Here is a 72089-nt window from a genome sequence, read left to right as displayed (position 1 = left end):
GCTTGATAAAATTTATCAAAAACCAAAACTTCACATATAGGAGTTGATCCCGACATATATAGGGAATCTACTCTTTATTACATAATAGAAAAGTAACTATCCTAAGTTAAGTTTGCAGGAGAGAATATAGGAGAACAACTGAAAGCGAAAAGGAAGGATAACAAAATTGAGGAGGAAGCAATGAAGTCTCAGCATCCGCTTGTTACAACGTAAATGCAGAGAAGGCAAGGGATCGTAAAAGTTCCTCCTTATTCACTGCCATGTTTCCTGGAGTGGTTATAACTTCCTTTTCATGGTTGTTCCTTGATGCTCGTTTCTCCTTGAATGCTGTCGGCAACCAACTTCTAGATTCTTTCGCTCATCCTTTAATCCTTATGATCAGGTTAGTTATGATATAAGACATATTTTCAAATAAACATCCATCAAACTAAATTCAAGCATAAGAACGCACATTTAGATATTTATATGAAATACTGCATATTAGATATAATTTAGGCAAAAGATGACATAGTTTTTCCACCCCATAAATCATCAAAGGTTTATCAAACATAGGCTTATAAGTGTTAAAACAAGGATAAATAGAGTATCATAAAGTATCTTAAACATAACAAAATAAAGGCATTTTTTTAGACTCATCATCTGCCCCCTGCTAAACTAATGCTTGTCCTCAAGCATTACACTTCTTTGTCAAAGATCTGAGCTCCCCAACTTCTGTCTTTCCCTTTTTGCTGCTCTTGAAGGTGTAATAGAATCCTGTGGTCCTTTCCCATACTTCTTGCCTATGGTCTTCTTGCAACTTATCAAGTTTGTCAGCATCAATATCATACAAGGGCCATAAAAGCATTGGAGGTTGCATGGTCAAAGGACACCATAGCTCTGGCCTTAGTTGCTTTCCCAGTTCTAAATATTTTGGAACTCTATATAGCACTGCTTCCAAATTAATAGGACTGTGCGGCTCTGATTTCTTGAGAGAATCAGGTAACCGTGCCCATATACTTCTTACTCTGGTCATAGCTCTCTGGAATGCAAAGTAGGGCAAGTTTTCATATTCGGCATACACTTTGGCTCTAGCAGCAAATACCTTCTTTCTAACTTCTAGATTACTCTTCCCATAGGTTAATGTAAACCAGTCTCGAAGCATTTCTTCTGGTTGTTTACTTTTTGCCCTCAAGGGTAAAGGTTTTGTTCTCTCCTCATCTCTGTAATTAACCAGTTGTCTATCATAATTCGCCTCATTAGACATCCATTACATAAAAGCTTTCAAATGCACATCTCCTATATAGAGCAAAGGATTCCACTCAGTTTCTGTAGAAATGACAAAATTATGAATATACAACTCACACAATAGATTTTGCTGCCACGGTGGTAAGGTTTGATACAACCCATAAAACTCTTGTGTAGTTTTGAATTCTGCATTTACATTTCTGAGGGTTAACAGCAACTGAAACAAAAGATATTGTTCTTCCAAAAAAAAAGCATATACTCCAGGAGGTGGTCTGCAAGCAAGAGCTTGATCAACTAATTTAAGTGCATGTTCCATGCGCTGTTTCTGTCTTTCTAGCTGTTCTTTCAATTCTTCAATCTCCTCATTTTGTGATGTTATGATCTTGCTCATTATTTTCTTCTCCTCTTTCCATAGTGCTTCAGCAAATAAATGTTGTCCATATAATTGGAAAAGGATTTTTTGCAAGGTGACGGCACTATTATCCTCTTCATAATCCTTTTTCTTTTTCTGTTCCCGCCATAGATGTTCCGCCAAACTATTGATCCATGTTGACTTATATGGGACTAAGGTAGTATTTGAATCATGACATTCAGGAACTACTTCATTCTCATGGCTTGAAACACCTGGTAAATCCATTAAGGTTTCATTAATTTCTTGCTCACATGCTGCAGGAGGATTACTAGAAGCTTCTGTCATCTCAGTGTGAAGGGGAGAATGGTCAAAAATTATCTGCACAAGAGACTCTAGAGTAGGTGCTTTAGACAATATAGGATCTTTAAAAATCTACCCTCTCATTCTAGGGCTTCTCTGCAAAGGAGTCTCTTCTTGTACTACTATCTTTTGCCTACTTTTCTGTTTCGGTGTCACTGCTGCAGGATTAGTTGCTGTAGGAACCTTCTTTGTTTTCTCCTATTGCTTAATTGCAGGACTAGGTTTTTGTTGAGCAACAGTTTCTTCTGGTGACTTCCGTTTCCTTTTAGCTTTACTAGTACTAGGTTTAGGGATGTCCTGTTCAGGTGGAGGCACATTCTTTTGAATGGAAGCAAATTCTGGTTCAATCCCTTGTGCGTTTTCTGTTTCAGCTTCCTCAATATTTTGTTCTGCAAGCTCACTACTGGAAACTACGTTTTTCTCACCCTGCCGTCCACTAAGGTCAACTTGGGGTTGTAGGGTTTTAAATTTCACAAAGTCATCCCATGTCAAAGGGGATACATCCCTAAGAGACCTTTCTATTAACAACTTAATCAAGGCATGGTGAGTGACACAATTATCTTTCCCTTTTTTAGTCTCTTTCGCACTAATACAGAGCATATTATACAGAAAATTTGGAAGATTCACAGCAATATTGTGCCTTATACAACTAAGAAACTTAAAATGGTGTGCATGTAAGTGAGAAATTCTGCCTTCATAAGTAAAATACCTGATGACATGCATTGCTAGCTTGGGGTATGGAGGTGGCAAAGACAATCTCTTGCACCCCTACTTTGTAACATCGAATTGAGGGTCATGTGGGGTAGTGAACTGGGCCCTTGCTGACCTAGCGTCATGCGAGCTCGGATAATTCTCTCCAACAGAAGGTAACCCTGTTACTTCTGCAATTCATTCTTCTGTTGCAATTACTGTCAAACCCCACACAGAAGCTTCACCTTCATCAAATGTCCTGGTGAATTCTACAGCTGCTTCTTCATCATATGCTGTTAAATTCAAACAATAACCTAACCACCTGCATGCATTGAATCTTCTTACTACTTCTACGTCAGAGAGCAACAAAATGTGCTCAACCAGCTCTCTTCTCTGTAAACCTCCTCCCATTTCTTGATACTTCTTCTGCTACTCCATTTCTCTCTCCCTTTCTGAATGCAAACTTCAAGACTCTACATTATTTCTTAGACGCTTCGCCACTTCTTTTTGGGAACATTAATTGCCATAGCCAATTGTTATGTGCCATAATTAAACTTTAGGTAAAAGTAAATCATGAATTTGCATGGAAATCGTCCGAAAACATGGTTCAAATGCCAAAATTTTAAAAATGGGTCACATCATGGCTTAGCATGAAATTTTAAAAAAAAAAATTATTCAGAAAGTGGGAGTACAACACTCGACATGGCATACTTATGGCAAAAGGTTCTCATTAATAAAGGGTAATGCCAAGATTTTAGAAAATCATCACAGTTAATCAGGCATGTCATTGGATAGTATGACACTCCCCTGCCTCCTGCTAATTTTACGACAAGTGTCCTCACTTGTCAGACTAGTATGGGTGAGGGACTGGAATACGCCGTAATTATAGAGACTATGCAGTATTATATATAATTAACAAAATTTGCAAACTTATAAATGAATAATAGTTTGAAAACGTTTATACCTACCAAGTGGATTGTCACATGCTCCAAAAAAAAAAGGTGGCGAAAATAATGTAAATGACAGCATCCATCAACATGTGCAGATTTGATTGAAAACACAAAAACTTAATTATGTAGAAAGTGAGCGGATGGAAGATTAAGAAATGGAAAGGGGTGGGTGGATGGAAGATTAAGATATGAATGGAAATAAATATCATGAAAAGAAAATGGACTTTATGTGAACATAAAGTTATTATTATGGACATGCAAATTAGAATTAATGTTGAAGAGGAGTGGGCGGAAGGTTTTCACCTTCTACTACAGGAAGAGATACTTGAGTTGTTGTTGGATCCGTTGTTCGAACTGTTGCATGAATTCGGCTTTTGTTTGAGGCTATTTGTAAAGTTTAAGTTGATGACCGTTGATCAACATTTTGAAAGGCACATCATCAATTGTGGTTAGTTGAACTATTCCATTGTCAAAGACATGGATGATTTGATATGGTCCTAACCATCGCGTCTATAGCTTCCCTAGCATATCTTTAAAGCAAGAATCATACAATAATGCCTAGTCACCAGCTTTGAACTATTTGTTGAGGATATGAGAATCATGCCAGCGTTTTCTCTATTTTTGCACCAGTTCAGTGTGTTCTAAAGTAGTCTTGCGCATTTCATCCAAAGAATTAAGATGCAGGAGGCGTTCTCTTTATGCTGCAGGAAGATCAATATCTAAGGTCAAGGCTATTCTTAAAGTCTTGTGTTCAAATTCAATTGGAAGCATTGCTACTTTCCCATACAAAATCTCAAATGGTGTGAATTCGGTAGTGGTTTTCCAAGTTGTTCTATAAGTCCAAATAGCTTCTTGTAATCAGCTGGTCCAATCTCGACGATGCAAATGGACTGTTTTAGTTAGAATATTTTCTAGCTCACGGTTGGTAACTTCTGCTTGTCCATTGGCTTGTGGATGATAAGGACTAGATTTGTGATGCCTAATGTTATACTGTTTCATCAACTCTGAAATTAGGTTGGAAGTAAACTTTGTGCCTTGATCAGTAACCAATTCTTTAAGAACTCCATAGCGTGTAAAAATCTCTTCATACAAGAATTCGGCAACTTTTCCATCATGGGCATGCTTCATAGCCTTAACCTCAACCCATTTGGTTAGGTAGTCAGTACAAACCAGAATATAAGACTTCCCATTGGATGGAGGATCAATAGGACCAATGAAGTCCATTCCCCATTTGTCAAATGGTGTTAACACCACTTGAGGATTCAGAGGCATTTCATCTGTTTTGGTTGGGCGACCCATTCTTTGGCATTGGTCACACTTCCTTGTATAATTGATTGCATCTTTATGAAGGGTAGGCCAATAGTAACCAGTGGCTAAGATTTTGAAAGCTGTTCTTTTGGCTACAAAATGTCCTCCGCAGGGCTCATTATGACATGCATGCAAAATATCATATGTCTCATCTTCTCTTACACATCTACGCATAACTTGATCAGGTCTAGTATAGAACAGAAAATTGTCTATCCATGAGAAATGGAAGCTTTTCTGTATGAGCAACTTTCTCTCTTTATAAGAAAAATGTGTTGGTGTCTTATTAGCTGCAATGTAGTTAGCAATATCTACATACCATGGAACTTTAACAACAATATGAAACAAATGTTCATCTGGAAATGCATCATCTACCAGAGTAGTATCAATATCATGATGATTGATTCTTGACAAATAATCAGCTACGACATTTGTTTTTCCAGGCTTATCTACTATGGTTATGTCAAATTCTTGTAGCAATAGTAACCATCTTGCTAACCTACTAGTTATAGTAGGTTTGTTCATGAGATATTTGATTGCTGCATGATCAGTATGAACATAGATAGGATAACCTATGATGTAATGCTGAAATTTATCTAGAGCATAGACTACTGCTAACAATTCTTTTTCAGTCACTGTATAATTCAGTTCTGGGCCATGAAGACTCTTACTGATATAATAAATGGCATTCTTAAGATTTGAGTGTTTCTATGCTAAAACTGCACCTATGGCATAATTAGAAGCATCTGTATATATGTGAAAAGGTAGGTTCCAATCAGGGCCTTGTAAAATTGGGGCTATGTTCAAAAGTTGCTTAAGCTGCAGGAAAGCTTTATCACACTCAAGTTTCCAATCGAATTCAGCTTCTTTGGTGAGCAACTTGTACAAGGGACTGGCTATTTTACTGAAGTCTTTTATAAAATGCCTGTAATATCCAGCATGTCTCAAAAAAGATCTGATATCTTTTAATTTAGTGGGTATGGGTAATGTTTGAATTACCTCAATTTTAGCTGGGTCTACTTGTATACCTACAGTAGATATGAAATGACCGAGTACCACACCCTCTTGCATGAGCATGAAACACTTTTCACTATTTAGTGCCAAATTATGTTCTTGACATCTTACCAAAACTTTTTCAAGATTTATCATTACTTCTTCAAAAGTAACTCCAAATGTTGTAAAGTCATCTATATAGATTTCCATATAATCATGTGATATATCAGCAAAAATACTAATTACAGCCCGTTAAAATGTTGCAGGAGTGTTACAAAGACCAAATGGTAAAACAGAGTATGCAAAAGTACCCCATGGATAGGCAAATGTAGTTTTGTCTTGGTCTTCAGGAGCAATACTGATTTGATTATAGCCACTGTATCCATCTAAAAAGGAGAAGTACTTCTTTCCAGCTAGTGTATCCAAAACTTGATCTATGAAGGGTAAAGGAAAATGATCCTTTTTAGTAGCCTTATTCAACTCCCTATAATCTACACAAATTCTCCATTTTCCTCCTTTCTTAGGTACTATAACCAGTGGTGATAAGCATTTACTATCAGATATAGGATAGATAAAGCCAACATCAAGCAGTTTCTACAATTTTGTTTTGACTATTTCTCTGAGGCTTGAATTTATCCTCCTCTAAGGTTGACGAAGTGGTAGACAACCTTCATTAATGTATATCCTATGGGTACATAGTGTAGGGCTTAATCCTTTCATATCACCATAATCCCAAGCAAAAGTCTTCTCATGCTTTTGAAGCAATTCTTTTAATTGTTCCATCTGTACAGATGTCAATTTGGGGTTAACATGCAGTTTATGGCCTTTACTCAATTCAACAGGAATAGTGGATTCTACCATAGCAATTTCAGAGATTGGGCTTCCTTCTAATTCATAGGGAAGTAGTGAACAAATATTTTTAGGTTCCTTAAGTAAAGTACAACTTGTATCACACTCCTCATATGTAATCAATTCTAATACAGAGCTTCCAGACACATCTTTTCCTACCACACAAGTGTTGGTAAGGATGCTCTGGATTACTGAATCTTCTTCTTGCAACTTTAGAAAAGATTACCTATGTAACATCATAAGTTGTACTATGGAATTTATCTTTTCTTCTTCATCTCCTAAATCTGGCCAAAAAGATGTACTCAAATCTGGTAATGGTTGTGTAGGAGGATATAGATCAAATTGCTTGGTTGCTTGGCCATTTGATATGGTCATATTCCCTGATCTGTAATTTATGTTTGCATCAGTTGTGGCCAACCATGGTCTACCTAGAATGATAGGATAGCCAAATAGGTTTACTTTAGGGGACAAAATCATGAAGTTCATAGGATATTCTAGGGAATCTAAGGTCACAACAATATTTTCTATTATTCCATCAGGAATGACAGTGGAACTATCTGCAAGTTGCAAAATAGTTGGTGTGGGCCTTAATCCTTCTATTTGTAAATTCTTCATGGTTTCTTTAGTCATCACATTTATAGCAGCTCCCAAATCTATTAAGGCATTTTTAAAATTGACCATTTATGCTGACACTTACTACTGGACTCCCTGGGTCAGAATATTTTGGTGAAATCATTCTTCCTAACATGATATCAGCTAAGTGTCCAACAACATGAACTGTGGTAGGATCCTTCTTCTTCCTTCCAGGTTTCTTTAGACAAGCTTCTCTTATAGCTTTTCCATAAGCAAGAATGTCCTTAATAGCTTGAAACAAAGGTATTTGGACATGCATATTCTTCAACTGATTAACAATGTCAAAGGGTTGTTCCTTGCTTTGTTCAGGTTCTTTTTGTATTAGTTGGTCTAGAAAAGGAGACTCTACTGCTGGTTGAACTAGCATTGGTATGGTAACATTAGTTGGGTCAACAGGTTCATCAACCAAAGGTTCTAATGCTGTAGGAGAGTCTGATACTTCAGTTATAAGAGGTGGCTTTGGTGCTGGTAAGGTCATTCCAGATCTCAAATGTATATCTGCAACATCTAGGGCATAAGCAGAGTACTATTGGGTATCATCACTATACATGGGCTATTGTGGTTGACTATTTGGATTTGGCTGAGGCTGTGTAGGTAGTTGTGTTTGCTTTTGAGGTCCACTATTTGCAGGTGGTGGTATTAAAGCAGGTTGTTGAGCTAGAGGGGGTAATTGTGGAGCACCAGTATTTTGGTTAGGCCATTGTTGAGATCCCTTCCATTGGTTTAGAGATGGCCAATTCCCTTGGGGTGGTTGCCATTGGTTTTGCTTGTTCTGGGGCCATTAGTTATTCTGCTGGTTAGGCCAAGGTTGTTGAGAATTTTGAGACCATTGAGACAGTTGTGGGTTATTTTGCCCAGGATTATTCCAATTGGGTTGGTTTTGTGGAGGACCTTGGGTATTGCAGTTTTGCCATTGATTACCATATGAATTTGAATTTTGCAAGGGGTCTTGAGACATACCTTGACGTTGAGCCCATGGTAGGCATTGAGCAACAAAGAATACTTGCTCATCATCCCCATCTATCTTTACATATCCAGTTGGAAGATGTTGGTTCTCCATGCTTGCAACCAATTTACAGTGGCAATCCTTCTTTTGCTTTTGGCAATGAGGACAATACTCAGCTAGTTGTAACTCAGCCTCTGCTTGCTTCTTCTTTGCAGTCATTGTATCCAACTGTGTAGCGACATCATTAATGATGTCTTGTTTGAAATCTGACAACAAATTGGATATTTCAAGTTTTGAAATGCCTTGACTAATTCCTTTTGTAACTGTAGAACGAGGTCCTCGACCTTTCTTCATGGTTGACCTTGAGTAGTTCTGACATATCTTTTTGAGGTCATCCCATTGAGCTTGATATACATCTCCACCAGCCATCAGGTCCAATGCTTCCAAACAGTCTTCATTCACTCCTCTTAGAAAGACTAGTTTTTGGGAATCTTCAAACAATGTGTGCTGAGGATTCTTTTGTAGTGTATATAAAAATTGAGAAACATAGTCTTCTAATGTCTCTTCCTCCTTCTGTGATATCCTAAAGATATCATCTCCTCTTGTGCTAGATGCTTTGCAATATTCTTTATATTTTTCCAAAAACAAGGCTTGCATTTCATCCCAATTCGCAGCTGCATTGGCTCCTAAGCACATGAACCATCGTAAAGCTGATTCTTTCAATGTGGCTGGAAATAATTTAAGCTTATGGGCATCAGTGTTGTAGTCAAAACTACGACAAAGGATGTCGAACTCAAATAAGAAGGTATTAGGGTCTTCAGTTGCAAGGCCATAGAACTTCGGAAGAGAAGTGGGAGGTATATTCTTGAGATTGGCATTGGTTATGAGACTTGGAAGTGGAAATGGAAAAGTGGGTTGTGCCATGATTGGTGGGACTAGATTATAAGGTTGCTACTGAAAAGGAATGTTAGGCACTGGATGATTAACAACTAGTGGATTCGAGGTAGTGTTATCAAGAAGACTGGTCAATATTTCAGTGAAAGGTTGGAGACCAGATATATCTAGGGATTCAGCTCTTGATGATGATACTGTGGGGAAAATAGGACTTGTGTCTTCAAAGGACAACTCAACTTCTTCTTCAAATTCTTCATTCAAATTAACAGATCCTTATGGAAGAAATTTTCCATATTCATCTCGTTGTCTTCCTCTTCGATGCATGCAACTAAAATTTTCACACTGGTAAAAAGAACTTAATCTAAAAACTATGACTCAAAAATGCTCCTAGCTTGACACCATCCCCGACAACGGCGCCAAAAATGAATCGCCTCACAATAGGTGTTCCATAGTCATGTGCTAGGCCTGGCTTAGGAATAATCTATTCAAGCTAAGGACTACTTTTTCCCTACCATGAGGTGCATTTAGATTGTCAACCCAAGGACGTATACTTGAAATGGTCGGCACGGTATGTGCACTAGGTACCTTGATGAGTCATTATGCTTGTTCTGCAGGAAAGTAAAAATGAAAAGGAAGGAAACTACACTACTGCTGTGGAAAGGAAAATACTAAATCTATGAATGTTGAAAACACAATGACAAGATAACAGAGATTCTATCTTGTCTCATCCACTAGACTGTTCTTGCAGATGTTGCAGGAACGTTCATGAAGTATGATTCTATAGGAAGGAATTAACTAGCTACATCTTACTTAAAATACTGCTAATGCTAGTAAAATGAATCTATTCTATCCTAATCTAATCCACCTTCCAAGTGGGCCCCCTTGGTTGGCTTCTCTAATCTACCAACGCAAGATAGAAGCTAAAGAGAACTAATTCATTTCATTAATCAGTCATTACATGATTTAGAATTGTAAAACACAACTGCAACAAACTATGAATCAGTGTTCTCTCTTACTTGATAAAACTTATCAAAAATCAAAACTTCACACACAGGAGTCGATCCCGACATATATAGGGAATCTACTCTTTATTACATAACAGAAAAGTAACTGTCCTAAGTTAAGTCTGCAGGAGAGAATATAGGAGAACAACTGAAAGCGGAAAGGAAGGATAACGGAATTGAGGAGGGAGCAATGAAGTCTCAGCATCTGCTTGTTACAACGTAAATGGAGAGAAGGCAATGGCTCATAAAAGCTCCTCCTTATTCGCTGCCATGTTTCCTAGAGTGGTTATAACTTCCTTTTTGTGGTTGTTCCTTGATGCTCATTTCTCCTTGAATGTTGTCGGCAACCAACTTCTGGATTCTTCTGCTCATCCTTTAATCCTTATCATCAGGTTAGTTATGATATAAGACATATTTGCAAATAAACATCCATCAAACTAAATTCAAGCATAAGAACGCACATTTGGATATTTATATGAAATACTGCATATTAGATATAATTTAGGCAAAAGATGACATAGTTTTTCCACCCCATAAATCATCAAAGGTTTATCAAACATAGGCTTATAAGTGTTAAAACAAGGATAAACAGAGTATCACAAAGTATCTTAAACATAACAAACTAAAGGCATTTTTTAGACTCATCACTAATTATTAAGCCAATAGGCTTCTTTTCAAGAGACTCCTCGTCAAATTATTTGAACATTCTATTATAGTTACCCTATGAGATGCCAAAAATTGGTGGATAGAGTAAAAATATGGTTTGGCTTATCATATTTCATTTACCATAAAACAGTGGGCAAAATGCGGTGAACAAGGTTTTATGATGAATCATACAGTCTTTATAAAATATACGGCAAATTACAACACATTAATATGGGTTGTAGTTTTATGGTTTTTATTGTCTTTTTTTGCTTTGATTTATTATTCTTGTTTCACCTATGTCTTACACATGGTATCGAAAGATTGCGATACATTTTGTCTCTTGTGGACTAGAGTAAGGTTCAACTTGCATGACTCAAATTTGCGATCCATCACTACACAACTAATCCAAAATAAACTTATGGAGGAAATCTTTTGAAAAATAGTTGAAGTATCTTGTTTGTTTGGTATGTATTATTTTTTAAGTATATTTTGCAATAAAGGAAGAGTTTGAAGTTATCGGGTATAAGTATTTCTTGATCAACCATTAATATTTTGAAAACACTATTAGTATATTTGTAAAACTAAAATCACAAAGATTATATTTTGTGAATATTAATTTACGAGCCTCTCATGTTAGAGGTCTTGAGTTTGAATCTACCTTTTCTTAACATATAGTAACAATTAATTACAGCAAATAATAATAATTAATTAATCTAGGCTTTGACCGTTTATCGACACACACACACACACACACACACACACACACACACACACACACACACACACACACACACACACACACACACACACACTTATACTGTTTGAATCAAACTATTATTCATGTTGGAAATTAAAGTTTGCTTATTATTTTTTAAATTTCAAATTTAAATTTTATTACAAGATAATCATTTTAAAATATTTATAATAATAATAGTATATTATATTAAAATTTTAATTAAACTATTATTTATCTTGGACATAAAAGTTTTTTAATTGTCAATATAAATCTTGTTGCAAGATAATCTATCATTAGTATTTTGACAAATAAAAAGTAGTGTATAATTTATTAAAACTTTATAGAGTACTATATCATTAACTTTTTTCATTAGTATTTTGACAAATAAAAAGTAGTGTATAATTTATTAAAACTTTATAGAGTACTATACCATTAACTTTTTTAATTAAACCACTATTTATCTTGAAAATATGTTTCTTTTGAATTTTTTTAATCAAAATCTTGTTACAAAATAATCGATCATTAATATTTTAACAAATAAAAAGTAGTATACAATTTACTAAAACTTCAGGGGGCTAGGGATTGGTGGGTAGGGGGGCTTTGAACATCATACATTAAGAAAAAATTGAGTTTGGGAAAAGTAAATCGAGTCTGATTGTTTAATACTTCAGCATAAATATTAAGCCTTTGTGTGTGATTTTTAATTCATTGAGATAGATCAAGGGGGGTGGGGATGAAGAAGAATCTATATAAATGATGAGATGGAGCTAATATGGAATTATTGCTCTAAGAAATGATATCTAGACATATAGGGAAATATAGGAAAATATAAGAGGACAAAGTGGGGAGAGTGAGTAAGATGATTAATAGAAAGAGAGAAGAGAGATAAAGAGGTCAAAAAATCAATAGACACCCATAGTGAGGGGTGAGGGGTGTGGAGTGGAGAGGAAAATATATAAATGATGAGATAGAGCTCATATGGAATTATTGATCTAAGGAATCTATGGCATTTATTCATATAGGAAATGATATCTTGACAAATAGGTAAATATAGGAAAATATATGAGGAGGGAGTGGAGAGAGTGAGTAAGATGAATAATAGAAATAGAGATAAAGAGGTCGAAAGATCAATACACACATAAAGAGAGGGGAAGGGGAATCAAATATAAAAGTGTGGGATATTTATGAAGGGAGAGGCAAAGAGTCAAGAAGTGGGCATGAGATAAAAAGATATATGTAGTGATAGATAGATATCAGATAAAAATATCGATGGATAGAGAAGAACAAAGAGAAATAGAGGAAATACAATATAGAAATAGAGGGTTAAGATAAGATATAAATAGGGAGGGAGAAAGGAGTATCTATACGTGTGAGTATGAAAGATTTAAAGATAAGGATAAGGAGGTAGATAGGGAAAATGTGTGAGTTAGAAACAAACACATGGATATAGAAATAGAGAGGGATAAAGATCTATAAATATCTTGGTGAAATTGTTGACATTTTTTTAGGCTAGGTTGTAAGCCACCATCTATCCCCATGTATAATGCTGTACATTTTGAAAACTATAGGGGGCATACATGACATAAACTAGATCCAAAAAGTATATCGATTGTACCTATAACATTAGGTAGCCAAAAATGACTTCCACTCACCATGTTGTGGGCTCTTAATATATACAAATATCCAAGGCTCAAACTACAAATGACCACAAGGACTGGCATTTATAACTATGTTTATAGTACAAAATTTTGAAATACATGTTTGTAACATAATTCCAAAGTTGTCTGCCAAATAGGCCTCATTCAACAATCCTTGTTTGGCCAGAAGTATTTATAGGTGGCTAATTCTTCAAAAAAGCACAAAAAGCTATACACTTGATTAGGTATAGTATTTTACTATATCAGATATAGTATATTCATGGGTATAGACTGCATGCACTACATGTTATTTAGGTAATTCTGAAATGCACTACAGATACATAGATTCATCTAGATTCCTGGTGCACTTGATGTGGACAAGCTCGATTGGTAGAACCATAAGGAAGTTGAGAGAGAAAGGTAATTCTTTGATAAATATGTGAATGCATGGAATCTCCACACTTTGTCTATAAAAAACAACGCATGACATTGATCTTTGCAAGAAGACCCTTGCTTGCTAGAAACAACTACTATCTTCTCTATAAATATGTGTGTTGGCTATGAGGAATTGATCAATCATGTCCAATGACACACGTAATTATTGAAGCAACATGCTTATGCAAACAAGGTACACAACCCAGATATGAATTCAATATGGAGAGCCAATATGGTTTATCAACCAGTGCTATAAAAAATGATTGTGCATAAATATATAGAAAAATATGCATAAAAGGTAGAAAGGAAATCAAAGAGTTGTATTGATGTGCTAACGTGAATATGCAAACAACAAGTAGGTGAAGACCATGCACTAGCAACATATCACAAATTTATGGCTAGGATTATTGTAGATAATGATATTGGTGCACATGAGAAATGCCATATGCTATAAAAATTACCACTTGTGGTTTGTAGTTTCTCTTTTATAACACTAAATTTTGGACACAAAGTTTTTCATCAGATTAACAAAAATCTAGCTAATAATACATTACTAGTGAGTTATATGCACTCTTACATACAACGATGCAATGGACCTTAATTAATATTCTTATTAATAAAAATAATTGAATATGATAATTGAATCAATTGTTATAAATATTCTTATTAAATCTTATCTATAAAAATTGAATATCATATTGTTATAAATCAAGAATGAATCTCATTTTGTTAGATTTAATATTAATTAGATCAATTTAATATTGCTATGAAACTTATTATATTAAATTATAATAATGCATGGAGTATCGACATATTAATGGTAATATAAAGCATACATTACAAATAGTTAATAAATTGGTGCAACACATCTTTTTGTCATGACGTTACACATAACCATAAAAGACAAGCTGCAAAACATATGAAAGGCAGAAATGTAAAAGGCATTGTGGAGAGGAAGACACAGGTCAAACAACATCCACCACCTCAGCATATCACTCAACGTACACTGGCCCATAAGCACATCTACAAGGATAACGTGCCATTCACAATGTACTACCCATGCCATTAGTCACAATCAGTGTTGATCCACTATATAGGAGGTACAAACAACATTAATTGCCATGGACCATACATATATTTGAATTAAAATTTATGTTAGGCATTCGCAAAGGTGTGATGTCCCCATTTTTAGCATATAATTTAAATAATAAATAAATATTTTATATAAAGTAATATTAATAATAATGTTAAAATAATAATATTTTATAAAGTAATATTACATTATAATCATATAATAATATCATACATATCGTATAATAATAATAATAATCTAATTATGATTAAGATATGTAGCAACGTACTATATTAATAAAGTATTGTAATCTAATAATATAGTTGGTATATTATTAAATTAATGTATATTATAATATAAATATTGATAGAATATATTTAATATTTTGTGATATTAATATAAATGATATGATTATATTATTATTATTAATATAATATAACTATTATATTGAAAAGACGCAATTCTTAGAATTGAAAAATATATATTGAATGCACATTTTGGTAAGAGGGCATCATAGAGAAATATTGAAAAAGCATACCCAAAAAAAGAAAGGTAAATTAGGGAATGACCAAAAGGAATATTACAAATGGTATTAGAGCAATGATCCTGCTGTTAGCCACATTTATAGTCGCCAATTCACTTTCGGTTTTAATTTTTCTCTCAAGCGCATACACTTACCTTGTCGCATGAGAAACTTAACGCCCTTGAAGTGCCCAACCAAAGCCTTAAACCCGCGCGGTCAGCCCTTTTTCCCCCATTCTGAATCACTTTGAATCACTTTGAACTATAGTTCAAAGTAGTTCAAAGTGGTTCGATGCGATTTTTATTACTAACACTTTCCTTGCGCAGGTAATGTATCTTACTCGGTGGTTTGTTCCTTTGAAGCACTTTGAACCACTTTGAACCTCAGTTCAAAGTAGTTCAAAGTAGTTCAAGACTCACATAATGATCACTTTCAAGCTTGGAAAGACAGCGTGTCGCCTTTCACTTGTGATCCTGTCAGATGAGTGTGGTCTAAAGGATGATCCTATTTCTAAGGAAGATAATCATTGTAAATCGTGCTGAAGATCTTCAAGCCGTCAAAAGGACTCAATTTGATTAATGTTGAAGCGTTCGAAAAAGGAAAGAATTTAATGCGGAGCTCATGCAAAGGGTTTTCAAGCATGCAAAAGCTAGCGGAGGTGATGTCAAAGTAGTGGGTAATTATTATGCCGTACCCTCGCACAAAGTTACTGCTTTCTTTAAAAACTCATGTAATTACCCCCAAGTCTATTATCACACGAGAAGCTGGTATAGACGGGGAGCTGTTAAGGAAATAGGAGAGATTTTTTGGGTTTTTGGCGAAGAACAGGTGAGAATTTGACAATCTTGTTTGCTCTGCAACTATATTCGTTTCTAGATTTGTTTATTTAGTCTCTGCATTTTTTTTAGATTATCATGAGGACGGTCTTGCATTTTTTGGGTAATACTTCTAGTTTGGAATGCAAGAGACCAGTTATATGTGACATTGATCTATGAGGGGTAAAGATAGAAAGCCTGCAGACCAAGTTCTTAGAATATTCTAATGAAAATAATGGGTGCATGGAAGTGTTAACCAGTGGGTTGATAGAGGCCGCAGCATTCCCCCCATCATTTGTAAGCCCTAAACTTTTGCAGTTGTGTATAGATCACTATGATGTGAGGAGCAAAAGTATTCTGAGCGAAGATGGCACCACTGTTCTTTCCATTTCGAGAGAAACTATTGCCTCAATCCTGCGTCTAACGACTAATACTTTTGTAGTGTTTTCACCTACCCAAGCCTTGGCTGAATACCGGGCGAATCCTAATACATTTTGAAATACCTTAGCCAGGAAATGGACTGAAGTCAATTATGGGGGTGGGTCTAGGCTACCGAAAGTCATAAAAAAAGATCACATGCAACCTCACATTCATGACTTGGTCGTAATGTTGCATCGTGTGAAGGGTTCGGCAGATGTTTCTCTCTTTGAGGAATGGATGTTTAGATATATAGAAATTGTTTTGAAGGGTGAGCAATGGATGGATTGGGCAGATATCATTGCTACCTCCCTGAGGACACAATTGAGGCGTGCCAAAGAGTTCAGTGAAGATTTCTACATGGCCTCCTACCTGACCTATTGTATTGCATGTACTTGCGACCTCACCCCTTTGCCTCATGGTACTTGGAATGAAGAAATGTGTGTGTTTCAGTATTGCCCTCTATTGCAGAGAGATAATGTCTTAGAAGATTTCCGCAAGGTTCATGATGTGCTTCTAGATAATGTCCATATGTCTTTGAAAAAGACGAAGATGCCAAGGCTCTCCACAGAAGCTCAAAAGTTGGTACTGCAATATGGGAGCTTCTATATACAGTTTCCCAGGTTTACATACTTAAGAGTTGGAGGTTTTGAAGAAGAACCTGTGAAGTTACCTAGGTACGCCCTGGATTGTTTCATTTTAGCCGAATTGTGCAGACAACTCTTTTCTGTTGTGAAAGACAATCTGCCAAAACAGAATTGGAGGTTACTTTTTCCCATTAAATTGAGTTCATTTGTCTGCAACAACATGGATGATGCTTCCATCATTGGGAGCAATTTACTAGGGTTCAATTTCGGTTTCTATTGCAGAAGGAGGGATTTTGATAGTAAAGGCTATGCAACTGAGACTCTTGGCCTAGAAATGCGTCCTCTGACGGTTTCATATTTAGAAGATATTTGGGAAGATTGCAGAAATGAAGAAGAAGTGCTGTAGAAAGATCATACCAGGCTGACCCTTCAACAAATCAAAGCTTTCAAATTGAAGTTCAATATAGAAGGGATAATGGATGATGGCCCTAATCTGATTGAACCTGGCTGGAAAGAGTCAGATGAAGCAAGGTTCCTGGTAGTAGATTGGTTCAAAGAAGAGGAAGATGACATTAATAGAAGAATCAGGTTCATCCTTACCTATACGGATGATTGGTTGCAACAGAGAGCTAACGGGAGTATCGGAGAGCCTCCTGTTGAAGTAACTTCTTCTCCTGAATTTTTTCAATCTGACATTTCCTCTCCCCCTATTGTAGGTGACACAATCATTCAAACAAAGAAAGAAAAATCTCATCTCCAGCCACAAACAACGACCCCTAGGACAAGATCTCGCTCCAGATCCGAAACTCTAGAACGGGTTGAGGACCGAAAGACCGAAATGGCATCTCAAGGCCTAGGCTCAGGTGAGGAATTAGAGCCATCTGATAGTGGAGGTGGAGATGTCCAATTAAAAAAAAACCCCAAGACAGACCAGCTCAGATTCCTGACTCCGGTTAGAGATACGCAATTGAAGCCAGCAAGCCCTGCCATCCCCTCCTGGCTCTCGAATTCAATCAACAAGAAAAGAAGCCTACAACCTGTGATTACGCCAGTTAAGGACATTATCACAAGATATGCGACGAAAGGTTCAAAGGCCAAGAAAATGAAAACAGACGCCCAGTTGGTAAAGGACCCCCAAACCGAGAAGATAACTGCGGAGGTGGCCACTTATACACAGAAGCAAGATTTTGCAAAAATCGATGAGGAAGGACTGAAGGTCACTTCCATTGATCTGGGGACTATAAACAGGAGCACTGGCAACAACTTTTTCAGGTTTTCTGTCGATCATATGCTCACACAATCAGAAAAAGACAGCAGAGAAAAGAAGGAGCTGAAAGCTATGGTGACTTCCATGGCTGAGTACATCGATTCATTGGTGAATCTTGGAGTCGCACCAATCATCCAGTTGCCACAACTTTTCGATCCCAACTCTGCAGAAAGCCAACTGCTGGCAAGACAGGTGCAAAGGGGGAAGCTCTTGATGGAGGCCATGGGAGTCTGGGTAAACAACATAATTCAGGAAGGTAACAAATTTATTTTAGAATTTACAAATGTCTATGCAAAAGGAGAAGCACTGTCAGGGGAGATTCAAACGTTAGTACCCGTATGGGAAACAGAGTTATCACGATGCCAAGCCTTGGTTTCCCAGGTGACAAAGATAGAAAGCTTCGGTGTCCTTAAATTCCTAGGTGAAAACCTTATGAAAACCGTAGACCAATGCATGCTATTCGTCCTGAAGAATAACATGAGATGGAAGGAAACGGTCTACAGGGAAGCAATTAAAGAAATCCAGAGCATTGAAAGCAGGATTACTAACGTGCACGAGGAACTTATTAAGGACATGAAGATAGTAAACCCAACGGGCATCCTGCAGTTTGATGAGAAAAATATGGACGTAGAGGTGCTAACGAAGAGCTTCACCGAAGTGGCAGAGCAGATCAGGGACAGCGAACACCCCAAGGCTGAAGATTTCTCTACGCTGGCGAGTGTTGAGGCCATGCTGCGCTTTAATCGAATCCTGATGCCACGACAGAACTTGAAGATGAAAGAATACAGGTGGCATAAAGATGCGTGTCGAGCTCGGCTTTTAAGCTTGAAAAACCCCCACCCTGCCGCAACTCAAGAATTGGTGGCCACGTTTCGTAGCTGGAAATTAGTGCGACAGACGGTCGAAGAAGAAGAGGAGGAAACAAGTGAAGGCGCGAGAGTTTAATGGAATAGCTAGGCGTTTTTCTTTTTAGTTTATATAACTGTTTCTTGTTTTTAACCGAAAGAGCTGGGCTTTAATGGAGGCTCTTTTCGGGATTTCAAACTATAAATGCTGGGGCATTAAACCTTTTTAAGTTTCAAGTAATAGTATCTTTAGCAATAGATAGTTAAGTAGCAGACAGTGTTTAAAAAAAAGAAAAGAAAAGCAAGCTGAGATAATATATGCATGTTTGATGCTTTTCAGAAGACTTTGAGCATGAAAGTTATGATATTCATATATTAAAGATTTGGGGTTTACGCTTTGAGACTTTGTGTTCGAGGCATTATGTTATCATTACTTTGTGAGTGAAAACTGTGAATCTTGAATCCTTAGCTGCTGTTCCTTTTTATGTAAGTTGATTGAGAATTAGTTTAGTTTCAGTATCGTTTTTTTGCTTGAAAGGTTGCATGTAATGAAGCGAGATCATGTTTAGAAACAAACTCTATTTACATGTTAGTTTTCAATTTCATTATTGTTTTGTGATTGATGCTGTTAATCACCTCGTTGCCGTAGAGCAATCGAGAGACCCTTAAGCATTTTCTAGTAAAAGTACGAAAATAAATTTCAATTCATTGTAAATCCGAAAAGGGAGCTGTACCTTGAGAAAATTCAGAGAAGAAGTTAAAGAGTAGGGTAGAAACTTCTTCAACTGTTGTGAATGGTTGTTTTCCTCTAAGAAAAGGGCATAGAGTAAAATCAGTTAATTGTAAAGATGGGACAATCTGTTCACCAACACCTGCCAACCTGTATATAATAATCGAAATCAATATATCAAATGAAGAGAAATGTATGATAGTTCATATTAAGGAAAGAATCAACTTAGCATCTCAAATATTAATGGAAGGAAGACTCAACAGTCTAACGTAGCAGAAGAGAAGATTCAGTACTAGTACAATCATGGAGTCTCCCGATTTTTATGACTGTGTATACCAGGCATGTCAACAAAGAGAATGGATTAATGATTCTTCGTTTAGGATTATATGAAGGTGAACGTAATCCTTCTAAATTGCTATTAGAATTGGGATGTCTGATAGTTTGAATTGTAATGAAGAATCCATGCAAAAAAAATTGCTGCCTCTTGTCATACATGTTTTTGGGTTTATTTCTACCTCTTTTCCGCTCGCAAGTATAATTGAATCCACGAAATACAAGCAAGTATTATATTTGCTTTTCTCTACATTGGGATTTTTTATTTTTTTTAAAAATTGCCTATAAAGGGTTTGACGAAGATGCAACAAAAAATGTGGAAATTTCCAAAATTCTGGCGCAAGCACAAGAAGAGATCCTGTTATTCATCGGACCTGCGGGAACACATCGTTTTATGTATTTTTTGGCTTCCTACTTTGCGTATAACAGTGCTACTAGCAGGGCCTTGAATATTTCCTACAGCTCAAGGCTTGAGGGATTTTGGACGATTGCCTCCTATTCGCTACTCCTCTCATTAGAGAAGACAAGAGAACCTCGAATCGCTGAAGGGAAGCTCGAGAAGATATCGAGTCACCACTTAATTGCATCTTTCAATTCATTCACATTGTTAATGTCCGCCCACATTTTATTGAAGTTTGCCTGCAGATGGAAACAGATCATTAAATTACTCACCTCATAATGGTCATTCCATGTATGGGTGTGGCATCGCATGATAGGAAGAGGCTCCCAGATAGCCACAAGGATACCACTTTTGCCACAATGAAATACAAATGATTGTTCCAATACTATCACAATATAATGGTTGTGCAGAGAGAAATATATTAATGACTACAGTGTATGCTTGGCAGTTCGAAAGCAATACTGAATTCAAAATATATATTGGTTGTTTCTGACTTAGCAATGTAATGGATAGGTTGCAATAGAAACCGACTATGCTCTTTATTGAGCAGATTTCAAAAAGAGAGATAACTTTATAAAATCAATTCTTCACATATGCTTTGGATAACCGATCAACTTAGTATGTATGTTTGTGGAAGATGCATGATGAATAGATGCCAAGCTTCATTAGCAGTGACTGCCATTGTTAATTGATCATCAATACGATTGTTATGGATAATTTTATGTAATTGTAGATTAAACATAACAATCAATATATGCCAAGAATCGATGGTAAATGAATATAGCTATCGTTGAGAATTATAGTCATTTATAAATCATTATTTATGATGTCATCTTGGAATACTATCGGCTGTATAATCATGCATGAGTTGGCAGTGACACCCGACCGTGACGAGCAATGATCTCTATGATGCCATTCTCATATATCTGGATATGATACTTATTGCAGAGTGCCTTGATACTGTTGTATGTCATGATGCGGATTGCTATGGGGTAATGCAAGCTGCCATGAGCATGTGTGCATCTATATATTGTATGACGTTCCCTGTATGTGATAATGTGCATGGAACATTATATGATCTATGAATACATGCATAGGATATGATGGACTTGCTAATGGATTATCATTTGTGTATTGATATGGTGATCCACCTACATGTATGATTATGCAAATGTGATAGTGATCTTATTGAAATGAACCTAACTATTATGCACGTGCAGAAAAATATGTACAAGACAAGATATGTCCATGATTTAGTGAGGTAAGTATATATATAATTTATTTTTATTTTCTATATTTTAGTAAATATGATATGTTATGCATTAATATATTAATTTCATTAAGTTTGAATCATATTTTTATTTTGGATGCACAATAATTTATGGACAATGTTATTAATGATTAGAACAACAAAGTTGGTATATTATACATCATAATTATAGACAATTATATATTTACGAGTATAATATATTTTTGTGATGTATGTTTTTGTCTAAATTGAAAGACAGAGTTATAATTAAATCGGATAAAAGTTCCTTCTAGATCTCAAAATGAGACATTTTTCAAAATCTTTATGTTTAAATTCATGATGGATATGGAGTGTGCACAAGGGGAGGAGTAACTCGGTCGCGTTGGGGCAAAATTAATCACAATATGGACTAAGGTCTAAGGGAGCCCCAAGCTAAGCATGTCCAAACTCAGAGCCACAGTAAATCTTCCATCCATGTCAAAATTAAGCATGTTCCTAGTGGGTAGGGAGTGTGCACAGGGGGAGGAGTAAATCGGTCGCGTTGGGGTGCGAGAATCCCAATATGGATTTTAAAATCTAAGGGAGCCCCAAGCTGAGTGTGTCTATAAGAAATGATAATGTTGAGCAAGGAACGAGAAACAATCCAAGTAAGTTAAGTGTGAAACAATGTTACCATAAGATAAGCAAACTCCAAGAGCATACACCAAGATGGTTCAACAACGGAGACAAGGATTTATAAGGGGAAAGCAAAGAAAACCCCTTGTGAGTATTACGAATGAAGGCAAATGCCTAGAGAAGAGAGAGAGAGAGTGTTGGAGCAAAAGTAGCTCAATACAATAACATCAAGTGCTAAGAGTGTGTTGAAGAAAGAAGGAGGAGCATTTCTTATATAGAGATGAGAGAGGAGTTGCATTTGTAACTCCCATTTCTATGAATGCCACATTCATAATAGGTGTGTGCAAAGTGTCACAATCCTCTTAAGGAGGATAAACTAAATAAAGAAATAAACAAGAGTTGTCCTTACATGTGGAATAAAGGACAAACAATGACATGTCCTCCACATGTGTACAAGTGGACAAACTACATGTAGGGACCCTTGGAATATCCCAATTAAAATATATATCCAAGGAAAGATTAACCTTTCTAACATCCCCCCTTAATCTTTATTTGGGGAGTTTACTTCAACGGGTTGTAAACCCAAATTTTTACAATGGAATTGAAATCTCTCTTTAGAAAGTGGTTTGGTTAAAATATCAGCCACTTGATCTTCTCCTTTACAATAAAGAAGAATAATTTGATTGTCTTCAACTTGTTCTCGAATGAAGTGATGTCGAAGTGAAATATGTTTGGTGCGTGCATGATAAACTGGATTCTTTGCCAAGGCAATAGCACTTTGATTGTCACAATGTATAGGTGTAGGTGATTGTTGAGGTAGACCCAAATCGTCAAGAAGTCTTCGAATCCACAAAGCTTCCTTAGCTGCATTGGTACAACCTTTGTATTCAGCTTCAGTTGAGCATAGGGAAATAGAGTGTTCTTTTTTGCTTTTCCAAGAAATTGGACCTGAACCAACAAAGAAAAAATAACCACAAGTGGATTTCCCATCATTGGGATCTCCACCTAGATCGGAATCAGTATAGCCATGTAAAATAAATTCAGAGTTTGCATCATAAAATAATCCCATATTAATAGTTCCTTTAATGTACCTTAAGATGCGTTTAGCAACTTTAAAATGAGTTTGTTGAGGTTTAGACATAAATCGAGAAACTAAACCAACACTATAAGCAATATCAGATCTAGTAAGAGTTAAATAATTTAAACTTCCTACTACCTGTCTATACAAAGTTTCATCAACAAAAGGAGTATTCATATCATTCATTAATTTAGTTCCTAATTCACATGGAATTGAAACATGGTTAGAGTCATTCATCTTAAATTTTTCTAAAATATCATACGCATACTTGCTTTGAGAAACAAAGATACCTTTAGGAGTTTGAAAAATTTGCATACCTAAGAAATAATGTAAGATACCTAAATCTGTCATTTGAAATTTCTGTTTAAGTTGGAATTTGATATCATAAATCAAAGCGTCTGAACTAGAAGTGAGTATTAGATCATCTACATAAACAATAACAATGATAATATCATCGTTAGTATGTTTAATATACAAATTAGGATCATTTTTACTTCTAGTAAAACCTTGAGAAACAAAGAAAGAATTAATTTTAGAATACCATTCTCTAGGTGATTGTTTAAGACCATAAATAGATTTGTTCAATTTGCAAACCAGATTTTCACTACCTTTCTTAACAAATCCAGGAGGTTGAGCCATATAGATTTCTTCATGTAAATCACCATTTAAGAAGGCACTTTTAACATCCATTTGATGAATGGGCCAATTCATTTTAGATGCTAAAGCAAGAACTAATTTGATAGTAGGCATCTTAGCAACAGGAGCAAAAGTTTCATTATAGTCTAAGCCTTTAATTTGGGAAAAACCTATAGCAACTAGTCTAGCCTTAAATTTACTAATTTCATTATTAGTATTCAATTTTGTTTTGTATAACCATTTACATGAAACTAGATTCTTGCCAGGAGGTAATTTGACTAAGTCCCAAGTTTGATTAGCAAGTAAAGAATCATATTCCTCTTGCATGGCTTTCTGCCAATGAGGTTGAGAGTTAGCTTGATCAAAAGACTTAGGATCGTTAGAATTCATAATAGTAGTCATCAAAGCATAATTACAATAATTAATCCTTCTATGTTTAATTCCACCAGATTTAGAAATTTAATCATTAGCTTGATTGATTAGGTTTTGAGCCCATTTAGGTTTACGTTTAGTTGTAATGGAATTATCGCTAGAGGAAGAATCATTAGTAATAAAAGTATCATTAGTATCTACTTGAGTATCATGAGATGTAAGAGCATAAATAATCGGTGGTACTTGATTTTAAGGATTAAGAGAAAGAGTAGGGTTAAGAGAAGGAGGTTGGTCCTCCACCAGCACAATTTTAGTGCCACTGAATTCTGCATCATGTGTAGTAGAGCAATCATGAACTCCATTTTCTGCAATACAAACATCTCTAGCAACTTGAACTTTGTTAGTAGTGGAATCATAAACATGATAACCCTTAGTGTTTTCATCATAGCCAACAAACATATAAGGAGATGACTTAGCATCTAATTTATGCCTTTTCTGTTTAGGCGTATGAACATAAGCAATAGAACCAAATATCCATAAATGATGTAAATTCGGTTTCCTACCAGACCAAGCCTCTTATGGAGTGATAGCCTTGAGAGCTTTGGTAGGAGTCCGATTAAGAATATAAGTTGCACAAAACATGGCTTCAGCCCAAAATTTATAATGCAGATTCTTAGCATGCAACATGCTTCTAGCCATTTCAACAATGATCTGATGCTTTCTTTCCGCCACACCATTTTGTTGTGGTGTATAAGGAATAGTAAGCTCATGCTTAATTCCACTTGATTTCAAATAAGAATGAAAAGCATTATTCACATATTCCTTCTCATTATCAGTTCTAAGAATTTTAAGTTTATACCCAGATTGCCTTTCAACATATAACTGAAATTCAATAAATATATCAAGAACTTGATCCTTGCTATGCAAAAAATAGATCCAAGTTCGTCTAGAAAAATCATCAACAAAGGTAAGTGCATACCGTGAACCTTGGATGGAGGTATTCTCCATGGAGCCCAAAAGATCACTATGGACAAGATGCAACTTATGAGTTGCTCGCCATGATTTTCCACTTGGAAAGGGCTCCCTATGCATCTTACCACTCATACAACCTGTACAGGCAATCTTGGAAGGAATAATGTGAGGCAAGCCATCAACCATATTATGCTTTTGCATGAAAGTAATATAATCAAAATTTAAATGACCAAGTCTTTCATGCCATATATTGAAATCAATAGAAGTATGTAAAGAATATCGTGAACTAGCAAATTCATGGAATTTAAACAAATTGTCATTATCCATTTTAGCATGATCAATCACTTTGAGAGTTCAAGGATCTATGATATAACATGTATCTTTGTAGAATTCAACTTTATAGTTCTGACATAACTGTGAAACAGAAAGCAGATTAGTTTTCAAGTTAGGTACATATAAAACATCATGCAATTTACCATTAGGAATAGTAACATCACCTAGTCCTTCAACTTTACAAGTCTGATTATTAGCTAACTGAATAGGAATGTTAGCAATATCAGGTTGTAAAGAATCAAATATTTCTTTATGAGAAGTGACATGTTGTGATGCACCACTGTCAACAATCCATTCTAAAGGTCTACAAAGATTAAAGCTACAAGTAAAAGCATGACGAGGATTAGAACTAGTCGAATTACTTTTTTTATGGTTTGAGGTTTGATGATTGTTACTATGATTCATAGGTTTTTTATCATTTTGCTTTTTAAAACAGTTATTGACAAGATGACCATCTTTGCCACAATAAGAACCATGAGGTTTGGAATTGGAATGGTTCCTTTGATTATTAGTATTACGAGTATTATTAGGATGATTGGTATTATTATTATATTTGGCATGAAATTTATTGTTGGAGTTTTTTGAATTAGAATTAGATTGTTTGTAATTATTATTATTGGAATGAAAATTATTAGTTGAATTTCTAGACACAAATGCATGTTCAGTTGATTTGAGGGTACCAAACTGAAGTAGCTTAGCTTCTTCTTGTCTTAATAAAGTTTGAAAAATAACATAAGTTAACTGAGAAGTTAAAGTAGGAATAGCAAGCTGTGCATGAATATTAGTTATAAACTGTTGAAACTGTCTAGGAAGACATTTTTTAAGAATAAGATGAATTAAACGAATGTCCTCTAATTGAACACCTAAAGCCATAATTTGACTTTTAAGAGAATCAAATTTTAAGAGGAATTCATCCATACTTTTAAAATCTGCATACCTGAGATCTTCGAGTTGATCTTGCAATTGTATTTTGCGGTACTCATCGCCACTGTCATACTTGGTTTTCAAGATGGACCATGCATCATGAGCTTTAGAACAGTGAGCAATTAAGACATATAAATCTGGAATAATGGAAATACCAATTAACCCTAAAGCTTCTTCGTTTTTAGCTTTCCAAGTATCTTTCTCGTCTTGAGGAGCCACTGAACCGGGTTCAAGAGAAGGGTTAGTGGCTATTTCAAAGAGATGTTTAAAACGAAAAATAAATGAGATATGAGTTTTCCAAGAATGATAATTAGAATAATTAAGTTTGATTTCTGGAATTAATGTTGACATGATTTAAGAAAAAAAATTGTTCTTTTTTTGAAAAAAATTCCTTAATTTGAAAATTAGATTAATTGAAAAAAAATTGTTAAATGAGAAAAAAAATTTAATTTTATTAATTGAAAAAAAAAATTATTTTATTTGTTTTTTTTAATATATGAAATTAAGAAGATATCTTTTGGTTTTTTTTTTTTTGAATTAATATTTTTATTTGTTTTTAAAAAAAATAAAGAAGAAAAAAAATTTGTTAAAAAAAACGTTATAAAAGTTTTGTTTTAATAAATAAAACAAGATTTTTCTTTTTCTTTTTTAAAAGGTTGGGCGGAGATATGAATGAGGAGCGGAGCGATGGCGGCGACTGCCGCGTGGCCAGAGGGCAAATTTGGATGGTCGGTGGAGGTCGGTGGGAAAAAAGGCGGGGTTTCGAGAATTTAAAAAAGGCGAAGTGGATAAGGATGTGGGCTTTGCCCGCGCAGGCGGCGGTTGCCGCGTGGCCGAGATGCGGGCCGCGCCAAGAAGCGGTGGAAGGCGGAACACCGACTTTACCCCTGACTTTAAACAAACACCGACTTTGGTTTGGTGGGTGCGGTGGTGTTGAAAATGGGCGTCGTTGCAGAGTGCACACGGCGGCGTGCGGCGGCGCGAACGGCTTGTAGCGGTGGCACGCGGCAGCGCTGCTGGCTTGCAGTGGTGGTGCGCGGTGGCGCGGAGGCGCGGCTTGGTCGCAGCGGTGTCGCGCGGCGGCGCGGGTGGCGCGTCCGCCCAAATTTAAATGCAAGATTTTTATTTTTTTTAATTTTTATAAAAAGATGTAATGATAATAGAAAAATGATAATATATTTATAAGGATTAAATCCTATGAAAACATCTATGTTGTATGTTAGAAATTTTCAAGAGCATACAACAAAAACACAATATATTGGAATATTTTTTTATTTTTATTTTAAAGAGTAAAATTTTTTTTTTTTTATAAATGAAGTAAGAAAAATTAGAGAGTTATTTAAAACTTTACTAATGTAATAGTTTTTGTTTTGGCGGCATGCCATCCAAAACAAAAAAAAAATTGAAATTTACTAAGAAAACCCTTTGGCGGCAAGCCTTCAAAAAAGGGTTAGTAAAAAAAAAAATGAAGCTTTACAAGAAAACCCTTTGGCGGCAAGCCTTCCAAAGAGGGTTAGTAAAAAATATGAAACTTTACAAGAAAACCCTTTGGCGGCAAGCCTTCCAAAGAGGGTTAGTAAAAAAATATGAAACCTGCATACACAAGATTTGTTAAAAAGAGCTAAAATCACAACACAAACTTCTTCTCTCAATAACGTCTCCAAATAAGGTGTGCTCCAATGAATGGCAACCTTCACCACAAAACTTAAAACAAGGATTAGATAACCAAGCTCTGATACCATGTAAGAAATGATGATGTTGAGCAAGGAACGAGAAACAATCCAAGTAAGTTAAGTGTGAAACAATGTTACCATAAGATAAGCAAACTCCAAGAGCATACACCAAGATGGTTCAACAATGGAGACAAGGATTTATAAGGGGAAAGCAAAGAAAACCCCTTGTGAGTATTATGAATGAAAGCAAATGCCTAGAGAAGAGAGAGAGAGAGTGTTGGAGCAAAAGTAGCTCAATACAATAACATCAAGTGCTAAGAGTGTGTTGAAGAAAGAAGGAGGAGCATTTTTTATATAGAGATGAGAGAGGAGTTGCATTTGTAACTCCCATTTCTATGAATGCCACATTCATAATAGGTGTGTGCAAAGTGTCACAATCCTCTTAAGGAGGATAAACTAAATAAAGAAATAAACAAGAGTTGTCCTTACATGTGGAATAAAGGACAAACAATGACATGTCTTCCACATGTGTACAAGTGGACAAACTACATGTAGGGACCCTTGGAATATCCCAATTAAAATATATATCCAAGGAAAGATTAACCTTTCTAACAGTGTCCAAACTCAGAGTCGTAGTAAATCTTCCATCCACATCAAAAATTAAGTATGTTCCTAGTGGGTAGGGAGTGTGCTCAGGGGGAGGAGTAAATCAGTCGCATTAGGGTGCAAGAATCCCAATATGGATTAAAAATATGAGGGAGCCCCAAGCTGAGCATGTCCAAACTCAGAGCCACAGTAAATCTTCCATCCACTATGGAATGATACACCCTATTATAGTACTAGTTATGGAAAATATGCATTTCCAGTCTAACTTTTAATTTTGACAGGGGAAAGGAGCATGACAGTGATGATCAAGGTGGTAAACATTTCCTTACCTTTTCTTATTTCAATTTGTAAACAAGGCTCTAACATGTATACTATGTGTCTACATCGTGTCTTCATGCATCAGTGTGTTTGTTTTGTGTCTTCTTCATGTCTTCATGCATTAATGTGTCTACTTTGTGTCTTCATTCATATGTTCTTGTACATGCTATTATGTATTAACATGTTTACTTTGCAAAGTGTTTAACACATATGCAGGAAAGAGGATGAATGTAGAATATGAGGACTAGATCAATTGCTTAAGGACAAGCAAATTTGAGAGGGGAGGACTGTGATGTCCCAATTTTTAGCATATAATTTAAATAATAAATAAATATTTTATATAAAGTAATATTAATAATGATATTAAAATAATAATATTTCATAAAGTAATATTACATTATAATCATATAATAATATCATACATATCGTATAATAATAATAATAATCTAATTATGTTTAAGATATGTAGCAACGTACTATATTAATAAAGTATTATAATCTAATAATATAGTTGATATATTATTAAATTAATGTATATTATAATATAACTATTGATATAATATATTTTGTGATATTAATATAAATAAATAATTAATATAATATTTTGTGATATTAATATAAATAATATAATTATATTATTATTAATAATATAATATAACTATTATATTGAAAAGACGCAACTCTTAGAATTGAAAAATATATATTGAATGCAAATTTTGGTAAGAGTGCATCACAGAGAAATATTGAAAAAGCATACAAATAAAAAAATAGGTAAATTAGGGAATGACTAGAAAGGGATATATAAAAGGTGATAGTTTTGATTAAGTAAAAGTAGGTTTTAAAGGACCCGAATTTTTTTTACAAAAAGTCTTGCTAGAAACAAATAGAGCAAGTTTTAAAGGACCCGAAACCTTTTTACAAAAAGTCTTGCTAGAAACAAATAGAGCAATTAAGAGCAAACACGATACAAACCTCCAAAAAGAACAAAGAAGAGGTCACAGAGAGAACTGCTGAAAACAATAGCAAAAAGACAGCAAATGAGATATCAAAGAACCAGCTAAGTAGCCTTGATCAAGTCCAATGCCTGGTCTGCTAGAATCTGCATGTTTTCAGCCACTGCCTTCACCTCGTCCTTCTTGCCTGTGCCTTCAATCTTCTTTGAGTTATATGTTATAGATATTTATTAAATTTAGTTAAAAATAATTCTATGCATATTAGTGGTAATCAATCCTATGCATGGAAAAAATGAACATTGAAATCAAGTAATAATACATTAATCTATTAGGAGAACTATAAGACTCAAAGCATGGGGGTAGCAAGGTATTAACACCTTGAATCAACCACCATGGCTGAGAATTCTCCATGTTGCTAGAATATTCTGATGTTGTCAAAAATATGCATATGTCGTTGGCCTTGGATAGAAGATTTTTGTCCAAGAAGAATCTTAAGGGGTGCACTCTCAGGATAACAACAAAGTAGCTATGAGTTATGAAGTCCGATCTGGAGACGTCCTTAAGATCAAGTTTAACTTAGAGGGTAGAATAACATAGTTAGTTTTATTATTATTATTCTAATGTTTATTTTTGCAGGTATTACTTGTCCTTAACTACCCGTATTAGTGGGGATATTACAGTTGTATCAGAGCATAATCCTACCATCCTGAAGAGGAAGACTAGAGACAATGACCAAACAAATTGCTCAAGAGCTAAGGACTTTCAGAGAACAAACTAATGAAAGATTTGAAAGAATAGAAAACTCCAATAAAATAATCCTTGAAGCTATCCACAAAATAAGTAATAATAATAATGAGAATGAAAGATCAAATCCACAAAGGGACCATCACTCTACTCATGAGAAAAACACACCAAATGAACCTTTGTCACAAAGCTCAGTCCCACGGGAAACCTTCCCATCCTTTCTTCCAAGAGAAGAACCTATGGAAGAAGAAGAACCAATGACATATAATGTGGATGAAATAGGACAAATATATGCTAACCTAGATCCCAATTTGAGACAAATCATTCATTTTAAAGACTATTATGAAACTAAACTCTTAGAAATTAGGAAGAAAAATCATGTAGATAAGAACCTCCAAGAGAAGTTAAATAAAGTGAAACTACCATGTTTTGATGGCCCAGAAGAAACTGCTCAATCTTGGGTTCAAAAATTGGACACATACCTATCCTTTAGTCCAATGATAGAAAAGGGTGCTATCAAATTTGCCATGCTTCAATTAAGAGGTTCAGCCCACAATTGATGGCACTATGGCCAAAACTCCCTAGGGCTCAAAACAATAACATCCTATAGTGAATTTTCTCAAAATTTTATGAGTAGATTTGACCTAAGGGATCCTGAATGATATTAGCAAGAACTCACCTGTCTCAAATAAACAGGGTCAATAGAAGAATTTTCCAGTAAATTTCAAGACTTGAACATAATGGTTCCAAATTTGTCTCAAGAGAAACTCACATTCATTTTTATAGAAGGACTTAAAGAATCCATAAAAACCCAAAGTAAAACCCTTTGAACTTCAAAATCTTGAAGAAGCCATTCAGAAAGCCAAGAAAATTGAATCTAATGCACCTAGAGAAGGTTATAGAAATATCTCATAAAAATCATCCTATTAGAATGAGGGACCTAGAAAAAAGGATAGAGGAAAGTCATGCTATATTTGGAACAAACCCTAGAATAGAGATCACCAGTGCGAGAAAAAGGAAGAATTTAGTTTAAAAATTCTTTGTTTCAAATGTAAAGAACCATGAGATCGAGGTCACCAATGTAAAAGGGGATGAATGAACTTGATGGAAGAAGTTTTGGAATGAGAGGAACCAATAAAAAACAAAAAGTGATGAAAGTGAACAAGGTATTCTCGTAGTCATCTCAGAAGGGAATGAGAATAGAACCATTTAGGCCAAAGGAGAAGTCAAACAAAGAATCATTGCTTTAGTTGATATAGGAGCCTCACATGATTTTATTAGCAAACACATTATTTCTAGAAGGAAATTGCAAACCAACGAGTTTAGTGGATTCAAAGTAGCATTTGGGAATGGATCCATTGAACAATGTACTAGGATTGTACCAGAATAAGAAGTTACCCTCGAAGGACACACAATCAAAAGAAACTTCTATGTGGCAAACATTTAGAATGATATTATTGTAGGGATGCCTTGGATAAACTCTTTAGGAAGATTCATTATGGATGGTCCAAACTCAAAAATTTGTTTTGAATTACATTAAAATGATTATCTGATGGATTCCCAAAAATAGTGACTTGCAAAAAAATGGAAAAGATACTTAGCCATAACTAGGGTGAATGGATAGCACAGTGCATGATTTTAGGTAAATCAGCTTCCCCAAGAAAAATAATTCATGTTGATATTCAACCTATATTAAATAAGTATAAAAAGCTTTTTGAAGAGATCCCTCCTGGTCTCCCTCCAAAGAGAGGTTTTGAACATCCCATAGAATTAGAAGAAGGAGCAAAACCTGTAATGATTACTCCTTACAAGCATCCCAAGAAGTACAAAGAAGAGATAGAAAAAACCATTAAAGAACTGATGGGAATGGGACATATCCAACCTAGCAGTAACCCCTTTGCTTCCTCTGTAATAATAGTAAAAAAAAGATGGTACTATGAGAATGTGCATTGATTATTATGCACTAAATAAGAAAACCATAAAAAATAAATATCCTATCCCCAGAATTGATGAATTAATGGATGAACTACATGGAGGACATTACTTCTCAAAAATTGATCTACGCTCAGGTTACCACCAAATAAGAATGAGGAAAGAAGACATACCCAAGATTTCTTTCAGGTGTCATTATGGACATTTTGAATTTATCATCCTTCCTTTTGGTCTTACTAATGCCTTGACAACATTCTAATCATGTATGAATCACATCTTTAGGCAACAGTTGAGGAAGATCCTGCTTATATTTTTTGATGACATACTCATCTACAACAAAACTTGGGAAGAACACCTTCACCATATTGAGGAAGTTCTAAAAATCTTGGAAGAAGATTCTTTATATGCCAAATTTTGAAAATGTGAATTTGGTTTAGAAGAATTTCTATACTTAGGGCATAAAATCTGCATCAAGGGAGTAAGTGTGGATGAGGAAAAAATCACTGCCATAAAAAGTTGGCCAAAACCCAAATCACTAACCTAGCTTAGAGGATTTGTAGGTCTATGCAATTATTATAGATGATTTGCCAAGGGATTATCCAAGTTAGCATCCCCCTTACTAATTTGACAAAGAAAGGAGCTTTTACATAGAGTGAAGAAGCACAATGTGCTTTTGACAAACTTAAAGAAATCATGAGTTCTTGGCCAGACTTGCCATCCCAGATTTCACCAAGCCATTTGAATTACAATGTGATGCATTGGGAGAAGGGGTGGGAGCAATACTTGTGAAAGGAAAAACACCACTTGCCTTTGAAAGCCAGAAGCTCAATAGTTCATAAAAAACATTATTCTATATATGATAAGGAAATGTTAGCTATCATGCACACTCTAGCCAAATTTTGACAATATCTAGTCTACAGAAGATTTATTGTAAAGACAAATCATAATAGTTTGAGATTATTTTTAAATCAAAAAGATCTTAACGATAGGCAACAGAAGTGGGTAATCAAGATTCAAGCTTACAACTTTGATATTGAATATGTAAGAGGAATAAACAATGGAGCCATGGATGTACTCTCTCAATGACCACATATCGATGGCATTACCAGCATTACACAAGATTGGAAATGGGACATCTTATCAAAATATGTTGAGGACTCTCAAACAAGGGACATATTAGAAGGAAACTTGCCCAATGAAGATTTCAAAATATGTAATGACATCATTTTGTATAAATGACGAGTATTTTTGACTCCACACTCAAAGATTAAGGAAAAAGTCCTTTAAGAATATCATGACAATCCCTTGGCAGGTCACCAAGGATACTACAAGACATATAAACATATTAGGGAAAAATATTCATGGAAACGTTTAAAAAGAGATTTGCAGAAACATGAATAAGAATGTATGATGTGTCAACGGAATAAGACCAAATTGACACATCCAACAAGATTACTACAAATTTTACCAATTCTAAATTGAAAATGGGAAAGTATATCTATGGATTTCATAATAGGTTTCCCAAAGGTACAAGGGAAGGACATCATCTTCGTGGTAGTGGACAGACTACAAAATATGCTCATTTCTTCGCTATCTCCATAGAATATAAAGCACACTAGGTAGCCAAGTTATTTTTCAAAGATATTTATAGACTCCATGGACTTCCTTAGAATATTGTTAGTGATAGAGATAGTAAATTCCTTAGCAAATTCTGGCAAGAACTCTTTCACCTAACGAGGACAACACTGACTCCAAATACCAGTTATCACCCCCAAACTGATGGGAAAACTAAGGTGGTGAACAAATGGTTAGAAGGATACCTAAGAAATTATGTTACCGAACAACAGAATGCATGGATTAAGTGGCTACACCTAGGTGAGCATTGTTATAACACCACTCATCATATGTCTATCATAATGAGCCCTTTTAAGGCACTATATGGTTATGATGCCTCATCATTTAGAGAGTTGATAAACCAAGAGAGCAGTGTTTTAGGTGCACAAGATTTTGTTAAGAAAAGTGCATACATCATCAAATCCCTTAAAAATAATTTCAACAAGCTCAAAAATAGCAAAAGATATATGCAGATAGGAAGTGTACAGAAAGATCCTTCATCGTTGGTGATTTAGTATTCTTGCGACTGCAACCTTATAGGCAAACCTCAATCAAGATGAATAGAGTGGAAAAACTCAAACCTCGGTTCTATGGACCTTACAAGATTATAAGAAGAATAGGAGAAGTGGCATACGAGCTGGAACTTCCAACAAATAGTAGAATTCATAATGTATTTCATGTGTCATAACTCAAGAAAGTTTTGGGACAACAAGTAGATCCATGTACTGATCTACCCCCTTTAGATGATGAAGGGCAACTTACCTTAGCATCTCAGCATTTTCTTGGGACATGTGAATGTAATCTAAGGAATAGAACTATTACAAAATTCCTAGTTAAATGGAAAAATTTACCAGAGTTAGATGCCACATGGGAGAATGAAGAAATCTTGAAATTGCTTGAGGACAAGCAAAATCGGGACTAAGGGATTCCAATAGACCTTGATTAATATTCTTATTATTTATAAAAAATTGAATATCATAAATAATTGGATCAATTGTTACAAATATTCTTATTAATAAAAATAATTGAATATCATAATTGGATCAAAATATTCTTATTAAATCTTATTTATAAAAATTGAATAGCATATTGTTATAAATCAAGAATGAATCTCATTATGTTAGATTTAATATTAATTATATCAATTTAATATTGCTATGAAAATTATTATATTAAATTATAATGATGCATGGAATATCGACGTATTAATGGTAATATAAAGCATACATTACAAATAGTTAATAAATTGGTGCAACACATCTTTTTGTCGTGACGTTACACAACCATAAAAGACAAGCCACAAAACATATGAAAGATAGGAATGTAAAAGGCATTGTGGAGAGGAAGACATAGGTCAAACAACATCCACCACCTTAGGATATTGCTCGACGTACACTGATCTGCAAGCACATTGGCAAGGACATCGTGCCATTCACAATGTACTAGCCATGCCATCAGTCACAATCAATGTTGATCCACCACAGGAGGTACAAACAACATTAATTGCCATGGCCCATACATATATTTGAATTAAAATTTATGTTAGGCATTCCCAAAGGTGATAGTCATTATATGTTATAAGTATTTATTAAATTCAGTTATAAATAATTGTATGCGTATTAGTGGCAATCAATCCTATGCATGGAAAAATAAGCATTGAAATCAAGTAATAATACATTAATCTATTAGGAGAATTATAAGACTCGAAGCATGGGGGTAGCAAGGTATTAACACCTTGAACTGACCACCATGGCCGAGAATTCTTTGTGTTGCCAGAATATTCTAATGTTGTCAAACATATGCATATGTTGTTGGCCTTGGATAGAGGATACTCATCCAAGAAGAATCTTAAGGGTGTGCTTTCGAGATAACGACGAAGTAGCTATGAGTTATGAAGTTTGATCTAGAGATGTCCTTAAGATGGGGTTTAACTTAGAGGGTAGAATAACATAGTTAGTTTTATTATTATTATTCTAACATTTATTTTTGCAAGTATTAGTGGGAACATTACAAATGATCTACTGAGATGGAACTAATAATTGGAACTGCTACATCATTTTTTTTTTTTGACTACTCACAAAGGATGCAAGTAGAAAGCAAGAAAACATAAGGTAATTGTCGATGCTTTCCCTTGTTTCCATAGTATTCCTGATGAGGAATTTGAACAATTCAAGACATTTTGTTGGAGTGAGCTTCTTTTATACAAGAATTACCATAGAATATCTATAGATATTAATCTCACTAAAGATGACATTGTTGCAAATTGGAAACAATTATAATTAAATAATTACCATGTTTGGCATATAGACCACTTGGTTGATATAGATATTGAGTATGAAGATGATTTAGATGATTCAAGTGAAGTGGATGTGAAAAATACAAACCAAATGAATGAATAGGAGCTGCTACCACAAATGGGTTTGTTGGTTGTGAGAACTTGAAATGCTTGGCCAACTTGAGCTTGATAATATCACAAATGGGATAAATAGTCTATACCTCCATATTTGCACAACACTGCAGAGCATTTCATAAGTACAAACAAGACATCCCATAAATATGAATGCTTCATATTAGAAGAGCTTGCTCCACTATATTCATTATCCCCCAAAAAAGAACTACCACTTACCAAGTTATTAAAGAGCATGACAACGATAATTTCTCCAAATAACTACTCCACATGATCATACAAGGAACACACAGGGAAATCATACTTGATACATAGCATTAGACATGTACTTTGGGTTCCAACATCTAAAAATAATAATCCACTCCTTTCTATTTCTCCTATAGGAATTGTGACATTCAAAATACACACCTCAACCATACATGCTACCCTTAAAATACCAATAAGAGAAATGTACCCATTACATGGACAATCTTTATTAGTCTTTTAGGAAGAGATGAGAGATGTGAAATACCTCCTTATTGATGAATTTAGCTTCAGAGGACCAAATCTTCTTTTGAAAATAGATAACATATTGTGTGAAGCTTTCTCCAAAAAAAGTGTTTTGGAGGTACATATATAATTCTTTTTGGTGACTTAGAAAAAATACCCTTGTCATGGATAAACCAATCTATAAATCATACTCAAATGCTAAATACCTTTGGGAGCAATTCACAAAAGTTATCACTTTGACAATTGTATTTTTCCAACAAGGAGACACTCAAACTCAAATTTAGTTTCATCACATATTGCAAAACATGCACAATGCAGATCAAGATTGGGAAATACTCATGCAACATACAAATAAAACATGTGTTTTATGAAAAAATGCATTTGACTAGTCAATGCACCTTTACTCTATAAACAATTTAGTCAGGATACACAACAACAAAAATACTTAAATTACTCAATATTCCTCTTGCACTTAGTATTGTAGTAAAAACAAACCTATAATCAAACCTTGATAGTGATGTCGACCAACTTCCAAAAACACTCTTTCTATGTAAATACCATTGAACAATGTTAACAAAAAATCTTTGGATTCAAACGGGTCTTGTAAGTGGATCACTTGGTGAGGTGATAGATATTGTGTGCACCCTTGGTTGCAAACACCCAAAACTACCTTTATACGTGGTATTTGATTTGATAATTACAATAGCCTACTTTGGGAACAAGGTGACGCGAAAATGTCTACCTATAATACCTATAATCTTGGGTAATCATAGACAAATACCACTATCCATGTCATGAGCGCTCATCATACATAAATCCCAAGGATTGTCACTTCAAAAAATAATAATTGATATTGGTAAAATGGAACAAGGCAGTTTGACTTTTACAACTATATCAAGAGTTAAATCATTGGACAACCTTCATATAGAGCCACCATTCTCCTTTGATCGATATTTAAGAATGCAAAAAAAAATCCATATACAATTATTTAAAAAAAAAGGAAGAGTCTCAATTACAACAACTCTCATTCTAGTACATAAAGGTACAAAATATCATACTTTCCCTTGATATATATGACTATGTGCATTTACTTCATCATTCTTTTAATTGGCTACATTTATGCATTTCAATATCCTCTTTCCCTAATGTATAGATCTTTTGTGTTATAGTTATGGTAGGAAGATACCCCTTATGGCGAGATGATGCAATTTATTGATTTATGCATATTTGCATATACCCAAAGTCAGCCATGAATTTCTAGTATTATGTCGTGGGCATCAATTTTGTTTATTCTAAATGAAATTGATTATTGAATACGTGTTTTGTGAAGAAACTATTGACAACATGCTTTGATTACATCCTTTGTGTATAGCTTAAGTGTCTTTTTTAGTGACTTTTTAAAACTAGAGCTTGGGGATCTTTAAAGAAAAACCAGAACATCCCTTCGACCTTCAATAAATTTGAGAAAAAACTTCCTAAAGAACCTAGTTGATGAAACTAAAAGGAATTTCAAATTGAATGGTGCGAACTTTAGACAATGTCTATTCATCAAAATTTTTAATTAGTAAAAAATAAAGGAAAATAATTGTATTCAAGCAATAAAAAATATTTCCACGATAACAACTATAGGTTTTCTCATTCTAGCAATAGACAAACTCCCTCATCCAAGCTACAACTTTATAGTAAAAGTAAGTAGTTTTTTATTGGGTTTCAAACTATATCATTGACAAAGGAGAAGATCCCTCCCACAGTTGTGCTTGGGTCCTTACTCTTATTAATGGACAACTTATAGGATTTTGTTCTAGTCATGCCTCTAATTTTGTTAAAGAGAAAATTTCTCTTTGGGATTGGTAGGCTAATAATTTACCCAATGCTAATTGGATTTTAGGAGGAGACTTTTACATGGTTGAATATTCTCATGATCGCAGTTGGAATAGTCTTTTAAAGCTTAGCAGGGATGAGTTTGATAGTTGGTTGTTCTGTCGTAACTCCATTGGTGTGACTAATCCATTCATGACAAATTTGCTAGCCATTCAAAGAAATGGTATACCTGGTCCAACTGCAGAATGTGAGATAGTAGAAAATTGAGTAGGTTGGATAGGTTTTATGTTTCCTCTAGTCTCTGGCTGATTTATGATCAGTCAGGGATTTGTGTTCAAGTGGATTAGTCTTTTACTCTTTCTGATCATTTCCCCATTGTGTGCAGCATTAGTTTTTCTCAAAACTTAACTTCTGAGAGTTCCCTCCTTTTCAAACTAAATGTTTCTCATTTAAAGAATCCTACTTACCTTGCTGTCCTTGAGGAGATTTGGAATTCTCTTCCTAAACCCAAAGAAGGAGATTCTTGGATTGATTGGTGGTGTCTTGGCATTTCTCAATACACTAATTTTCTTTGATCTTTTGGGAAAAAAAATGGCTTGGCAGCGGAAGCGTAAAGAAAGATCTCTTCAAGGTAAACTTGTGCATGCCAGAAAACTTCTCAGTACTAATCCTAATAATATAAACCTTCAATCTGTTGTTGCTGCTACTAAAAACCAATTGCGCAAGATGGACAATTATAAAGGTCAGGGAGCCAAAATCAGATCTAGATTACATTGGATAAAAGAAGGTAATAAGGGTACGCAAAATTTCTTTAATTATCTCAATTATAAACACAAAAAGGAAAAGATTGGTGCCATTAAAGAAAATTCTGGTTCTCTTCTTACCGACCCGACTGAAATATGCAAAGCTTTTAGACATTTTTATGAACATCTATTTAAAGATGATCAATGGCCAGACATTCAAGAGGCTCTAGAAGATATTGTTAAAGTTCACATTCCTCAATATATAGCTACTGATTACAACCGATATCTTGATAGAATCCTCATGTTGGAAGTGCTGGAAAATGTTCTTTTTAATATAACTCCTTATAAATGTCTGGGCAGCAATGGGCTTCCTATGGAGTTTAACAAAGCAACGTGGAAACACATCAAAGAAGATTTTTATTACTTATACTTAGAAGCCTTTGAGAGAGGATCCTTGGGTCCCGCTATTGATGGTGGTATAATCAACTTTTGCCCAAAGGGAAAAATGAAGATTTCATTTCAGGTTGGCGTCCTATTACACTTTTAAATACTTCTTACAAAATTATTGCAAAAGCTCTTGCTAATAGGATTAAACTGATGGTGCAAGAAATTGTTTGACCTGAACAAACTGGTTTTTATTGCTGGTAGATATATTCTTGATAATATGATTTTAGCATGGGAAACATACGAATGGGCCCAACAAACTTGTTAGAATGCTATTCTTGTCAAACTCGATTTTGATAAGGCTTATGATAGAATCCGATGGAATTTTATTTTGCGCATGCTCAAATGGTTGGGATTCAGTCCTAAACTTCAAGCTCATGTTCGTATGTTATTTCAGGATGCAAACTCTCAAATCATTATCTAATATGATAACTAATCCTTTTCCTCTTCAATGATCTATTTGTCAAGGATGTCCTGTTGCCCCTTATCTGTATGTACTAATTGTAGATGCATTAGGCTATATGTTACAAGGTGCATGGAAGTTGAAACTCATTTTAGGTGTTTCTATTCCTCAAAGTTCTGTTGTTATTAACTCACATTATGCTAATGATAGCTTATTATTTCAGCAAAACTCCGAGCAAGAGATCTCTAATGCTTTGGATGTTTTGGAAATATATTGTGTTGTCTTTGGCTCTAAGCCAGCTCATGAAAAAATAGATTTTTTGATGATTCAAGATGGGTATATTCCCCATTGGATTCTACATGAATGGAAGCATATTAAGCACGATGAGATTATGAGATATCTAGGGATTCCCTTTGGTCTGGGAGTCACTCTCTTTGATATGTGGACTTGGTATCTTAATAGAGTCAACGCCAAACTTTTTAATTGGGGTAATAAATTTCTTTCTGTTGCTGGGAAAATCCAAGTTGCTAATAAGATTTTTCTGGCCACTCATGTTTATTATTCATCCAGCTGGATGCCCTCCAACAAAGGTTATGAGGAATTAATTAAAATCATTAGATATTTTTTATGGACTAAATGGGATGGTGGTAAGAGGTTTATATCTACATCTTGGTCTCATTGCATACAACCAAAACATAGAGGAGGCTTGGAATTAATTGACCTGAAAACCTAAGGGTCTTGCTTGGTAGCGAAATGGATTATTACAGTTGCTAAAGGGGATGGACCTTGGAAAGTACTTGTTCGGAATAAGATATTCCTTGCTATAGTTAGAGGCAAATGGAAAGGTGTGGGGTGGCTGGACAAGTTACTTCATGCTCCCTTCTTTTCTATTAAGGCCTCACCTTCTCTCCAATCAATTTGGAAGGCTTGGCAAAGGGTCAACCATCTTTTAAAATGGAGAGATGGTTCTCTCCAACAAGGTTTAGCTTTTCCACTTCTTCTATTTGGTGGAACAGACATATATTGTATCATGATCAACCTTTGGCCTTGAGTGTTCCTAGATTATCTTATTTGCTGTCCAAAAAAGGCATTAACATGATGGGAGATCTTTGGGACTTGAATAATTTAGATTGGCTACCATGGGATGTCATTAGAGCCCAATTTAATCTGAACAATAAATACAAATCATTTTTTATCTTTGTGGAAATTCTAGTGCCTCCAAAATTGTCTATGAAATTGTGTACCCCAATTCAATGCAATTTCTTCAAAGACTGGCTGTGGCTTTCAACATTTCCTTTCTTGTCTTTTCCTTTGAAGAAAATATATTTACAACTGCTGCCTAATCTTCCTATGTAGTCTTGATTGAATAGCAAATGGAATTGTAAATTTAGTGAAAAGTTTTGGGCAAAACTCTTAGCAAAAATTTGGAAGATAGGCTTGGAAGATATTAATGGCAAAATTCTCAGCACAATTAATGGCTTGGAAGATATTAATGGCAAAAGTTTTGGGCAAAACTCTCAGCACAATTAATGGCTTGGAAGATATTACATTGCAAGTTACAATTCGTATCAGACTGAAATGTATCATGGATAATCCCATTAATTGTCCTTTTTGCAAGAAATTTGAAAACACACATCACATCTTTTGGGGTTGTTCTTTTGATAAGAAGTTATGGAGCTCTATTTTTCATTGTCTTCCTGTTATCTTTTGGCATTATCTTAACTAGAAGGAGGCTTCAATTGGAGTTGGGTTTTGAAATAATGTCATTGCTGAAAGTGTTCGACAAACTATCTTATTGCACATCTGGAGAGTCGATTGTAAAGCAATTTTTGATAACTCCTATGATCATTAGGAATTTGAAATTCTAAAACTTTATTTAGACATATTTTATTGTCTTGCTTCTATTTTCAATCAACTGCAAGCGGATTCCAAGAAGAGTACCACGACAACATATCAGGTCCAATGTATCCAGCACCAAGTAGTTCAACTAATCAAGAATCAACAAATTAGGGCACTTCATAGTCTTCAACCTCTTATCTGGATTCTGATAAATTGTATTTGAAAATGTATACTCTTCTCTATGTACCTCTGTGGGTTGTTTTGCTTCCTGTTTCTCTATTGTAATGTTTTCTTCATTCTTTCCTCCAGTTCTCTATGAACTGCTCTTCTTTCCTTTGTAAATTGCATTTTTTCAATATAAAAAAAGTAGTAGTTTTTTATTGAATAAGAAGCCACTCTAAACAAGACTCTTTAGACTTAAAATTAATAACAAAACGTAATCTATAGAATCAATGGATAACTTCCAAACATTATGGTCTTTCCATTGTTGGATACATCTCTAGCTAATAGATTCTATTATTTTGCTTTGAAAATAGTGACTATCTAAGTTTTTTTTGTTTTCCTCTTCTACATTTCTTACATGAATTTAAAAATTTGAATGTACCTATCTTAGATTCAATTGTTAACTATTTCAAATTAACAATGTCTACTTTGTTTTTCTCTATTCATATTCATTTCATATTGTATTTAATGACTGAAAAAAAACACATAGATCTTATATAGATTTGCATGACTTGCATCTTTTACCACTATCAACATATCCCTTGCTCCTTGGGATGTAAGTGCTAGTTTACTTAATTTTATATTAATTAGCCAATAAGCAATAAGACTTTCCTAAACACAACCCACCCAAAAAAAAGAAAAAGTAACAAATAGTTTGCATTTTAAAATTAATTTAAAACTACACTACTGTTATGATATTTAAGTTAATAAATGCCAAAATAATGTGCAATCGCGTTGCTACGGAGCCATTTCGCTGCGAGGAGACTTGAAGGCTTGGCACGGGAGACCAAATCCGCCCCACTGCTGGTTTCGAGGTGGTGACAGAAGGCTCCAAAAGGGTCGACCTGAAAGGTATTTTGGATCTGTTAACAATTCCAGCTCTTAATTATGTAGTTAGGGCTACGGCCATGGGCCCTGGCTTTGCATGCCAAGTATGTTTGTTGTTACAGTCGAATTTGTAGACAGGGCTAGAACCATCCAAATCCACACATTCCTGGTAATTGCTAATAAATCATTTTACGCTCTGAATTCTGTCGAAAACAGTCATCTACCATGGCAATCTTTTAATTAATTTAATGGTAACATTTCAAACCCTTGAATTAATGCGTCTGGAAATTTCGAAGGGGTAATTGTTCCAATCCGCCCACAGTCAGCCTCTAATCAATCAACTAGCTTCACTGTAACAGAAAATGATGCCAAACTGACGGGTTTCGTCGAAGAATTGCAAAATGCTTGCTATACATTCCATTTATTCCTCCTCTGATTCCCAAACATCAAATTCTTCAGTAGTAAAAATTTTGCGTCTCAGAAGATAGTTTCACCGTTTTTTTTGTGAACAAAACGTGTTTCCAGAAGTTCAAAATAAAGGTAGAAGGCTTTATAGATTACTATTATTTGGATTGAAAATATAGCCTACGTTGTTTTGGTTAAGTCCCATCATTTTCTTTTTTACAATTGAGCTCCTACACCTCTGCATACTACTAGGAAGTTAAACTAAACATTTATTACCTGTCAAATGGCTTTTTCAGCCGCCACCAATGGTTCTCAGAGATGCCTACATCTGCTTATGATTGCTCTGTCACAGTACCGTGCATCATTTTGAATGGATTTCTCCAAACAGACAGATCAGAGAGAAATCCTCTGTTGTCAGCCACTCTACTTGGTTCAATAACCTCATTGCGTCTCCTTATTGCTCCCGGCCTTTCCTTATTCGCCTCTAACAATGAAAAGAACAACACTCCTGCCACAACGAAAGGTTCTTGCTCCAAATGAAATGTCTCTGCCAAATGGAAGGTTTGTTTAACTGAATGGTCACTCTCCTCAGGAAAAGGGACAGTTGCTGCCATCTATCTGAGAAATAAAAACCTGCATGTATTTACTAAACGGCTGCACCTTGCAGGAAAACTACTGACCAAAACATGGTAATTGCCACTTGAGAATGATTACTGTTGTGTGGCCAGATAAAATGAATGTCCACCTAGGTGAGGTGCTCCATCTATAATAATAAAACTGTTGCCAACTGAATTTGAAGATAATCCTCGCTTCTAGAGATAATTGTCATCCAGAAGCTGCTAACAAATAGTGCCCAGATAGGGTAATATCCATGTATGTATGGACATGGCTATTAGCTTAGACAAAGATGTTTGTCACTTCGAACTTCCCCACTGTTGTCCAACTCTGCTGCCTTCTGCTCTTGTATTCTGATGTTTCCACTTTAGCTGCCGAATTGTTTTCATGCTGTTGCGCTATGATGCTAATCGAGTTGCATGCTGACTTGTGCAAATGGCCTCAATGCCATCCTCAAATGGATGCTGAAAAGAATGTGCGGCATCACCAAGCATTCACAGAATTGCCACCAAATGTCTGCCACATGTTTTTGAACAACTGTAGCTGCCCTTTGTATACTTAAGTCCGCCTTCACAAAATCCTGCAGCACCGAGGCACTTGCAGCATTGCTACCTGTTACTACTGCAGTATTCATCTGTTTTGCTATTCTGTGAATCAAAGCTATATAATTACTCTTAGAATCTTATCCATATCTCTTTGTATTTAGATGCTCTTTTTAAGCACTCCCTATTTGCTTTTCTTATGCTCTGAGTTTGCCAGATGAATTGCTTTACGTAACATAAGAAGACAATGTTAGAGTAATTAGATATTTTCTAATTAACTCTAGTTGCTTGAGCTAAACTTTAGGCATCTACTAGTTAATTCTTTTATTAATTATTTTGATGCAACCTAGGTTAGACCTTTTTTAGGGTTTCAATCTCCTTTATAAGGATGATCTCTCATTGTAAACATTAATTTGAGATAATTCATTATTGTTTTTTGCAATCTTTTTTTTGCTCATCAAGAATGTCTCATCTATGGATCTGGCAATTCCTGCCTCCATAGCTTTTTGCTTCTCTCTTCCGTAACAAGTGTTTGCGTGCAGGTGATTCTTGGGAGCTGTGGGGTTGATCTTTCATCAATTTCAACATGGTATCAAAGCTCCAGATCTTCATGCCCCTGTTCTATTCGTGAGAGTTTTGTCATTGGATCTGACATTGGTTTTTAGATTTGAGCTTTCAGCGTTTTTTATCGGATCTAGGGGGTTACTCATTTTCGTGGCACTTTGAGCAAAAATAGACATCACCATTGAGCTCAGAACACTCAAAAACCCCCATTTCCATATAAAATATGTCTTATTTGGATGCAGTTGAAATTTGAAGTAATTTTTTTTGCATCCAAGCCATTTTAACCTGGGCACGCAAAATGAGGCAGCAATTTTCTTTATTTTTAATAATTAAGAAGAGGCGTGCTTATTTTAGGAACAATGGCCAATCAACGAGGAGTGCTTCAAAGTTCTTGGAGGTACCGTACATTTGTTTGGTGATCCCGACTCTGTCTCGGCCTTGCTCCATCTTTCTTGGGTCGCGCTTGTATCTGTTGGTGAATTTTTTTGGCTAACTTTCACATGTTTGTTTGCATGTGATTCTTTTGGTGACTAGGCATTTGTTTTTCCAATCAACGGCCTCACCATGTCATTTCAAAAAGTTTACATGTGTTTGGTGCTTTGATTCAACAATCACACCAGAAGGATGAGAAACCCAACAAGCGTGTGGTGGTCGCAATATATCGTGCTCACTGCATTTTTTTTGTAGTGCCTCTAATCTTTGTCATGCATGGCCCTTTCAGCAGCCTCTTTTCATGCACTCATGTTTGCTCATGCCTTGGCTGGCCTTGGAGTCTGCAATCATTGGGCGGCTTGTGATTTTGGAAAAATCAATGGTCATTTTTTTGGAGTTCACTTTCTATACGCTGTATTGATTAATGGATTAATTGGCTCTAAGTCATTGGCGTTGGGACTCTCCCTTCTCTCTCTCCCTCCGCGGTTCTACTAGAGTCGGGGGGCTTCTTGTCGGATACAATTTCCATATTTTTTTGTGTTTAGACAACATAATTAGCACACTGATGGCATTTTTCCATTTTGTGGGAGCAGTTCATGGCTTGTATGATGGTTTTTTCCATGATTTTTTGCATGGCCACATGCGTCTTTTTATGGTGACTATGCATTGGTTTTTTATCTCCGATTTTTGTGAGCGCCTTCTATTTTGGGAGGTATGCGGTCATTATCCATGCGTCGTGGCTTTGAGTTTAGTCTGGCACATTGGGAACTCCGTTGGCAAAAGATTCCCATCGATAGCGTCTTGGAGATGGCGCAGATCATGGACTGACAATTAGTGCTCAAGTTGGTCAAACATTAGCAAGTGCCAGAACTTCCACATCCTCATTGTGTCTTTCTTGGTCCGTCTTCAATGGGCCTCAGGTTAGTTTTGGGATGCAATTACATTTTCTAATGTTATGAAAGCGATCTCAAGACTCAATATGCACAGCAGAGGGAGTATGTGGCCGTTAGAAGGGACATGCCAACTCAAAGGTGTAGTCATGGACATGCCTCATTTTTGAAAAGAGGGCACATTTGTAAAGATTTCTCATCCCCTGCCTACCTGCAGGCCTTTGACCTTGGTGAGTGATACTTTTATCTTGGAGAGATGGGTCTTTAGTTTGGCCCACTTGTGCCTTAAAGACAACCCTTTTTTTGCCACGTGGCTTTATTAGTTGCCACAATTTATGGGTTGATTTGAAGGCTTTCTTCATGAGTGGTGGTTTTCAAACCATTGAGTGGTGTATGTATGGAAGTTTGTGGTGTGAGACCACCCATGTTTTTTGTCACATGGATTTTTTGGCCACCGGTTTTTTATCCAGCACCGGCCCTTTGATCCGACGACAGTGTCTTTTGCGACATTCTGTTAAGTTTCTGGCGGTTGGATTTTTTTCGACAGGGGTTATTTTTTGGCTTTTTTTTGCCTCGACGGTCATTTGACCATCAACTTTTTTGCTCATCAAGAATGTCTCATCTATGGATCTGGCAATTCCTGCCTCCATAGCATTTTGCTTCTCTCTTCTATAACAGGTGTTTGTGTGCAAGTGATTCTTGGGAGCTGTGGGGTTGATCTTTCATCAACTTCAACAGACAACTGCCAGTGAAGTGCTGGAATTCAGGTTTGGTTCTTCCTCACAAGAACTGGTTCAATTCAACTTCAATTCACAAGAACATGTAGGAAGTTCTTTCCTTCAAATTGTAGCATGCTCTAGAAAAATTAGAAGTGGTGGAATTTTTTAAAGGATGTTTATTTTGACAGTTTTCTCTGCCCAAACAAAATATATTAGCCATCTCACAGATTCTGAGACATTTCAGAAGTGCTTGGAATATTGTTTTCAAGTTTTCTATGATTATATGATTTTTAAATTCAGATTTGGTATATATCCGTATGAGATAGTGTAGCTTCAGTTAAGGGTCATGCAGTTAATTTTGGAATTGATAGAAACTGCCACGAATCATTTTAGTTTTTAAAAAGCGGTGATTTAACTTCTAAGCATCTGAAGTGTGTTTTCTTGACAAATAACTGGTTTACAAAAGTACAGTTTACCTCTACCTATATATATGTTGCCATCTGGTGAACAGGAATGCCTTAGAAAACATATCAAGGCACCTCTTGGAAAGGGATTTTTTTTGTTTAATACTTGCATTGTCTTTTGGGATCAACTGTCTAGTTTGATTTGGTTCCAATGTTTGGGGTCTTTCTAGTGGACCTGCCATAGTGGAAAGAACTAAAGGCAATGTTTCACTTGGCACTTAACTTTTCTTTTGTTACTAAATTTTCCATTTCCGATAGGCTCCTTGACATTTTGGGTCACTTTTCTAGATTTATCATAATGGAAAAGTTTAAAGCCAATATTTCAATTTGGCATGTTACCTTCTTTAGTGTGTGTGTGTGTATATATATATTGAATTTTCTTTTGGTACCAACTTCATAGTTTGATTAGGTTCCTATTTAAAAAAAAATTTCTTTCCTTGATACGTCAGCAATGCAAGGTTCTAGCCTTTGTTTTAATTGGTCGCATAACTTGAGGGTGCATATCTTTGTTGGTTGCAAGGGCAAATTACATGGGATGAGAATTGGATTACTATTATGTTGTTGATCATATAATGACAATTTATTGTGGCTGTTTTTGTGTATGCATATGTTTTTATTTGTTTTTGACAGTATGTGTGATATCCCCTTCAAAATAAGATCCATATAATTAAATAAAAATATATGTTATACATAAAATAGTAATAATAGTACAATATTATTAAGGGTATGGTTATAATTTATTATCATATTATAATATTACATAATATATATGAGAAATATACACCACCACAGACACTTGGGGGAAGTGCTGGTTATCTCGTGGTCGAATGGACTAGTCTTGCCCCAAACTTGACTCATAAAGGGAACTTGTTGGGCTTGGGTTGCGGGGATACTGTCTGAGACCAAAATTATATATATATATATATATATATATGAGAAATAAATATTATATTAGGTGATAAATTATATATCTAGACATAATAATCTAAATATATAAAATAAATATATTATGTATTATATCTAACAATATTAATATTAGTATTAATATTTTAATAAGAACTATGATTAACTCAACATGAAAGGTCCGATCACTAACTCCATGTACCATTGCTGAGGATATAAGTCCTGCATAGTAAACAAACACAATCAAGTGTAGATGCACAATATATAATAGCTGAAACAACAATTACACGAAATCACATAATAAGACATCTAATTAATCTCATTTAAATAATCATTAGTTAACCCATTTGCACAAATTAACTGAAAGTTATCAGTTAAATATTCATAGCACATAAATCGATGAATCCCATTTGGATAACTCATTTTCTAATTATTTAAGCATTTAATAATGGAAATAATAAAAATTTCTCAACAACATAAATGGTATTATAAACATATAAGTCAACATAGTCAAACACATGAGTAAACACAGTTGCAGGAACCTAGTCGAGTGCAACAGGACAAATAATACACACTGCACATCTTAGGGTAATCGTGGAACAACATCGTGTTACCATATCTATCCGGGTAACCACTGGCACAAACCTCAGGGAACCCAGCAAATGGTTGAGGCACTACAATGTCTCTTGAAAATCAAGAATACTGAAGGTTTTGAAGCCTCAAATCGAATATTGCAACAACAATATAGAAAAGATTGATCGGCATTAGAGAAAAGACTGATCACATAATGAGCTCCAAAAGATCCCCAAAATGTTACATAATGACTTACAAGTGAATGATTTAACTTCAGCCATTCATCCATTGCAAAATCTGTCCACCCCTAAGAATGAGCCAATAGGCTTCCAAAACTCTAATTTACCCTTAAGCTTTTGGCACATGTTTAATAAAAATTAGTTACAATACATGTCTCTCAAGTTAGTAAACTCAAGTGGAGGAAATAGTAAATCTTTAGGCTGAGAGTCACTTAAGTTTCATAAACAGACATGTCCCCAACTTAAAATCACCCAAATTGAATAAAAAAATGTGCCCGCAACTTAAGAATAGAATACAGTACAAGCCAAAGACTTTTAACACTTACCCAATAATGCTCTATGGCTCCCGCCTCTTGGGTAATCCAAGGAAAGGACAACTAATTCATTGGTAAGCCTCATGGCTTGAGTTGGGGACATCAAAGCAACTTAACAGACCAGGGACAAATAAAATAGAAGAAAGAGTTACGGAGAATCCCCATTAAACATTGACAAGTCAGAGGTACTTGCTATTTGTACTATGGACCAGAATCATATTAAGCTTCTCATCTTTGGCAAAGGTACCCAGGAAGCCACTGAGCATATACATTTGTCCTTGAATCTGCGTGGAGGAGGCAGTTATGATTGACCAGATAAAGCTTTTTGAATTTGTTGAGACTTTGAGAGAGATGAAGATCTGAAGCGGTACTTCAAAATATGTTCCTGGTGTAATAAAAAATAGGTCACATTAAAAGAAGATTATTGAAATAACTCACAATAGTGTAAGGTATTATTGGTTTTTGCCTTTGACATTAGTGCTTTATTTAGATAACCAATACATGTTGCCTTCTTTTTGTAGGCTTGGAGTGATCCAATCAGCTTTCCAACACTCGAGCATCTAAATTTTGACACTTCAAAAAATAATAACATATGCATCCACTTGGGTGTAAGAGATCTCAAGATCTTCACAACTAGACCATCTTTTGTTGCCTCTAACATATTTTATCGTCTTATTCACTATATCTGTCACCCAAAATCAAAACCTTTACCTTTTCATGGTCCTTAATTCATAAGTTTTCAAAGATTCTATTCCTTACACTAACAAGCTGGAATTCTATTCCTGCAAGACTTCTTAGAAAATCCTACAATAAGTATTTTAGTATATTATCAGATTATTATCAATAGTGGATGCTTTCTAATTGCTTAGATCAGATTATTATCAAGAGTGGATGCTTTCTAATTGCTTAGATTTATTCCAAAATAAATTCAAAAGGATAGGATTTAGATGCTTTAGAAAGGTAAATTATAACCTAATTGAAAATCTGCTGATATTAATTGATAAGTCCCAAAATGATAATCAGGATTTATTTCACCAGATTGAAACATGACTACAACAAATGGATGCAGTCTTCAGAGAACTATTTTAGATTTTCAGATTTCTAGTCATTTATTAAAACCATAGTTTCTAGGAGATGGGGGTACTTGGAGACATCAGAGACTAGTACTGGTTCTGTTATGACTAATTTTCAAAAACAGGAGATGGGGGTACTTGGAGATGCCTTTTTTTAATATGATTTAATAATTTCTAAAAGCATCATCACACATAAATTTGAAAAAAGAACAGTAAACTAGTCATCCAAGAACAATAAATGGTAAAAACAATTTCTTGTTAGACCATTACATTGTCAGGTGGTCAGAGATCAGTCATTTAACTGTTTGTCCCTCTCAAAAAGCCTACGCTGTCAATAGATCCGATTGTTATAACTTAGCTTGAATTTTTGTATCATCCAAAGTACCACCATGAATCATTAAACAAGCTTATTTATCTATTTGCCTTCCTTTTTTGTCTTTTAATGCACTTTTCCCTTAGTGTTTTGGCTTGAAATGTCAATTTATTGTTAGGAGACTTTGGACAGGGTGGGGGATGACAACCGAAAGAACCCTGTGCATTGAGAAGTTTCCAGAGATGTCTCAAGTACTGGAGACATGTGTCTGTCTTTGAGATGAGTCCCAGGGGGTGGGGGATGGGTCTCTAGGTAACTATGATAAAAAATTAAAACCATCTGATAATGCAGATTAACGAACAACTAATAATTGAACTTAATATATAAAGGGTTTCAGACTAACTGTATACTGAAACTTACAATCAGAAAGCGCCAAATGATATAAACCATAAACTCCATCAAGTGACCATGTCAACAAATCTTCATGCTATTGAACCTAAAATAACTTTGAGAAGCATGAAACCATATAAACTTTCAAGCTTAACACAAATCTTCACCAACAACAATGAATATCTATGTTATGTTTGGGAGTCCTCTGACAACAATTCCCAGGTCCTCTTAATAATGAGAGAGGCCAAGGTCTTCTATAGATTTCACTTTTCAAATGAAGGGCTCAGCTTTTATCCCATTCAAGGGCGGCTTAGAACTAAATGCAGTTTGTTACAACAGCCAAGAAGGACAGTGGTGTGGATTCCAATAAGGAAAAGACAAATGAGTTGCAACTTTAACCATAACACAGGTAAGCACCTAGTTTACATCCAACAAATTTTAGGAATCCTGAAATAATATTTGTGAGATCCTCCTTGGGTGGCATGGGGCGGAGGCAAACTCAGTAGTAGATTCCCTAAAAATTTTCTCCCACTCCAGCTTGAACTACTTGAAACCATGTACTATTATTAAAGATTCATGAATCTTCAATGTCAACAGGCTGGTGGCTTACACACATCATCTAGGGTGAAAAACTGTTGTTGAAGGCAAAACTCCCTCAAAATCCTTGCAATCCTTGACAAGTTCTCAGTTTTAACAAGCTCTATTTGATCTGGAAAGAAGGATGAATAAAAGAATTCCAAAATTCTAAAAGAATTTCATTAATTTTATGTCATAGCAATAAAAATACCATAAACTTATAATCATAGCATCATGAATCATGATCATGACATCGTAACATCATATACTTTAAGTTCAACATCAAAGATTCAAATTTCAAAACATTAAAATGTCAAGTGATAAATCATGAAATCAAATTTAAGCATTGTTTCAAGTTCAACTTATGGTTAAAAAATATGTTTATATTCCTCTTACACGCATCATCTAGGGTGAAAAATTGTTGTGAAGGCAAAACTCCCTCAAAATCCTTACAACCCTTGACAAGTTATCAGTTTCAACAAGCTCTATTTGATCTGGAAAGAAGGATGAATAAAAGAATTCCAAAATTCTAAAAGAATTGCATTAATTTTATGTCATAGCAATAAAAACACCATAAACTTTAATAATAGCACTATGATCACATCATATACTTCAAGTTCAACATCAAAGATTCAAATTTCAAAACATTAAAATGTCAAGTGATAAATCACGAGATCAAATTTAAGTATTGTTTCAAGTTCAACTTATGGTTAAAAAATATGTTTATATTCTTCTTCTCCATCATCTTCTTCTTCTTCATTGGCATTAGTTGACTTGAGAGTTAATTTCCAACAATCCAGCTAAATGTGTGTAGTGCTTCTGAAATTTGATTATACTTTTCAGTCAACAATGTGTATCACACTCCGTGATCCATCATCATGACAAAGAGACATGAAAAATGATGATGGCTCATAGAGTATGATCCAAAATGTTGACTGAAAAACTCAAGCGCAATCAAATCTCCGGAAGCATTGCACACATTAGATGACTTTTTAGGATTGTGGATGTCAAATAATTATTAAATATGCAAAAAAAAGAAGAAGAATAGAATCTTCTGACACCAAATATCGCATCTCTGGAAGTGAACAAAAAAGAATCTTTGTAAAGCATCTTGAGATAAGTATTGTTGGTCATTGCCTTTTGAATACTAATTTTCTTTGCATATTGTAGTCAATCTCTTAACTATATCCATGCATGTAATAGAAGAGTTAATTGCTTTATTATGCTCTTGTTCTTTTCCTTGATCCCTAGGGATGATTCTTTGTAAAGAAGAAAAAGAACAGAAAGACGTTTGCCATATTTGATGTGATACAAAATTGTTTGATGATATGGGTGAGAATTTTACATTGTGGGGGGAAATTGTTAGCATGAATGCTGATGATATTTTTATGGGAGAGTATCATAGCAGTTTTGGAGACATGATTTAGAGCTTACGTATGTTTGTCATTGATGTCAACATATACCTCATTCTACGAAGATTACCAAAGTTGCAGCGGAAGAATTGTTTGGCGTAGTCAACAGTCAACAAGTTGGGATGTGCGCTCTTAGACATATGTTCAAAGACGCTTATAGATGCTACAGTTAAGTGTGCAGACAAAAATATGGAAATATGATAGAGTTGCACGATATTTTTGAAGATTGCTTTCGTAGAGAGATTCTAGAAAGTTATTACTGGTGAATCGACTATATCTTTTAATAGGGATGTAATTCCTTTGAACGAGCTTAGAGGAAGGTTAGAGACATGTTGAAGATGCTATGGTTGAGATGGCAAAATCAGATATGCAGTTTACTGTTCAGAGTATAATATTCCGTGAGACGACTATTGTAAAGATCATTGTAAAAAGAGTATAATTGTAATATAACGTGTAATGTAATATCTTAAATGTCTTATATTATTATTGTAAATTGGGAAAGCCTCAAGGCTGACTCAATTTTTTTTAGGACTTGGCATAAAGGAAATATTGTTTCCTTGGTTGTAATCATCAGTCAGATCATTTTGTTGGTTATGCGAACTTGGACACAAAATTGTATTTGATCAAAAGCAAATGTTACATCCCAAATTTTGACTCAATTTAAAAATGTTCATATAGTCGTTGAGGTTTCATGTGAAGTTAGTTTACAAGTAAAATTTGTTATGATCATGTTTAATGGTAAGTTGGTTAATCTTTATAATTTTATATGAAGAAGATTTGTTAGTTAATCGTTATGATACTATTATATTGTTATCTTGAAATCTTGGAAAATTGGTTATTAATCATGGGAAGTGAAATGCAGTTAGCCATTATGATGGTTTATGAATAATAACTTGTAATGATAATTTTTATTATATTGAGGAATATGATATAATTGTGGAGAATTTCCTTGTAGGAGCATGTCAAAGGGGTGGAAGCATTATCAGAAAAGAATTGGGCACGAGGCACGATCATTACTGGGCAAATAGGTACAAACTTTGAACCACCATGGCTAAGGGTAAGCAACTAGGCAAGCAAGATTGTACATTGGACAACCATGAGCTAGCCTGTTAAATTATATATCATGTAATAATAAAAGAAATCACTAAGCATAAATTGAAATTTGATCGAGTTGGTACCTTTGTAATTGTGTTGTTGGTTGGAGCCTCTTGTGTATAAGCATGCCCTAACATATCAACATCATGATACCTAAATATTTATACATGTACATACACGTATGTGTACATACAAAAACCAATTATATATATATATATATATATATATGAGGATGTAAATCGTATATGCATACTTGATATCTGGCATATATGTGAGAAATGTATGGTTGGGGTTTATGCATGTACACATATATACATACATACATACATACATACATAGGTTATATAGATACCATGATGTTATATATTAAGACAATATTATCATTTTTCTCACCTTGGCTATTAATATTAGTTCATGTGTGGCCAACTTTCATATTTCTATATTATTTTCCCTCGGGCCTTATAATCTGAGATGGCCATTTTAAATATTTATGCTGATGAACTTTCCATTTTCTTAATAGAATGTTGCCAAGTAATAGCCGATGGCTCCTTGTTTTCCTTTGAAACTCACGCCACCATTTTCTTGTTCTGGCTTGTAACCGAACATGCAAAAGAAGCAATTTATATACAATGATTCCATTACTAGACACCTCTCGATACCACAATTATTACCAAGCATTGAAGCTCCAAGTTTGCCATCTTTCCCAATCATTTTACAATCATGATTGCTCTGTTATTACAATGGTTTTGCAATCACGATAACTATGTTATTGCAATCGTTTTACAATCACAAAAACTTTGTTCTTGCATCCAATTTTCGACCACAACCCTATTCCGTAATTACATTGAGCAAGAACCTCTGTCTATAGAAGAAAAATTTTATTGTCTGAAGGTGCATTGTGTCTCCATTGTGGGAGTTCAAAGTTGGCAAGTACAAGAAACCCGATTGCATAGCCAAGAAGTGGTGATCATTGCCATGTTATGCACTATATTATTCCTTCATTTATGTTACAACAAAAGGATTGAATGATGATATCGTAGACGTGATCTTCTTATGTTGTCAACATTTTACTGCAAGATAATTTCTGATAATATGCTACGCACATGTTACTTACAAAATTTTGTGTATGATATGATGTACCAAAGCACCAAAGTCTTTATTGTGCATATTGATAAAATACGCTAACTTATATAGATGTGTAAGCAATATGCCTTTGAGATAAGTATTTGAAGCCATGATAAAATCTTTGTGCAATGACATGGATTTAGAAATGTGAACTAATATCAGAACTGAATTCTACTCAAGGGATCTTCTTGGAAGCACCCATAAGGGCCACATTGGTCAAGATAAAGGGTGGGAGAAGAGAACTTCCCTGCAATGGCAAAGACAAGATGAAATCAGTAACGAACTTATAAATATAACAACATTAAATAACTAAGTCAGCTCATAGTAGTCCAATGTTTAGATCTTGTTGTCTAGTCGAGCGGTGGGTTGATACTCTAATACCAAGATGCTCAGTGGTTGGGTAGGGTGTCCCATGTCTATTTTTGGGTAGGAAGGGTCTTTTTCGGTTGAGATTTTGTGGGTATATTTAAGGGTTCGTGGTTGGGTAGTTAAGCAATTGATAATGCTTTTCTCTCCATCAGATGCCAAGGCTTGCACAAGATAGATATATGATCTGCAGTCAATATCCTCTGGTAATGGGTATTTACTTTTATGATATTTGAAATCTCAAGTTGAAGAAATGTTAGATGATTAGTATTGTTTAATCACTTATTTCCTTCAACTCTTAGAAATCAGTTCCTCTTTAATGTATTCGGAAAACAATTAAGTCAGTTGATTTTCCAATTGAACAAGAAATGTATCTGTATGCATAAGATAGGCTTACTTGATGGTTGTTTTAACTGTCCTTCGTTTATGTGAATATGAACATATCTTTTAACTATATGTTATTAGCCATAATTAGTGATAGGAAAGGAAAGGGATGATACAGGGTGTTCAAAGAAGAGACACCATCAAGGATGTGTAGGGATGTTCTTACATGAAAAGAAGAATGGTTAATCAGTTATGCTGTCAAATATTTTGTAGAACTCAATCTGATGACAGTAGTTTCAAAGAATTTTTTATGTAGAATTCGTTAGTCATTTGATGATGATTTTGGATAAAGTGAAGCTCTTGAAGTGAATCCCTTTGATGATTGAGATTATGAGTATCCCTTCTATATCAAGAGGAAGGATGGCAGTTCATTAGATGTAACCTTGGACAAAGTGAGGGAGCATGACAGTTCATTAGAGGCAACCTTGGACAAAGAGAGGGAGTAGATAGAGGATATGTTTTAGTTAATCTGAGGGAGTCTGATAAATGACACTTCATAGGTAACTTTGAACAAGGAGCTCAAAATTTGATATTAGATTTAGGGGGAGTTTTGACACTTTTTTACAAGTAGCCTTGACAAGGAGGTTAAAAGGTTAGTGTTTTTTCACAAAGAAGTTCCAAGTGCAATCCATCATAATACATTGTAATTTTCCCCAAGTAAAGCATAGCAAAGTAGGTGAATAATGACAAATTAATAATATTATATTAGCATTCTTTAATACACTAATATAATATAATTGGATGTTGCCTTAGTTTTAGTTAACAAATGATAATCTATTGATTTTTGTCCATTAGTGGATGATTGCTCACTTGAATTCACAATTCCTATCGAAGATATTCACTTTACGAGAGGACCAACGATTGGTAGCAGGTGGAGGAGATATAGAGTTTGTGAAGACTATCAGAGAAGTCGTGGTACTTATCCTTTTGTCAATTGAAGGTTGGCCTAGTGGATTGAACGGTAATTGATATAGCATATCATTGAATCAGAATCATTTACTTGGAAGCAAACCATCGGGTTGTAAATATCATTGGTGTTTTCGCTAATAGAAGTTATTGGGATTGTTTTTCACAGGAATTCCAATAAATATTGGGATGGAGACGTTAAACAAACAATGTTAAAGGGGAATACGACAAACCTGTTCTATTGCCATGGTGGTGTTAATAAAGGAAAGTTCCTTACAAGTTTGGGGTGCTTTGAAGAATAGTGTCGAGTATGTTACTGTGGTATCACTTGCTACAGATTTGTCGTGCTCAATAAAAGTAACATCCGGTTTGTATGAATTGCATTTGATGAAAATTCATCGAGAGAATACATTCCTTCCAATCCTCGAGAGTATTACACAGGATTTACATCAATTGCATTGGTGTACAACTGTTACGGGGCATGTACAAGGATCACAATTGCATCAGTTTATAAGAAGGAATATTCAGGTGCAATGATAAACTTTACTTATTGTAGATGATTCGATTTATGCTTAAATGTGAATTCGAAGTTCTTCCTTGCATTTTAATTACATCAATTTGAATATTGGTTATGTTGTATAAAATACGGTAAATACAATGAAATTACTGTTGTATAAAACAACATAGTGAATATAAGAAGAGTTTGGGGGTACAATATAGTGGATAACAAAATTAAAGTATTAATAGCTGATGGGATATCCTGTGCATGGGCAGTAAAACTATCTAAGGATTAGTCAAAGTTTTACATACATTCTTCTCTATCAAAGATGAGTTTGAGGTGAATACCTTATTCTCTGATATAGTTCATGGTGGATGTCATGACAACACCACATGACAATATCTGTGGTGGCTTCATGAAAACTTGTGAAGACACGTGTATGGGCCTGCCCCTTGTGTGCATCATGAGTAAGTGACAACTCTTAAATGATAATCAGTTGTAATTGCATAAGTTATTGAAATATGACGATCTTACAATAACTTAAATCTTTCTATTATGATATACATTTTATGTAAATGTTTAAAGAAATCATGATAAATTATTGTTAAGAGTAATAAAGTTTTTTTAAAAATTAATTAAATCAAATTTAATTATTAAGTTACTTATTATCTCTAATTTACTTAAGCTAAATTTTGGGCATATAATAATTAATTTTTCTATTAATTATTATCATGCAACCTAGGTTAGATTCCTTTTAGGGTTTTGATCTCCTTTTATAAAGATTGATCTTGTTGTAATTTATTCATTCACTTTTGATAATAGCAATTTCTCTTTTTGCTTATGAAGAATGTCTCATTTATGTATCTGAGATTTTCAACCTCCATAGATTTTTCTTCTCTTTCTGTGATAGGTGTTTGCATGCAGGTGATTCTTGGGAGCTGTAGGGTTGAGCTTTTATCAACTTCAACATGATATCAAAGCTCCAAATCTTCATGCCCCTATTCTATTCTTGAGAGATTTGGCATCAATTTTCAAATATGTGGCTTTCAAAGTTTTTTTGTATTGGATCTAGGGGTCACCTTTTTTCAGTGCACTTTGAACCCAAATGGACCTCACCGTTGAGCTGGGAGTGCTCAAAAACTCCCATTTTCATATAAAATTTGTCCAATTGGAAACAATTGGAATTTGAGGCAAAAACATATTGCTCTTAGATTGTGCACATTTTTCGAGGCGACGATTTTGTGATTTTCGAGGATTTTTGGCTAAAATTTTGAGGTTTTCTAGCATGGAAATCAAATTTTTTTGGCATGCAAACTAAGCTTTTTGGCACGGAAATCAAGATGTTTGAACAAAAATCAAAATTTTGGCACGGAAATCTAGGTATTTTGGTATGCAAACTGAGGTATGTTGGCACAAAAATCGAGGCATTTCACTTGTGGTTGCCCTTTAACTCTTTTTTGACCTAGATGTGGTTTTTTGGCCGTAACTTGCTCATTTGGACTCCGTTTTTTGCAAACGAGATATCATCGGAAAGATGATTTTGAGTCTATCATGTGTGCAATTTATTTGGACTTTTGATGCTTTTTGGTCGTTAGTTTATGTAGTCAAAGTCAGAGGTTCTAGTTTTCACTCTAGGAGACATATCTTGAGACATTCCATTTTCTAGATTCTGCTCCAGGCACTTCCCATTCAATTTTTTGCTTTTTTGCATTTTGGTGGATATCTTGGTTGTTTCAAGTTCAAAGATTGATTTTGTTGCTTCAGATGATTTTTCATGGTTTGTACTATTTCTTGTATTAGCCTTATCTCTCTTTTGATCTTTGTTGACATCCTTTTGTAGTATTTTTGCAAACGCATTGAGATAAAGTGGCACTCTATGCATTTTGGGATCTTGCACATCTTTGTGTTTTGTTGTACTCACACTACATTATAAAGTGCCTTGGGGGGTTTCATGTTGGCCATATTCGTCATCTTCCTTTGTCAAGTGAGTATTCTTTTCACGACATTAGCCTCATGATGTGTCGATGACATGTGCCATTATCGGTCTTTGTACTTCTTTTGTACTCTCAATGTTCGTGATTCTTCTTTCTGTAAGAGATATTGCATTTAGTTTTAGTGTTCATGTCTTACCTCTCAACATTATAGGGGGGTTATGTGTAACATCCCGTTTTCCCAGGGGCTTAATTAACAACTAACATACTCAAAGAAATACAATTATTACTTCATTTTCATAGGAAGACAGTTAAATCGGTTTCATTCATATGAAAGAGATTGATGGTTAAAATTAGTTAAACAAAATTTCTCCACTAATAACTTAAAACACCATCAATGAATTACTATAGAAATTAAAATCCACATACCATGATATTTTGAAATCAAAAATCATTGTAGGAATCCTTCTGCAATCATCTAGATTAGTCCACAAATACCACTATAACAAAATCATATAACGACTATCATTCAATACTATATCAAAAACAAATGACGATTACTATTAATTACCACTATATAAAATTAGGGCATCACAAGCCACTGTATCAGTTAGGGCATTGACTACCATTGGTTCATTTAGGGCTTCAGATACCACTGTATCACTTAGGGCTTCAATTACCACTGGATCATTTAGGGCATCAGATACCACTATATCAATTAAGGCTTCGGATACCACAGAATTCAATTAGGGCTTTATATGCCATTGTATCATTCCTTTCCTTCCAATTTCTAAACTGTGGCAATAACTCAAGATTAGAAAATATGCTCATATTTAATAATTCTTATAAATGAAAACAATCCATAAATCTACCTCTCGCATCTAGGAGTAATATTACTGTAATGATGAAATAACTCAATTACTCTTACTTCTTTGCATATACATCATAAAATTGATAATACTTGTTTCCAACAAACAATTGAATGTATAACTTATCTTTGTTTGTTGTACATCTGACAACTTGGGGAGAGGTAAAACATTGTCAGAGGATTTACCACCCAACCTCGGACCTTAACTTATTTCGCACATAATTTCCAACGAGAAAGGCCCTTCCTACCCAGAATTGGAGTTGGATCATTTGTCATCTACTGAGCATCCTGGTATTTAACCACACCACTAGACTCGACAACAAGAGTTATATTAACAGGATCATGCATGAGCTATTAAATAATTCTTATTAAAAAAATGATAAACATTGATATGTCATAACTGATACTATTTCATGTTATTGCAAATTCCTTTCTATCACCTCATCACCTATTTTCTTGGCTACACAGTCGGGTGAGTCCCAAGTTTTTCGGAATTCTCAGAACTATTGGTTCTGTCAATTATACAAGAAGATTACATGCATCTAGCATTTCACAACCTGTGATTACCTGATTATGTTCTTTAAAGGTTTCATAATTGATTGTTTAATTCTAATACCTAGTGGTGTAATGATTTATGAATCCATATTCTGGTTACTTGGTTATCACCTGCCATGAACAAGGTTAAAAGAAAGAAGTTAAATCTGTAAATTCAATAAGATATCATTATGATAAATATTGAAACTTGCTGCATAGATTCGCTACTTAGTATGCTTATCACAACTGTGACCAGAAAGATTACATTTTTGAGACTAGTTGAAAAATATCATTGGACAGTATATTTCATTCCAGATTTTATTGCAATTGGAAAAACGCTTCCATAAGGATTCTATCAAATTAATTATGAAAGTCTAAAGAAGAGGACTGCTAACAAAGGACATGAAATATGCAGCAAACTCATGTTGTAACTTGGAATAAATCTGGAAAGAAGAATCTTGTGAGCCTAACTAGCTGTTATAAAATGATATTGAAATAGCATGACCTGATGTGTATTTGGTATTGATTTGATGATCCCGAACTCAGATTTGTCCTCTTCAGTTATGTTGAGACGTTACTTGCAGAGTAATAATCTAATTACAGATATAGCAGACATATCAATTGCAGATGGCCTACTCCTCGATGGCTGATATAAATGGCAAAGCTGCCACTTGCATTGGACGTTTAAATCTGATAATTAGAGGTAACTCTCAACTCACGGATTGGTGTAATAAAGGCGGAAGTATCTATTGGTAAGGGTGTAAATCGCTGCAACAGGAAATCAGATGTTACTGATTAATGGTTCCCTCTCTCCTCACGACTTTCATCAACAACTCGTGATTTCTTGGTTCCTGTCAGTTAAAAGATTATTGCTGAGACTAATAAGAGCAAGTTGGGTTCTAAGAAAAAACGAATACCTTCTACTCCTATTTCAATTCCTTATAATATAATAAGGTGGTAGAGATAGTAAGAATCATGGTCTAGTGGGAAAAATAATGAATCCAACTCCTTTTTGGGTTCACATAAAGGAACGAGCCCTAACTTCTCGGCTTCCATCGATTTCAAAGAAAGCAATCCCTTCAAATTCAAACATTAATTTGATTTGAAAAGAAGAGAAATAAAGAGGGAAAATAATTAAGGAGTTGAAGAGTTATAGATTTTATTTTATTATTATAATACGTTCTTATATACGTTCACATAAGTCTATCGATGAGGTGACATCATTAGATTATATTATTATAATTTTTTTGTGCCATTCCATTTTTATATTTATGTATTCATATGTAAGTGTTTATTATAATGATAAGATAAAAATTAATAAACAATCTCTAAAGGTATGTATTATATTTTAACTTAATTATTTTATGTTTCTCAATTTATATATTTAAATAGCTCATGTGGATCCCACAGATGTACCCTGTTTCAAGTTGCCAGGTTTTCAACCCATTTGCCCAGTGATGGTGATGCTCTTGCGCTTAATTCTTTTTTGACAATGCTTCCACCCCTTCAACGTGTTTCTTGCAAGGAAGTTCTCCGCAGTTAAATTATATTATCATAATAAATTATTTAATCATAATTAATCATAACGGTTAACCATCTTCTCAATTCCATGAATTTGTGACAAATGATCAACTAGCTTGTTATCTTCATTTTGAAATTATAACGACTAATCATTTTACCATTTCATAGGATTATAACCAAATTAACTGTCAACTGACTTCATGTGAATCTCAACGGCTATATTTTAAATTAGGTCAAAAATTGGGATATAACATTATTTTGGTTCTATTACTTTCTTAGTTCAATGGAGTGAGCTATGTATTCAATATTTGATCCTATGTACTAAGTGATTGCAATGGTTGGATACATATGCATTTTAGTAAGATGGATCATTTACCATATAGACATTCTTTCATTCCTTTTTTTGGAGGCCATGAAAATACCTTCCATCTTCGATTGATCAACTCTTCAGACATAATCTTCTCTACTTGGTCATGTTCTATACAGTGGAGGTTTTTCAGATCAACAGTTTGACAGAGTTTGCAACTTCATGCTTCAGTGGTGTTCTTCGAGATCATCTTTTGTTCCTATCTTCTGGGACATTCTCTAGTTTGGAGGCTTCTTTAGTCCTTCACTAGTTCTTTTAGAATTATTTCCATCTCTTTTTGGAGTAGGGTTTTTTCCATGTGGTTTTTTCTATTTCTCCTCTTTCCAGAGATTTGGTTGTGCTTGGGTAACTCATCAGGTCATGTTTTCGAGACCCAATCCTACTTTGAGTAGTAGTTTTTAGGTTTTTTAGCTACTTCCTAAGTTTATCTTTAAGGGGTGTGTTAGAGTAATAAAGTTTATTATTATTAGTTAAATCATATTGATCAAATTATTAAGTCATTTATTATATCTAATTTACTTAAGCTAAACTTTGGGCATACAATAATTAATTCTTTTATTAATTATTATCATGCAACCTGTTAGTAGATAGTTTTGTCCTTCCAAAATTAAATATAAAGAATGACTCAAGATGCCCAAATAGAAGAACAATTGCCACTAACAATTGGAAATACTATCATGAGATTGATAGCTTCCCTCTGAATTGAGAGGTACAACTCTCTCTTAGAAAGATATTCAGAGAATTTAAATAGCTGGTTATGTCTTTTACCAGATGACACAAAGGCTTTTTAGCATTTATCCATCACCATGGGATAAATACAATTATAAGATTTATAAACTGTACAATGAAGAAAGAAAAATGAACAAATAGCCACATGACCACCTATCCAGTTTCTCATATCATAGGGGAAGTGCAAAGAAACATTATTTTATTCTGCTGAATATGAATGATATTGCAAAACTGCACCTAAAACATGAAAGAAATGACTGTATAATCATTTTCAATCCAAAAAAACCATATTCAGACTTTAGAATCTGATATATGAAACTCTTTTTTATTTCAGATGCATAACAAAACAATAACAATATTATTTTATCTCCGTCATTACAGTCAAGTTGCAGAAAAATAGAAATAACACTTCTATTCCCCCTCCCTGTTACAATCACTGCACATAAAAATGTATTCTCCCTTTCCTGTAGCTGTAGAACTGCCGGTGAAGAGAAGAACCCCCACTACTTTTGAATCTTGCAATAAATAACATCTTTGGGTTTTCTTTTGGTTTCTATAACCGTTTCTTGAAAATCAGTTTAATCATTCTCATGAATAATCTTCTTCTTATCACTTTGGAATTTTAATAGTTGAGCCATTTTAAAGTTTCATAAATTATAACAAATTTATTTACCAAATTTAAAATGAATCCCATGTGCATTCTTGGACAGGTGGCATATGCTGGTTACAAATTGCTATCATAATCTTGTAACTGTCATTGGTAATTTATATATTGCTGCACTTAAACAGTCATAACTTTTGATCCATGATGAATCTCGCAAAACGGCTTGGAGAGAATTTAGAGAATTAGGTTTCTTCAAACATATTCGAAATTCAGCTTAATCCAACGGTTGGATTAAAAGCCGTGGGCCCCACAACATGATTGTTTTTCTGACTGCAACACATTTGCATTTGCTGGTATGTTGACAGACCCACATACAGTCCATTATAACTTTTGACCTTTGCCAAATTTTGAAGATCGCTTCGGTAAAGATTTAGAACTTGATTTTCTACAACATATCAAAAATTGAGCAAAATCCAATGGTGGGATAAAAAGTTATGCTACTCACAACATGATTGTTGGTTTCTTTTTGCTGATAGAAATCTGTGGTTACAGGCTGTATTAAAATTATAACAGCATATACAGCAATACTTGCGCATGAATCACATGTTTTTCTGTTGTATATCTCGTTATCCACCCCCACCTTCTAAGCTTGGATCTTGGACTTTTGAGCAACTTATAACTTTGAACTGAACAATGCACTTTGCACCGACGATCTTTGAGATTTTGAACTCGAACTCGAACTTTGACTTTGCAGACTCCAACATGAACTTGAACTGATCCGAAGGTTCAACTTCAACTTCAACTTTCCCATATGTGAATAGGAATGTTGACGAATAGGAGAATGACTGGCCTATTTTTAACATTTTATGCTAGTGACAAAACTTGAAGTTGAAGTTGAAGTTGAATTGGCTGGAAGGTTCAACTTCAACTTTGACACTCATAAGTACATTATGAAATCACTGAACTTGAAGTTGAATTGTCTCGAAGGTTCAACTTCAACTTCAACTTAGGCACTCCCATGACTTAAACAATTGACTTCAAGGCTGAAGAAAAATACAAGTGTAACACAACCTAGGTTAGATTCTTGTTAGGATGTCTCATTTATGCATCTAGGAATTCCAACTTCCATAGATTTTTCTTTTCTCTTTCTATGATCGGTGTTTGCATGCAGGTGATTCTTGGGAGTTGTGGGGTTGAGCTTTCATCAACTTCAACAATTATATCTCGTAAATCAACAACTAAGTGTTAGATGTCATTCAATTGAGAATCTTTGAGTTGTTTGTATAGATAGATCTTAGGTATTTGGTGAATATCATATGACGTGATATTTAGGTTATTGAGTACTTGGTGAATATCATGTGTTGACATTCAGGAGAACATTCCCTTATTGAGTATTTGGTGAATAACATGTGTTGACAATATCAAAATTGATATCAAATAGTGGAGATGTTCTGCTCAAATATATCACTAAAATTCGTCATTCCTAATATTACCAATGGTGTAATATCTCTTCATGCATTTATCCTTTTTCATTAAGAGGGATTGTTAATGCTTTTATTCAGCTAGATAACATTAAATTATATATATGAGATATATAATATAGGAGATTCATTTGCTGAAAGACATCGAAGCAAAACACACATATATTCAAGTCTTCTACGGTGTCAATCACGGAGAACTGTAAGGTATTTGGTGTCTGCCTTATCACTGTTTAGTGATCAATATACTCTGTCCAAACAAGAAAACAGTTGCAGAGCTATATCATTTGAATAAGAACAATATACAGCTATATTCAAAAGAATATAAAGTCTACCTTAGATAATCTGATACTTTAACACAGACAACTAATTACCTAATCTATAAATGTAAGTATTAATTATAAGTAATAACAGAAGGCTCACGTGCTCTTTTGTTGCTGTTATTATAGCTTATTACAGTATTTGTTTACTCGTGTTTTCTTGTTGCCATAATTGTATCCCATTTCTATTTTTTTTCCACTTGGCATGCACTTATATAATTACCCACATAACAATTATCTCAGGACATAATTGTGGCTCATGGTTGTTATTCTTTGTTATTTCTGTTCCTTGTTTTCCCATGCAACAATATTTCTGTTATAACAGCTAAATTTTTAGCAATGGATTATATGAAAATGAACACCACATGATTTACATTTTAGCTATATAGTTGCTTTGGCTTCACTTGGCATACTTACATGTATCTTTGGGGCATAATTTAGGATGAGCATATTTCAAAGGTTTAATAAGATGGAAAACTCTTACCTTATAACAGAAAATATACATTTATTGATTCTGTCCTTGTGTTCATAACTTCATGCAGAGTTAGAAATGAGGAATCTTGTTCAGTCATCCAGGAGGGTTCTGGCACAACATTATTTAAAGAGATGTGATTTGTTTAATAGGTCTCTCAGCACACAATCTGCAAGTACCTCTACTACACCTCCACCACCTCCACCACCCTCATCCCCAGAGAGAACACATTTTGGAGGACTTAAAGATGAGGATCGCATTTTTACAAATCTATATGGATTGCATGATCCACTTTTGAAAGGAGCCATGAAACGTGGGGATTGGTACAGGACTAAGGATCTTGTGCTGAAGGGTTCTGATTGGATTGTGAATGAGATGAAGAAATCAGGCTTGCGTGGGCGAGGAGGTGCTGGATTTCCTTCGGGTCTGAAATGGTCATTCATGCCGAAAGTTTCTGATGGGCGTCCTTCGTATCTTGTTGTGAATGCTGATGAGAGTGAACCAGGTACCTGCAAAGATAGAGAGATTATGAGACATGATCCCCACAAGCTTCTTGAGGGTTGCCTGATAGCAGGCGTTGGCATGCGCGCTAGTGCTGCATACATTTACATTAGAGGTGAATATGTGAATGAGAGGAATGTCCTACAGAGTGCCCTCAAGGAGGCATATGCAGCTGGATATTTAGGCAAAAATGCTTGTGGATCAGGTTACAATTTTGATGTTCATATTCACTTTGGAGCTGGTGCTTACATTTGTGGAGAAGAGACTGCACTACTAGAGAGCCTGGAGGGTAAACAAGGCAAGCCTCGGTTGAAGCCTCCTTTTCCTGCAAATGCAGGTCTGTATGGCTGTCCAACAACTGTTACGAATGTGGAGACAGTTGCTGTTTCTCCAACCATACTCCGCAGGGGTCCTGAGTGGTTTGCTAGCTTCGGTCGTAAGAACAATGCAGGGACAAAGCTTTTCTGCATTTCAGGACATGTGAACAAGCCTTGTACTGTTGAAGAGGAGATGAGCATCTCACTAAAGGAACTGATTGAGAGACATGCAGGGGGTGTAAGAGGTGGGTGGGATAATTTGCTTGCAATTATTCCTGGAGGTTCTTCTGTTCCTCTTCTTCCCAAGAATATCTGTGATGATGTCTTGATGGATTTTGATGCATTGAAGGCTGTGCAGTCAGGGCTTGGAACGGCTGCTGTTATTGTCATGGATAAGTCAACTGATATTGTGAATGCAATAGCCCGCCTTTCCTATTTCTACAAACATGAGAGTTGTGGTCAGTGTACCCCATGCAGGGAGGGAACCCCCTGGCTCTGGATGATCATGGAGAGAATGAAGGTTGGAAATGCTAAACTTGAAGAGATAGACATGCTCCAAGAAGTGACAAAGCAGATTGAAGGTCATACAATTTGTGCTTTAGGTGATGCTGCAGCTTGGCCTGTTCAAGGTCTTATTCGTCATTTCAGGCCTGAGCTGGAAAGAAGAATTCATGAGCGTGCCAGACAGGAACTCATGGAAGCTGTTGCCTAGAAATGGTTCTTTTTATCTTAGAAATCAGAATATTTTTTAAATTTATATTCTGTGTTTCTGGATTTATGAATTCCATATTTTTCATGTTAGCTTATGAGAAGACAAATATTGGAGCTTCTAAAATAAACTGAAAAAAACATTAAGTAATTGTTGATGGAGATCATTTGAGATCTCAGCATATTACTTTAAACACGAGACCCTGGTGTTTGAAATGGTGAATGCAGCAAACATGCGCAACACTAACTTTGTCTTTTTGTTGGTTCTGCAAATTAATTTATGTGCTTTAACACATCGGCCTGCCATTCTAATCATTGTTAGTAAAAGATCTCAGCATATTACTTCAAACACGAGACCCTGGTGTTTGAAATGGTGAATGCAGCAAACATGTGCAACATTAACTTTGTCTTTTTGTTGGTTCTGCAAATTCACTTATGTGCTTTAACATATCCGCCTGCCATTCTAATCATTGTTAGTATAAGAGGGAACTAATGTTCATTAGTTCACCTATAATAAATTTTAGAGTTCAAAAATCTTATATTCTAAAGTTTGAGATAATTTATTTTTAAAATATATTTTGTACATTAATTACTATTTTATGATTGGCTAGACTTATTTTGGCTGGGGTTAAATTGTTTTTTCAACTAAAGAATTAAAAAACTTACTGCCCTGAGAAACAAGTTACCATTGTGAGGTAGGCTATTGCCTTATAGGAACTCCATTATTAAAAGGTACTTAAGTAATAGATATGTCACGGGCTATGGAACTGCAGTATCAATATGTCACGGGCTATGGAACTGCAGTATCAATATGTCACGGGCTATGCAACTGCAGTTTCAAACGTAATAGATATGTCATGGACTATGGAACTTCAATATTCAAGGAATAGAAAGAAAATATCTCTAGAATTGGAATTTTGGATCTCTTTGAAGAACTGTAGAAGCAAATTCTCCAAAACAATGTTATCGGACGCAAGCCAACATGTGGCTTACAAAGCATTTCTCATTGTATGTAAGATTCTTCCACTGACCTATATCCAGTCCAATTCTCATATTAAAATGCTAGACTGCTGGGTAGGAACCTGAAAAAACTGCATTGGGAACGTTGTAATTCCCGCCACAAGCAAATTTTCCGTCCAAACCTAGGTAGTGGTTTAATGTTGTATTAATAAATGCCAAAAGATTTATCTAGATTATGCGACGTACCTCAGTTAATTTTTTTACTACTTAAAAAAAACAAAATCTTTTTGCTTTTATGCATCCAAGTTGATAGACTTCGATGGGATTGAGTTTTATTATTTGCTTCACTATGATTGGCTCATTTTCCCACTTTTTAAAGTATTAAAAAATTATAAAATAATAATTTCAGTTTTTTTTTATTTTAACTCTTTTTAAAAATGAATATAATTTATTTATTTATTTTTGATCAACCAGTACTAGTAGGAGAAGAAAACCTCTTCCACGGTTTGTTCTATCCACTTTTACATTATAAAAGTACCCGTCATTTCTTTACAATGATTTACTTGTACTCTATCCACTTTTACATTATAAAAGTACCCGAGTCATTTCTTTACAACGATTTACTTGTACTCTATCCACTTTTACATTATAAAAGTACCTGTCATTTCTTTACAATGATTTACTTGTACTCTTTTTTGTACAATTATATTTTCAAATTGAAAGGTTTTTCTTCCTTAGTGCCTCCATCTTTGATTCTTAATGAGGTTTGAACTCTTGATTAATTTCTGCTTGACTAGGTGCCTCATTTATCCGACTCCCCTAAGTTTTGAAAATATTTCTTTCTTTGTAGCCTTTGTATTTTGCTACAAAATTCACCCTCATTTCAATTGTTAGTCTAAATAAGAAAAATTACTGAAATGTTTAAACTCAAAAATTATAGAAATCTCGAAAATAGAAGGGGGAGATGAGATCGAAAACTCTCCATTACTATTTCTAAATAGATTACTCCGAGTGCTGAAATAAGGCACCAGTGTTTTAAGTGTATTAATGTTAAAACTGTTTGCTAAAGGGCAGAAATATGACAAGTTATCCTTCAAAACCACTGCTATTTTGCTGTTAGTTGTTATAATTAGAAGGTTTTGCTATTTTTCTGTTAGTTGTTATAATTATAAGTTTTATGCCCGATTTTATTCACTCTTGACAAGCTTATCTGCGTAATCTCAATTTAAAGTTTATTCATTTTGATTTAAAATTGGTTCTCCCAATTTTTGATAGGATTAATAATGGTGTTTGGATATATTGCATATATACTTACTATGTCTACTCCGATTTAAATTCAGTCAAAAGTTGCTTTACTCATTAAAATCTTGTCCTCTGTGTCAGCTTCTACTTTTAAGTTTTGTATTGTTACATTTTCGTTCCTTACATGAGATTAAGAGGTATTAACATGTTCATCACTAATTTCTGAACCTCTAATTGAACAATGCTCTTAGTTCCATCCTCCTCTTGCTCTTGGATTCTGATTACAAGCAATTTCATTATATTCCAAATATCTTCCTAAGCAAATTCCAATTCAGTGGCTATGCAAACCATAAGAAATAACTAAGAACTGTTTTCTATTACTTTCAAGATGATAAAATACAAAACAGTGTGCTGCACAAGCTCGAGCCAACAAGCTGCTACCAACATCTAACGGGATTAGTCGCAATATACCCCATACATACTTTATACATATCTACTAGCTGAAATAAAAAATACTGAAACAGAAAAACCAAGGGGTCCTCTTGGCAAACTATACAAGATCCAAGGAACAAGGGACACTACCAAAGAAAGAAATCCTTCCTCTGATAACAAGAAGTTTCCTAGGGGATGCCCTTAAGAACATTGATCAAAGCCTGCCACAAAAGGGGCAAAATTCCAAAAAGATGCTCAAAACCCCCTCCCGTTAGCCGAAAAAACTAACACCAACCGTGGCAACAAAAAACCCCAAACTAACCCCAAAGTAAAATATAAAAAGGGAGGCAAAAAACATTAAATATCTTTCTCAACCTTCCAGTAGACCATGACTATGTCATCTGCTTCTTCCAAATCCGCTATCATGGCACCTGGAGCCAGGACATGCG

At 34.8% G+C, this 72089-nt stretch overlaps 1 protein-coding gene across 2 annotated transcripts; it reads left to right on the top strand.

The window, feature by feature from the left end:
- The first annotated feature begins 43757 nt into the window (after positions 1 to 43757).
- CI51 (51 kDa subunit of complex I) lies at positions 43758 to 69299 on the top strand. Of its 2 annotated transcripts, XM_089790512.1 has the most exons (3): positions 43758 to 43881; positions 55237 to 55309; positions 67551 to 69299. In XM_089790512.1, the coding sequence occupies exon 3, from the start codon at positions 67559 to 67561 to the stop codon at positions 69008 to 69010; it is 1452 nt and encodes a 483-aa protein (XP_089646638.1). In that variant the 5' UTR covers positions 43758 to 43881; positions 55237 to 55309; positions 67551 to 67558; the 3' UTR covers positions 69011 to 69299. The 2 variants fall into 2 exon arrangements, with proteins under 2 accessions (XP_089646638.1, XP_089646636.1); XM_089790510.1 differs by lacking the exon at positions 55237 to 55309.
- Positions 69300 to 72089: the final 2790 nt, after the last annotated feature.

The sequence above is a fragment of the Cupressus sempervirens genome, chromosome 7 (genome assembly GCF_028749045.1).
Source record: "Cupressus sempervirens isolate cs-2001-9-10 chromosome 7, ASM2874904v1, whole genome shotgun sequence".
Taxonomy (NCBI): Eukaryota; Viridiplantae; Streptophyta; class Pinopsida; order Cupressales; family Cupressaceae; genus Cupressus; species Cupressus sempervirens.
The sequence above is the reverse complement of the archived record's forward strand: the minus strand, read 5'-3'. Positions and strand labels throughout refer to the sequence as shown.

Coding starts and splice junctions, on each gene's coding strand:
- CI51 (XM_089790510.1), top strand. CDS start 67,559: ATGAGGAATCTTGTTCAGTCATCCAGGAGGGTTCTGGCACAACATTAT.